This window comes from Anabrus simplex, chromosome 11 (genome assembly GCF_040414725.1).
Source record: "Anabrus simplex isolate iqAnaSimp1 chromosome 11, ASM4041472v1, whole genome shotgun sequence".
NCBI classification, from domain to species: Eukaryota; Metazoa; Arthropoda; class Insecta; order Orthoptera; family Tettigoniidae; genus Anabrus; species Anabrus simplex.
Window position 1 is genome coordinate 42,043,518 of NC_090275.1, and position 63,436 is coordinate 42,106,953.

Genomic DNA, 63,436 nt, shown 5'->3' on the forward strand with positions numbered 1-63,436 from the left:
CCTGAGACATAACAGCTTCGTCACCAACATTACCGAGGGAAAAATTCTGGGAAAGAAAGGGCGGACCGAGCTCGATATCTGCAGTCGCTTAAGTGCGGCCAGTATCCAGTAATCGGGAGATAGTGGGTTCGAGCCCCACTGTCGGCACCCCTGAATATGGTTTTCTGTGGTTTCCCATTTTCACACCAGGCAAATGCCGGGGCTGTCCCTTAATTAAGGCCACGGCCGCTTCCTTCAACGTCCTAGGCCTTTCCTATCCCATCGTCGCCATAAGACATATCCGCGTTCTTGCGACGTAAAGCAAATAGCAAAAAAAAAGGAAAGGGCGGAAAATCAAGAACCAAGTACCTCCACGATCTGATGCTGAATCTTATATATCTCTTTCGCTGCGCTATTTTGAAATAGGACACTTACAGAAAAATGTAATTTTTTTCGTATTTCCAAATGAACTGAAACTGTGTTCTTTAAAGGAGAGTGATATATAGAAAACCACTGCACCATTTTTTTAACTCAACTTTGGCAGTTTAGCAGTGACATTTGACCTTGAAACACACGTTACTGTGATGCATCTCCGAACTTGGAACTGGACACATTGCAGGCTGTCCTGGGCTATTCTTACAAAAAAAATCTGTCTGTTTTCTCTTGCACTGTCCCTTTCCTTTCTTTGAACATTTTGCTGGTAATATGGAACAAACAACACAATTAGGTTTGTGACTCTTGTCCTGGTGCTCCAAAAGTAAGTGCCTCTCCGTCACGCGCGTTTAAGGTATGTAATCAGAAAGTCTTCCTCGTTTCGCCAGCGAACTGCGGTGATACTCTCGTAGAAGTCCCATTATGACAGAATTTCTGAAGTCAGGAGTATTAATTGCCCTTTTTTGAAGCTTATTGTACAATATTCTTCCATTCATTAGTGCAGTTTCAATGCCATCACTAATATCCCGCCAGTCCGATACAAAACGAAGATCTTCCTCGTTGGCACTATCTTCTGAACAATCACTATGCACTTCATCACTTGTTTCGTTGTCCAAATTTTCTGGACAGTCTGAATCAGAATCGGCCACTAAAAGATTGAAGATTGCTTCACTGTCATTCCTAATGTTGCGCGCGCTCATAGCTGCTGAGTGAAGCCTGCTATCGGCCAGACAGCTGACTGGAAAGTTGGCGGGCGGGCGGGTGAAAGATAACAAACATAGGTCCAGTATAGGCGGCAGCGTTTTCAAACAATTCTTAGCACATCGTCAATACATGACTATAGATGTTTGTGTTATTAAATGCGCCTTTATTAAAGAAGCGCGCGGAAAATATAGCAGGAAATTACCGAGTCGACAAAAGTCGATTACCGCAGCGAATGCTATAGGGAAGCAAGTCGACAAAAGTCTACTTCCGCAGCGAAAGAGATATACCACCTACCATGAGATGAAACATGAAGCTGAAGACAGGGGATTATGGTTGCATCGACAAGGTATCGCGTTTAGTAAATAACTTTGACTTTATCTCGGAATAGGAACCCCCCCACCTCATGGCACTACAGCCCTGCTGGATCTTGGCCTTCCAAGCGGCTGCTGCTGAGCTCGAAAGCCTGCAGATTAAGAGTGACGTATGGTCAGGACGACGAATCCTCACAGCCTTTATTCTAGGGCAGACCAATGTTCATCATACGTTCATGCTTACTGTTCACTGATTAGTTAATGATGGTCAATACCAAGGGCGATTTATTGGTGATGGGAAGATAAGATTGAAAAGACAGGTGATCATGAAATCCTTATCTGAAGTGCTCTTCACGTAGTCTATATAACGAACCACAATGAGGTGCACAACACACTTGTATCAGGATGATGGTGTGGGGAATCAGGTTACTTTTTCTGGCCGCGGCTCTTTTCGGCGCTGTATCTGCAGTCCGCCGTCCACCTGGTTCTTTCTTCAGGCGCTGGGATCTGCGACCCCCAACACCACGGCGCGATGCCGGTGAAGTGATAAGGGGTTGGATGGACCAGAAGCTAGACCATTATGATCCTACTTCAAACGTAACATGGAAACAGGTATGTGATACCACAACTTACTTCGAACGCGGCATGGAGACATAAATCACTTGTAAGTTGAAGATCACTGCAGATAACATGAATACGATTTTTGGCTGAGGTCCATCTGGAATTAGCGTCATCAATTTCCTAACAGCATTGTAACCATGGCAACCAGTGCTCGTCTATGTATACTAGGTCAGTAGCGTCATCTCTACGTTACTATGAGAACCTCTGCAGAAAGGAATTCCGCCAGGCAGTTCTGTGTCCGCTAACATCAGTAATAATAGATCGAATAAAACCCGTACTCGATATCGATACTTAACATGTGTTTTCACCCTAATTTGTGCGAATGCGCAATTTTTATTTTTTTTGTTATTTTTTACAATCTGCTTTACATCGCACTGACATAGACAGGTCTTCTGGCGACGATGGGATAGGAGAGGGCTAGGAGTGAGAAGGAAGTGAACGTGACCTAAATTAAGGTATAGCCCCAGCATTTGCCTGATATGAAAATAGGAAACCTCGGAAAATCATCTTCAGGACTGCCGACAGTACATGTTGTTTATACGACAGTGGAGTTTGAATCCCAAACGCAAGCTGATAGTTACGTGACCCAAACCGCACAGCCACTTGCTCGATGGAATCTGCCACCTGACAGCCTATAACCAGACTATTGGTTAGATTCCAGACGATAAGGAATTTCTACACGAGTTGCTTCTAGCCAAGCAACAGTTTGTCAATACAAGTAACATTATCGGAGAAATTTGACGCTTACTATTTTGGTCCCCTTAATAATTCTACTTTACTGTACGCTAATCAAATAATATATAGCCTGGCGCTTTAATTAATTAACAGTGATCCAAAATTAATTAGTATGACAGATTGATATATACCAGGTGGCTCCCGAACGCCGTACTTTCTACCTACAAATGTCCCGCATGCAGAAATGATGAATGGAATGTGTACCAACTGATTTTGACAGGGGCACTACTGCCAGCGGGTAGGTTACGTCAGAATATGAAGAGATGAGGACCAGCCTGTCGCTCGCAGCATGTTTCTCAGCGTTACAGGTCTAATGCACCCCTTGCAATAGTAAACATCGTTTTCCAATGCATATTTCTGGGCTGTTGTATGGTACAGCCGCACTATATTTACCGTCAGCATATCGGCAATTGATAGTGTGTTCAGCAGCGACAAATACACAGACATTATTTTAATCTGGACAACCTGGTCGGAATGCAGCCGAAGCTCTAAACAGACGTAGGTCCACACACGTATTTCACCGAACAGTATTAGTTTTTGTTCCATACAAGCAACTCTATTATCGAGTGGAATGTCTACACGTGTATAAATTAATAAGTTATTAAATTTCCTTTGCTGCATCGTTGGCGTGTTTACAAACAGTAGCGTTGATTAGGGGGTGGGACGAGGAGGAACAGTGGCACCCTCCCCCAAGTTTTTGGAGTAAACATTACATTTTTTCCACTTTAGCCAGCTGCAACTAGGAATTATTAAATAAAAGCTTTTGTACAAGCCTTGTTGTCTTATCTGCTAATTATTGCCTTTATTTTTTAATTATTAACATAATTATTGGTGGAAATACGCACAAAATGCCGTTCGTTGCGGCTAACCGATTTGTATAGCGCTACGGCAAATAGTGGAGACTTAGCATGTGCTGTGAGGAAGGGTAGTAAGGGTACATATATTTTGACAAGGTCGTGGACACTGAGTTATAATTCACCCGCTTGCCGCGCGCATTCATCAGTCTGGCACTCTCTGTTAGTGCCTATTAGTTTCTTAGTGCGTATTCAAATACTAAATGGTTTTTAACTGCATAATCGTGCCGTACTTCTATTTAATTGTACCGGGCGAGCTGACCGTGTGGTTAGGGACGCGCATATGTGAGCTTGCACCCGAGAGATAGTGGTTTCGAATCCCACTGTCGGCAGCCCTGAAGATGGATTTCCGTGGTCTCCCACTTTCACACCAGGCAAGTGCTGAGGCTGTACCTTAATTAAGGCCACGGCCTCTCCCTTTCCACGTGTAGCCCTTTCCTGTTTCATCGTTGCCATAAGTCCTATCTGTGTCGCTGCGACGTAAAGTCAATTGTAAAAAATATTTAATTGCAATTTCAATGGAAGATAATACCAACTTTACTTTCACCGGACTAAATTCTTTCGTTTGTGTTATGTTATTTATTATGTAAATGTAATTAACCTGCCCCGTGGTTTATTTGTAATAATACCTTTTTGAGATTTTGATTAAATGCTTTATACTAAAATTTTCACCAGGTCTCACAAACAAACCACGGGGCAGGTTAAATAGGTTTACTTAATAAATAACATAACACAAAACAAATAATTTAGCCCAGTGAAAGGAACGTTGGTATTATCTCCCGTTGAAATTACAATTACAATCGAACTTATTTTACAATTGGCTTTACGTCCGCTTCTGTGGTGTAGTGGTTAGTGTGATAAGCTGCCACCCCCGGAGGCCCTGGTTCGATTCCCGGCTCTGCAATGATGTTTTGAAAAGTGGTACGAGGGCTGGAGCGGGGTCTACTAAACCTCGGGAGGTCGACTGGGTACAGGTGGGTTCGATTGCCACCTCAGCCCTCCTCGTAGTGGTTTTCCGTGGTTTCCCACTTCTCCTCCAGGCAAATGCCGGGATGGTCCCTAACTTAAGGCCACGGCCGCTTCCTTCCCTCTTAGTTGTCTAACCCTTCCAAATTTCCCATCCCCCCACCAAGGCCCCTGTTCAGCACAGCAGGTGAGGCCGCCTGGGTGAGGTACTGGTCATCCTCCCCAACTGTACACCGACCCAATATCTCACCCTCCGGGACACTGACCTTGAGGCAGTAGAGGTGGGATCCCACCCTGAGTCCAAGGGAAAAACTAACTCTGGAGGGTAAGCACATTAAGAAGAATAAGAACTGACTTTACATCGCACCGACACAGATATGACTTATCGCGACGATGAGACAGGAAAGGGCTACGCGTGGAAAGGAAGAGGCCGTGGCCTTAATCAAGGTACAGCCCTAGCACTTGCCTGGTGTGAACATGGGAAACCACGGAAAACCATCTTCAGGTCTGCCGACAGTAGGATTCTGAACCATTATCTCCCGGGTGCAAGCTCACAGCTGCGCGCCCCTAACCCCACGGCCTGCTCACCCGGTACAATTAAACAGAAGTACGGCATGATTACGCAATTCAAATCATTTAGTATTTGAATACACGCTAAGAAACTAACAGACACTAAACGAGACTACCAGACTGGCGGATGCGCGTGGCAAGCGGGTGAATTATAACTCAGTGTCCACGACCTTGTCAAAAAAATATGTACCCTTACTACCCTTCCTCACAGCACATGCAAAGTCTCCACTACTTGCCGCAGCGCTATACAAATCGGTTAGCCGTGGCGAACGGCATTTTGTGCGTATTTCCACCAATAATTATGTTAATAATTGAAAAATAAAGGAAATAATTAGCAGGTAAGACAACAAGGCTTGTACAAAAGCTTTTATTTAATAATTCCTAGTTCCAGCTGGCTAAAGTGGAAAAAATGTAATGTTTACTCCAAAAACTTGGGGGAGGGTGCCACTGTTCCTCCTCGCCCCACCCCCTAATCAACGCTACTGTTTGTAAACACGCCAACGATGCAGCAAAGGAAATTTAATAACTTATTAATTTATACACGTGTAGACATTCCACTCGATAATAGAGTTGCTTGTATGGAACAAAAACTAATACTGTTCGGTGAAATACGTGTGTGGACCTACGTCTGTTTGGAGCTTCGGCTGCATTCCGACCAGGTTGTCCAGATTAAAATAATGTCTGTGTATTTGTCGCTGCTGAACACACTATCAATTGCCGATATGCTGACAGTAAATATAGTGCGGCTGTACCATACAACAGCCCAGAAATATGCATTGGAAAACGATGTTTACTATTGCAAGGGGTGCATTAGACCTGTAACGCTGAGAAACATGCTGCGAGCGACAGGCTGGTCCTCATCTCTTCATATTCTGACGTAACCTACCCACTGGCAGCAGTGTCCCTGTCAAAATCAGTTGGTAGATATCCCATTCATCATTTCTGCATGCGGGGCATTTGTAAGTAGAAAGTACGGCGCTCTTGAGCCACCTGGTATAAACCACTGTAAAAGATTTGTTACCCATGTGCAAAGTTTATGATGATGATGATGATGATGATGATGCTTGTTGTGTAAAAGGGCTTAACATCTAGGTCATTCGCCCTAAAGTTTAAGGTCTATATGTATAGGTATCACAAATTTTGAGTGAAAAGAACCAAAATTAGCGCTCTACCATTTGAGTTTCTTTGTTTACTCGTCAACAACATCGACCATTTTCGTGTGTCGGTAGAATTTATGTGTTTGTTTGTGGTGGCATGCTGGGCAAAACGGCTGAACAGAATTTCTCGAAAATTTGGAATTTATGTTCAGGGTAGCTGAGATACGGCCACTGCATCGAAAAGGGATTCTTATCGCAGCATCAGGAATTTGTGGAACGTACTGGAAGCACCACCCAGCAAAGAAATGAAATGAAATGGCGTATGGCTTTTAGTGCCGCGAGTGTCCGAGGACATGTTCGGCTCGCCAGGTGCAGGTCTTTTCATCTGACTCCCCTAGGCGACCTGCGCTTCGTAATGAGGATTAAATGATGATGAAGACGACACATACACCCAGCCCGCCAGCGAAATTAATCAATGATGGTTACAAGGGGTGCATTAGACCTGTAACGCTGAGAAACATGCTGCGAGCGACAGGCTGGTCCTTATCTCTTCAGACACTAAACGAGACTGCCAGACTGACGGATGCGCGCGGCAAGCGGGTGAATTATAACTCACCTTAAGGTTGTTATCCGTGGTTTCCCATTTTCACAACAGGTGAATGCTGAAGCGGTACCTTAAAATCAAGGCCACGGTCGCTTCTTTCCCACTCCTCGATCTTTCCTATCCCATCGTCACCTATCCCATGTGTCGATGCGACGTAAAACAAATTGTAAAAAATGCCGGGAATCGAACTCTGGACCCCTGTGACCAAAGGCCAGCACGCTAACCATTTAGCCATGGAGCCGGACGTACCCAACAAGAAAAAAAGAGATTCAAAGGGCATGGCTCTGACAATTACGTAAAATGAGAACTCATTTAACCTACCTCTTATAAACATCAATTTAATAATAAGTTGTAATATGAATTACTCACATAAGAAAGAAACGTTTAAAAAATATATAAATACAAACCGAGCGAGTGGCTACGCGATTTAAGTCACATAGTGGTCAGCTTGCATTCGGGAGATAATGGGTTTGAATCCCATTGTTGGCAGCCCTTAAGGTGGTTATCCGTGGTTTCCCATTTTCACAACAGGTGAATGCTGAAGCGGTACCTTAAAATCAAGGCCACGGGCGCTTCTTTCCCACTCTTCGATCTTTCCTATCCCATCGTCACCTATCCCATTTGTCGATGCGACGTAAAACAAATTGTAAAAAAAAAAAGTACAAACTACAATATGACTTCACTAATTCTTAATTGAATTGAAATCATTTAACCAGTAATCGAAAGGTTTTCGTGAGTTAGGTTTGGCGGGGCAGTAAAATCTAGATCATCTTCAAATCAGATCATAAAGCATTTATTCACTCACTCCCTTCACCCTATTCACGATTCCGAAGGAATTCGACCGAAAACCTGGTGACGCTGCTGTCTTGTTCAGTTATTGGTTGCAGATTACCTCGAAGCTTAGCGCGCTTTCGCTACGATGCTAAGCTGCGCAGTGCACGCAAATATATCACTCCGCGCAGGAAGAATGTAGTTCACGAATCGGTTTTTAAGTCCTTATATTCATTGTTGGAGATGGAGTTATACTTTAGTTAAATAATACGTTCCTCTTGTATAAGGCAACAATTACCATAAACGCACATGGATTTCTAAGTCCATTCAACTAACAGTCGTAAAAGAAAATGGTGGCTACTTAGTAAAGTGTTCAGATGAAATTGCAATTTTATTTTTATAGATAAGATGAACTTCACACGGACTATTGTCGAAGGAGTGTTGACCACGATGTCTCAAGCTTATTTGAAACTTGAATTCTCATTTTCCTTCTGTTCACAGCTTTACTTCGCAAGTAATACTTACTACAAACCTGGAGGACCTGCTTTTCTCTTCATCAGCGGAGAAGGGCCAGCATCCGCTTCTTGGGTGCAGGGAGGACAGATGGTGGATCTAGCCGAGGCACATGGGGCTATTGCTTTTGAGCTGGAACATCGCTACTATGGTGACAGCCATCCCACTCCGTACGTAGAATACTACTTTCTGTAACATGTATTCACTCATCTAACATTTTAATAATCCTCTGTTTGTACCGCGTGCTTCAGATGCATACGACTAAGTTGGGTCGTCTAAAGTAACAGGTGCTTTGCAGAAGTAGATTTTCAGTCCAAACTCCTAACGTGTCGGCAAACTATCTGGTTTACCTGTGTAGCGGGACTGTCTATTCGTACCAAAGGCGATTGCTTTTGGTTCATTATCATTAGACAGGGTTTTAGTTCGGGAAGTTTCCATACGTGTTAGAAAGTTGTGGTTCTCTTCGGTGCTTATGAATATTCTACCGTATTGATAAATCATTATTTCTCATTTATTGTTTCAGGTGTTTTATTTATTTATTTATTTATTTATTTATTTATTTATTTATTTATATTTTATTTATTTATTTATTTATTTATTTATTTATTTATTTATTTATTGATCGTATGGCTTTTACACCTCCATGCTTCAGGCGGCAGTGCGCCGGCCTCTCACCGCTGGATACCGTGGTTCAAATCCCGGTCACTCCATGTGAGATTTGTGCTGGACAAAGAGGAGGCGGGACAGGTTTTTCTCCGGGTACTCCGGTTTTTCCTGTCATATTTCATTCCAGCAAGAGTGACACCAAGGGATCACTCGTTTCGAGTGACACCAAGGGGTCTGATCCGGCGGAAGAATTCACCATCAACAACATCATTCGCCTGCATTCTATATGAACACTGCCATGCTGTAAAATACGAGGTTTTAGTATATACTGTAAAAATACCTTATTCAGTATAAGCCCGTAGATACGTATGATTCAATTATGCGCTATATATTCTCAAAAACGGTATTGTTATTGTTATTATTATTATTATTATTAATATTATTATTATTATTATTATTATCATCATCATCACAATGTAACGACAAAAACTACTCAAATTTAATAAGTAATAAAATTATAAAACTATAACAATAGCATTATGATGATGATGATGCATTCTGGAATCCCACAACTTTTGTAGTTCTATAACAAGAAATTTACCACCTGCAAAATATTCATTTGTTTCATACAGTACGAATGAGTGTTGATCTGCCTTGTTTCCATCTACTTAGTGAGCTGAGCTAGATTGTGTGCAATGTAGAATAAGCGAACAAATTTCAGCCCTCTGGAAACAACTATTGCCGGCCCCATGGTGTAGGGGTAACATGCCTGCCTCTCGCCCGAAGGCCCCGGGTTTGATTCCCGGCAAGGTCAGGGATTTTTCTCTCGACCTGAGGGCTGGTTTGAGGTCCACTCAGCCTATGTGATTAGAACTGAGGAGCTATCTGACGGTGAGATGGCGGCCCCGGTCTCGAAAGCCCAGAATAACGGCCAAGAGGATGCGTCGTGCTGACGACCACACAACCCCTCGTAATCTGCAGGCCTTCGGGCTGAGCGGCGGTCGCTGGGCAGGCCAAGGCCCTTTCAAGGGCGTTAAGTGCCGTGGGGTTTGGCTTGGAAACAACTATTAGTTAAAGTTTTACCTGACCCTCAAAGTGTCCGTTAATTTACACTTCAGCTGAGTACGTACGCAGAAATTATCGAGTGCAAATATTTTTTACACAGCGGGTAAGTTCCCTTAACCTTTACCAGTAAGTAAACGGTAGATCTGGTCTTTAACCATCACTTGGCTTAAAGCTTGGTCCCCAAAACCTTCCTTTAGCATTCTATGGGTATATCAGCCGCAGTTTTATTGAGCTTGAGGTCGTCTGTGTGTGGAACTAACCACTCTACCCCACTAAGTGCAGAGGTTAGGGATAGCTAAAGCCTTTCCCTTTCACCATTCCAAGGGCCTTCATGGCCTGTATGGAAATGACTTTGCTTTTGCATTTTATTACCTCACTTATCACATCAAATACTTTCTAATCCTTTCCCAGGTTGGCTATTAATATATTCGTAGTTTTCAACTTAATGCTGAATATTCTTAAATTCCAGGGATCTCTCTACTAAGAATCTGCGTTTCCTAACATCTGAGCAAGCTTTGGCTGATCTGGCATATTTCATACAACTCATGAACAAACAGTTTGAATTAGAAGATACAAAGTGGATTGTATTTGGAGGATCTTATGCAGGTAACCTAGCAGCCTGGATGAGACTCAAGTACCCTCATCTCGTACATGCTGCTGTGGCTTCAAGTGCACCAGTGTTAGCACAGACTGACTTTACAGGTGGGTGATGCATCTGCACTTTCTGAGCAGGGGCGAAGCGTCAGGGGAGACAGGGTAGACAGCGTGTACCCTTAACATTTTTTGAAAGAAATATTGTCTAGTTATTCAATTACTTTTTAGAACATTAGATATTTCCAGATTCGTGACATTATTGTATTCCCCGCTTTACTTATTTTCGTCTCACTTCGGCAATGCTAAGGCTCGCGTTGCACGAAGCACGTAGGCGAAAGTAGACGCTGTCCATTCTGTGTATTTTCCCTTTGATTTTCAAAGCTTTCAGGTAGAGCAACACTAACGCTATCTGTAGGTGCTGACTGTGGAACTATGACTTTCCTATAGCGAGATGTCTCCGCCCAGTAGACAGATTTACCAGCGTCTCTTCTTGGTCTCATTGGCTAGTATTTGGATCTCTCTTATAAAAGGTGCTCTTATTGGCTACCATCTTAGACATGCTTTTAATGTTATTAATTTGAATTTACTTTATTATAAGACACGTCTAAAAATAAATTAATAAATTTTAAATACGAAGTATAGTAAACTTACACCTAATAAATGAATGGCAGCATCAAAACCCTTCAAGTACGTGCATTTTCTTGCCCGCCAATATTAGTTGCGGTATTATAACCCCAATAACTATTGGCTTCCAGTCTTAATAAGGTACTCCAGAGTACGCATACGGAAAAAATTGCTTAACTTGATGCTGAATATTCCGTTAAAGTCAGTTTCTAGTGAACGAGCTATGGGTGCATTCAAATGAATTAAAACGTATTTAAGGAATTGGATGACCAACCAGAGACCGTCTAACTTGGGAACTCTAGCTATAGAGAAGACATTTCTGTGGAATCTTAGCAAGACGCCTGACTTCAAGACGAGAGTAATAGATATATTTGCCGAAATGAAGGACAGGCGGATTAAACTCATTTACAAGAATATTGTTTAAGGTGACTTGTACGAACAACTATTTATTTCTTATTTCTCTTATTAAACCTACATAACAATGAAATATATTGCTATTTTTTTCTAAAAGTACGTTGTTATTTGACAACTCCCACGGCCTATTTCGTCTAAATTTAAAAATAAAGTAAGTGCACGTAGGGTTATAGGTTGTTATAGGGTTTTTCTTATTTTCAGAGTCATTAATATAATACTGAATACAGATGTATGCGTCGAAAACAAAATTCCATATAATAATATGATTAAAACAGTTTAAATAAAAGAAATCTCTGTCTACCCCTTTACTTGGTTCACGCTTCGCCACTGTTTCTGAGTACAGTAATACTAATCAGACAGTAACGGAACGTGAGTTGAAACAAATGCACTATAGACAATACTGGACACTTCCGTATTCTCCCGTACTAAACTGCGAGACATGTTGACTGCGGCGCACCTGACGGTCCAACCTTAAACATCAGGCGGCAAGATTGAAACTACAAAAATTGAATGTTAAAATTGATAGAAATAATGAAACTAATAACAATAATTTTTGCTTTGTTCTACTACGAAAGTTGAATGTTAATACTAATAGGAACAATGAAATTCAATAATGATTTCATTTTGTCCGAATCCTTGGCTTAATGGTCAGCGTTGAGGGCTTCGGTTCAGAAGGTCCCCAATTCGATTCCCGGCTGGATCGGGGATTTTAATCGCGTCTAGTTAATTCTTCTGGCTCGAAGACTGAATGTTTGTGCTTGTTCCAACACATTTCTGTTCATATTTAGACAACACACTACACTTCCAACCACCACAGAAACATGCAATCGTGATTACTAGACTTTGGATTTTTAGGGGCTTAAATGTTATTTTAGCTGCCTAAAATAGACTCACAAATATGTTCTAAAATATTTTTACATACATACATACATACATACATTATCATTATAGACTGTTATGCCTTTCAGCGTTCAGTCTGCAAGCCTCTGTGAATTTACTAAACGTCGCCACAATTCTCGATTTGCAACTAGTGTTGTGGCCTCATTTAGTTCTATACATCTTATATTTAAATCGTTAGAAACTGAGTCTAACCATCGTCGTCTTGGTCTATCTCTACTTCTCTTACCCTCTATAACAGAGTCCATTATTCTGCTAGGTAACCTATCCTCCTCCATTCGCCTCACATGACCTACCACTGAAGCCGGTTTATGAGTACAGCTTCATCCATCGAGTTCATTCCTAAATTAGCCTTTATCTCTTCATTCTGAGTACCCTCCTGCCATTGTTTCCACCTGTTTGTACCAACAACCATTCTTGCTACTTTCATGTCTGTTACTTCTAACTTATGAATAAGATATCCTGAGTCCACCCAGCTTTCGTTCCCGTAAAGCAAAGTTGGTCTGAAAACAGACCGATGTAAAGATAGTTTCATCTGGGAACTGACTTCCTTCTTACAGAACACTGTTGATCGCAACTGCAAGCTCACTGCATTAACCTTACGACACCTTGATTCAATCTCACTTACGATATTACCATCCTGGGAGAACACACAACCTAAATACTTAGAAATTATCGACGTGTTCTAGCTTTGTATTACCAGTCTGACATTCAGTTCTGTTGAATTTCTTACCTACTGACATCAATTTAGTCTTCGAGAGGCTAATTTTCATACCATACTCCTTGCACCTATTTTGAAGTTCCAAGATATTAGACTGCAGGCTTTCGGCACAATCTGCCATTAAGACCAAGTCGTCAGCATAGGCCAGACTGCTTACTACATTTCCACCTAACTGAACCCCTCCCTGCCATTTTATACCTTTCAGCAGATGATCCATGTAAACTACGAACAGCAAAGGCGAAAGATTACAGCCTTGTCTAACCCCTGTAAGTACCCTGAACCAAGAACTCATTCTACCATCAATTCTCACTGAAGCCCAATTGTCAACATAAATGCCTTTGATTGATTTTAATAATCTACCTTTAATTCCATAGTCCCCCAGTATAGCGAACATCCTTTCCCTCGGTACCCTGTCATATGCTTTCTCTAGATCTACGAAACATAAACACAACTGCCTATTCCTCTCGAAGCATTTTTCAATTACCTGGCGCATACTGTAAATCTGATCCTGACAGCCTCTCTGTGGTCTGAAACCACACAGGTTTTCATCCAACTTCCTCTCAACGACTGATTGCACTCTCCGTTCCAAAATGCCAGTGAATACTTTGCCTGCTATACTAATCAGTGAGATACCTCGATAGTTGTTGCAATCCTTCATGTTCCCTTGCTTATAGATAGGTGCAATTACTACTTTTGTCCAATCTGAAGGTACCTTACCAACACTCCATGCTAATCTTACTACTCTATGAAGCCATTTCATCCCTGCCTTTCCACTATACTTCACCATTTCAGGTCTAGTTTCATCTATTCCTGCTGCTTTATGACAATGGAGTTTATTTACCATCCTTTCCACTTCCTCAAGCATAATTTCACCAAAATCATTTTCCTCCTCCCCATGAGCTTGGCTGTTCGCAACACCACCAGGATGATTTCCTTTTACATTGAGGCCTCCACCTCTCCAGTGATTCCCTGGGATCTATTATGAGTTCACCTGAATTACTCAAAACACTGTTTATTTCCTTTTTCCCTCCCTTCCTAACATTCTTTATTACTGTCCAGAAAGGTTTCCCTGCTGCTTGACCTAGCCTTTCCAGGTTATTACCAAAATCTTTCCATGACTTCTTTTTGGATTCAACAACTATTTGTTTCGCTCTGTTTCTTTCATCCACATACAAATCCCTGTCTGGCTCGGCCCTTATTTGGAGCCATTTCTGATATGCCTTCTTTTTACATTTAAGAGCTGCTCTCACTTCATCATTCCACCAAGATGTTCGCCTTTTCCCATCTTTACACACAGTCGTTCCTAGGCATTCCCTTGCTGTTTCTACTACAGCATCCCTGCATGCCACCCATTCTCTTTCTATATCCTGAACCTGCTCGCTGTCCACTGTTCAAAACTTCTCACTAATCATATCCATGTACTTCTGTCTAATTTCCTCATCCTGGAGATTTTCTACCCTTATTCGTTTGCAGACAGATTTCACTTTCTCTACCCTAGGCCTAGAGATACTTAGTTCACTACAGATCAGATAGTAGTCCATATCATTGAAAAATCCCTGGAAAACTCGTACATTCCTAACAGATTTCCTGAATTCGAAGTCAGTTAAGATATAGTCTATTATGGATCTGGTACCCCTAGCCTCCCATGTGTAGCGATGAATAGCCTTATGCTTGAAGAATGTATTCGTAACTGCTAAACGCATACTAGCACAGAAGTCCAGCAAATGCTTCCCATTCCCATTAGCTTCCGTATCTTCCCCACATTTACCAATAACCCTTTCGTATCCTTCAATTCTATTCCCAACTCTCGCATTGAAATCGCTCATTAGCACTATTCTATCCTTGCTGTTGACCCTGACCACGATGTCACTCAATGCTTCATAAAACTTGTCAACTTCATCCTCATCTGCACCCTCACATTGTGAATACACGGACACAATTCTAGTCCTAATTCCTCCAATTGACAAATCTACCCACATCATTCGCTCATTTATGTGCCTAACAGAAACTATGTTGTGTGCAATGGTATTCCTGATGAAGAGCCCTACCCCAGACTCTGCCCTTCCCTTTCTAACACCCGTCAAGTACACTTTATAACCTCCTGTCTCTTCCTCATGATTTCCCCTTACCCGAATATCACTTACTCCTAGCACATCCAGGTGCATCCTCTTTGCTGACTCAGCCAGTTCTACTTTCTTTCATCCATAAGCCCCATTAATATTGATAGCTCCCCATCGAATTCCATTTCATTCGTCAAGTTGTTTCCAAGGAGTCCCTCGCCTGTCAAATGGGAGTGGGGCTCGATTACTCCCATAGGTCCGAGGCTTGTTTAAAATGTTCTGAGCTTGGTAAATTCATGAAGCAGGATGCTACCCTACTTGCACATAGTCCAAGTGAGGATCTCTCCTCTAACAGGTTATGGACCACCGGTGAATTGTATAGTCCTAGCCGCCTGAGCACAAGGAGGGCCATGACTCAGAATATGTCCGAGATGCCCACTCCCATTCCATAGCAACTGGTATCCCGACTCTCAGGACCACTTACTAGTCCACTCAACCGTTGCCCATGGTTCACGAACTAGGACGTGACTACAGTAACCCACACCATGAAAATATTTTTAGACAGCTTAAATTTTATGTATTTTAATAAGCATCAATTAAAAACCATGTTTATTTTACTAAATTGATAATAACTCTTTAGGGGAAATCTAAAACAAGTTTCACTTACCTCTTTGCTTCAAAGTCACAAAATATACAGGGTCTTTCATAAAGATTGAACCAATTTCACCAAGCTATATTTTCCCAACAGTCAGTAGTACAAGATTAAACCTAAGACACACATGTTTGACTGATGTTCAAGTTTAGTCCTACAAGTCTTCAATATGACCACCACCAGCAGCACGGACCACATCAAGGCGATAGGACAATTCCTCCCAAATGCGTTGCAGCATATCACGATCCACTGAGTTGATCACACGTGTTAACCTGTCTTGAAGGTCATCCAGTGTAGTGGGTTTATTTATTTAATCGTATGGTGATTTTATACAATATATATACACAAGGCAGAATCAAACTTTAAAGTCCATCCTTCTCAGCCATTCAGATAAACCAGGTGTGAGAGCAAACAAATCATCAAGAGTGCCAGGGTACGAATGAAGAGGACATCGTTGGACCAGGTGTTCAATCGTCTGTTCTTCCAGGTTATAATCGCACATTGGTGAACTGATCCAACCCCACTTGTACCTGAAATAATTGCAACGACCATGTCTAGTCCTTAACCTGTTGATACGGCACCAGAGGTTCCTTGGTAGGTCAAAACCGTTTGGCTTCTTTGTGGGATCAAGATGGTGGGCACTTGTTCCCAATGTTTTTGTTGACCACTCATGCTTCCAGCTTTCAGTTAGGTCAAATCCATCTGCAATGAGTTGCCCTGCAGTGACATAACATAAACTTTGTCCTTGATGTATCCCCACAGGAAGAAGTCGCAAGGAGTGAGGTCTGGGGATCAGTATGTCCAGTCATTTTTTTTTTTTTTTTTTTTTTTTTTTTTTGCCAATGGCTTTACGTCGCACCGACACAGATAGGTCTTATGGCGATGATGGGATAGGAAAGGCCTAAGAAGGGGAAGGAAGCAGCCGTGGCCTTAATTAAGGTACAGCCCCGGCATTTGCCTGGTGTAAAAATGGGAAACCACGGAAAACCATCTTCAGGGCTGCCGACAGTGGGCTTCGAACCTACTATCTCCCGAATACTGGATACTGGCCGCACTTAAGCGACTGCAGCTATCGAGCCCGGTTGTCCAGTAATTTACAACAGTATAACTTCATATTTATACTCTCAACAAAAAAACTATAAATTGTATGAGCTGTCTGTGGGAAACCTGTGTTTGATGAGGACAGAGTCTTTTTGAGATCCAACCTAGCAGTGGCAGGGATTTAAGTGAGGAGATTTCCACTTTCCACAGGTCCTGGTTGACTCAGACTTCTGTCCAAATGAGAATCACAGGGACTTCCTTTCTGCTGGCCACACCACCATGTCATCTGCAATCAACATCACCTTCATCTCTCTGTCCACATATTTTTCTTTTGTCTCCTTCACAATTTCATTTTCAATGTTTTAATTTCATTTTAAATAGGTTTCTTGAAACTACAATTCTAAATGAATATTGATGCCTTTTCTTTCAATGGCTAGAAGGTATAACAGTCTATATCTATAAGAGTAATAAATGTCAAACATAATTGATACGAGTGAGTAATACTATGCTGAAAATTTATATGCAACATGGCAAAGAAAACTTAAAAGTATGTGTTACTTTCAGGTTACTTTGAAGTTGTAGGATCTGTGATGAATGCCAGCAGCACCCAGTGTTATGATGATGTGAAGAACGCCACACAAGAATTGAATAAACTCTTACAAACAGAAGAAGGAGTTCAGAAAGTAACCAAATTATTTAAGTAAGTGAACTGTTGTTATTATTATGTCTGAATAGCAGTGACTTGATGATTAAGAGGTTAGTGTACCAACAGGAAAGACCGAAGGTCAAACCTAGCAGTGGCGGATTTAAGTGAGGAGATTTCTAATTTCCACATACCTCATGTTTGCTGTCCAAATGAGAATCATATGAACTTCCTCCATTTGTCAGTCAAGTTGCAGTGCTGATCATATTGTCCTCGTACTGTCTGACTGGAAGAGATTCGAGTTTAATCCCTTAGTGAAATTTATTCTTGGCCTCCCTTCCAAATGTCTCCAGGTTTTCTACTTTTGTGTTTGTCCTGTGTTACTAGTCTTTGACCAGCTGTATTATCTTTTTGTCTCTTCCCTTTTACTGTTTTCACCTGGCATTTTTCTTATCCTACACTTCCCATGTCAAGACTGAAAATCTGTCAAGATGGCCCCTCAGTGAGTGTTGATATCTACTCTCTTGATGAACCTGGAAAACAGAAAATAGTTCATCAGAGCCTGAGAAAAGATATACATTTGATGAGGAGCGAGTCTATCTATTTGAGGATGGCAGTGTCTGAAGATGTGGAATTGTTCTAGTCTTTTTGTTTTATTCATATTTCTCCCAGTCTCCTCTATCTGTTGCTCCTTCCCAGATCCTTCTTTAGCATATGTGGGGTCCTTGACACAATTATATAAATATACTAACTAAATTACACATTCTTCGTATGAGTTTATGAGCAAGGATTAAAGTGGTTAATTTAAGGTGGTCACCAAGTATTTGTGTGTCTTACAACATGGTCTCGTAGACAGTATTTATGGCCTTCTCATCAGGTCAAAATGAAAATCCACAGCCTGTTTCCAGTCATTCATCTGGGTCAGGAATGGAGTGAACGATGCCCCCATCTAGTGGCGAGAATAGGAATTGTGCCGGCCACCGAAGCCTGTCGCACTCCTCTGGGGCAATTATTAATGAATGACAGATGAAATAAAATGATATTGGAAAGTGTTAGCTGGAATGACAGGAAAAACTGGAGTACCCGGAGAAAAACCTCTCCTGTCCCTGCTTTGTCCAGCACAAATCTCACATGGTGTGACCGGGATTTGAATCATGGAACCCAGCGGTGAGAGACCAGCACGCTGCTGCCTGAGCCACGGAGGCTCTTCTTCTCATCAGATTTATAAATACAGTATATAGGTTATGCCTCCATGACACTCGAGAGCACGCCGCGTAAAGCTGGCATGACTGAAGCACTGGCGGTCTAGATAATGACACAAAATTACATGCAAATTATAAACCCACTAAATATGAATGCTAAACCTACACGATATTAAAAAGATAGAAACACAGAATATAAATATAAAACAATGACAATGATAAATGGCTGAATAAATAAACAATAGCTGACAGCTCTTCTCAAATATGGATAAGCATGCTTAGCACACTCAACAATACAACAGTAGATTCCAAACACTTTCTGTAGAATGACACGCCCATTCTTCTGCTGGTCACAAGTATAAAGATTGGACTTTCCAAATAATCAATACTATTATTTATTATAAGGTACTTGAAACATTTTACATTTGAGTACTGGTTTCGACCCTATGTATGGGACATTTTCAGCTGCTTTAGAACCTTGATCTTTTATTAAAAATAACATATAATGTAAAAACACTTCTTTTTCTAATTTTAGATGACTAATTCTAAGTTACAGTATATTGATACATTGTAGTGTTAAAAAGTGCTTGGATGAGAAGTGTAAAAGTCTAAAACTGTTCAACAGTTCATTATGATGTCACTGATTTTGATGTTCAATCACACACAAACACACACACGCATGCACGCACACACACACACACACACACACACATAATCATGGGCGCCCGCAGGATCTTTTCCAGGGGGGGGCACATTAACAATTTTCTTGAATATAAAAACCAATATAACGTCAGCAACATTAAATTGTTTACAGAAACTTCCAGTTATAACATATGCTAGATGACTGTCAGTAATTTCAGTTTATTAAATAATCTGGTATGATATTAAACAATTGAACATCAACATCTTTAGAATTCCAGGGGGGGGGCAAGCGCCCCCCTTGCCCCCCCCCCCCCCCTTGCGGGCGCCCATGCACACATTCATTTTATTTCTGTGTTATAATGTTAAATATGGTACTCTTATTTTAAGTTTTAAAACCGTCTTAATGGTAAGTTACTATGTTTTCATAAATCTTGCATCAGTAGGAGGACTATGTTTTCTAAAAGTTTAATAATAAAGTATCACATCTCTTGATGTTTTTAACATACTTTGACTTTTACAGTAAAACAGGTGTGAGTTACATGCTTTGAAGGGGTGAGTAAGTTTAAAATCTTCATGCAATTTGCTCGAGGCCAAGTTGTCTAACTTTAATGGCTCATTATCTGAAGTGGGTTGGTGAAAATGTTCCCTTCTTCATAATTGTGATCTGTTGGAGAACTGTGCTGTGTCAGATTATCTACATAGAAAAAAAGAAAAGAGTTTTCTGTTAGAGAACATCCTTCATAAATTCTTCCAATCCCCAATTCCCCTTTCCATAAACGAATATTTGCCCCAATTTGACCTCTTGAATTCCACCTTTATCTTCATATTATGATTTTTCCTACTTTTAAAGGCTCTTCTCATACACTAATGTCATCCAACGCCATCTCTCCACTGACAGCTTCGAACATCTCATCTATATACATAAAAGAACATGTCCTAACTGATGACTGACTGACTCATCATTGCCAAGCCAAAACTACTGCACATAAAAAAATGAAATTTTGAGGATACATTTATATTACAATGTAGGTGCTCACTAAGGGAGGATTTTTGGATATTCTGTTGCTAAGGGGGTGAAAAGGGGGATGTATTTTTAAAATGAGTGTATCTATATTATCTCAAAACTTTTAAAATTTACAGATGTAAAAATTGGTATTTAGAATCTCTTTTAAAAATAAAGAAACACATATTTTTTTGTTTTTGAAAAATCCCACGTAGGACGGGTGAAAAAGGGGTTGAATGCCTTTAATGAGAATACTTATATCTCAGAAATTGAAGATATTACAGATCTTGAAATTGGTATTTGGAATCTCCTTTAAAAATAAAGAAACAAGTCCTTTTTTTGTTTTTGGAAAATCCAATTAATGGAGGTTAAACAGGACAAATGGGGTGAATTTTTAGAAATTTTTAAAATGAGTATATCTATATTATCTCAAAACTTTAAAAGTTTACAGACGTAAAAATTGGTATCGGTATTTTGAATCTCCTTTAAAAATAAAGAAACACATATTGTTTTGTTTTTGGAAAACCCCACTAGGAGAGGTGAAAATGGGGTTAAATGCCTTTAATGAGGATACTTATATCTCAGAAACTGAAGATATTACAGACCTGAAAATTAGTATTTGGAAACTCCTTTAAAAATAAAGAAATACGTATTTTTTGTTTTTGGAAAATCCAAATAATGGGGGTTGAACAGGAATGACAAATGGGGTGAATTTTTAAAAAGACTATATCTACAGTATATTTCAGAAATGGAAAATGTTACAGATGTAAAAATTGGTATTTGGAATCTGCTGTAAAAGTAAAGAAACACAGGTGATTTGTTTTTGGAAACTCCACTTAAGGGGAACTAAAAATGGGGTGAAATTTTAAAATGAGCATGTCTACAGTATATCTCAAAAACTCAAGATGTTACAGAAGCGAAAAATGGTGTGTTTAATCTCTATTAAAAATAAAGAAACATGTATTTTTTGTTTTTGGAAAAACCACTTAGGTGGGGATAAAAGTGACTGAAAATGAGGTTGAATTCTTTTTATTAGGATACTGATATCTCAAAAACTGAAGATGTTACAGGCGTGAAAATTGGTATTTGGAATCTCCTTTAAAAATAAAGAAATACATATATTTTTGTTTCGGGAATTCACTTAAAGGGGGGGGGGGATAATTGGAAAATTAGTTGAATCATTTGTATTGAAGATACTATTATCTCAAAAACGAAAGATGTTGCAGACGTGAAAATTGGTATTTGGAATCTGCTTTAAAAGTAAAGAAGCATGTATTCCTTTGATTTTGGAAAATCCAATGAAGGGGGGTGGGGTGAAAGAATTGAAAAATTAATTGAATTCATTGTATGAGGAAATACAAAGAAAAATGCATTTTGGGGAGAAAATCATCTTGGGATCGTGGTGAAAAGGAGTTGAATTCCTTTTATAACACACACATCTCAAAAACTGAAGATGTTACAATCATGATAATTGGTATTTAGAAGATCCTTTACTAACAGGAAACAAGTATTTTTTTTTTTTTTTTTTTTTTTGGAAAATTCACTAAACAGGAAGGGTGTGTGAAATGAAGTGAATTATATGGAGATACTTATATCTCAAAACTGAAGGTAACAGACGTGAACACTGGTGAACACTCCTTTAAACATAAAGAAACACACCTTCTTTTTTTTGGTGGGGTGGGGGTAAATCAACTTAACAGTGGTGGGGCGAAAAAGGAGTTGTGGCCAATTGATTTTACTTGATTCTGATCATAAACTGATCATTTTTTATCTTTCCTGGGTTCGCTTTCAAGAGCTATCTTTTCCTTTGGAGAACTTAAAGTTAGGTTACAGTAGACTCTCTTGGCATATAAATAAAAATTAAACATATTTGAAGTAAATGATAAGAATGACATTGACCGTGCAATTGTTCACCTCTATAATAAGGTCAATAATGCACGGAAGTATATCATTCGTATATCCAGAAATCCCGACCACTTGCCTACGTGTGACAATGGTGCTGGTCACATTTTCAGCAGATGTAATTTACCGCCAAGTACCGGTCTTGCATCTTGCTTTGGGAGAATAATAATAATAATGTTCTGGACCGTCGTCCAAATGTGCGGACCGTGCTGGAAACGGGTCCTGCCGTGTAATGACTACGAATTAGTCCGGCCACGGGTTCAGTACCACCAAGGCACCCAAGATGCCACCACATCGGATCTCCTCAAGGATTTGATCCATATTAAAAATGCTTATGAGAAAAGATAGCAAAGATTAAGGGACCCAACTAACCGGGCGGAACACCTGGACCTAGCCCGGGAAGTACGAAATTTCCAATTACCAGATTGTGTGCCAAAAGCCTGGGCTAAATTCTAATCCTCTCCACAGTGCTCATATGGAGTGAGGGTGTATGATGCTGTTGATGGTGATTCATCCATCAGATGGGTACAAAATTACAAGTAACAACTCTCATTACATAAACCCTTGAGCAGATCCTTTGGTGTTATTCGACAGAAGTAGGCTATGTGCTGCAACCGGGTTTCACCCTCTCTCTTCCTACTATAATTTATCACGTCATTCATTTTATCTAATGAACTCTTCTGATAAGGTTGACGTCAAGAAGGGTATCTGGTCATAAAAACTCGCTATGAGGTTTCATCTCACTTCATACCCAACCCCGTCCAGAAACGGTGTGTACATACATACATACGTACACCAAATGTATTGAAACATAATATGCTCAGGCTGTATTCTCCCTGAGGGTGGGGGCGGTAGAATAACATCCACAGTATCCTCTATCTGCCGTAAGAGGCAATTCATTCTAGTAACTGGACATATCACAGCTCCATAAGTCAATGTAGATAAGTACTGTAGTTGTATTTTTTTAGCCTCCTTGTGGTACAGAATATCTTTGTTCCATAGGAGTTGCAAACCCTACGACCAAAGATACCCGTTGTCTCTTTCATTTTATACCATATTTAATCTTGAATTCTCTTTTTATTTCACTTTCTCATTACTAAAAGCTCTGCATATTATTAATATCTTTAATTTCTAATGATCATCTCTCATCCCCCTCTCCTCTGGCCATCACATTTATCTTGTTTTTCTCCACGCTGTTTCTAACTCTCTAATCTTCCACCTTCTCATTGACTGCATCAGGCTGTTCTTCGACTTCTCTCCCATCCTATTCTCAAAACACAAACATTTCATCAACAGTTTCATGTCCATTTTTGTACCACCACACGTTCCTTGTGTTGCCCCTCATGATGTCACTCTTCACTATTACAGTACAAACAGTAAAGGTGGCCATACATTTAATAGCTTCAGAACAATTCAATAATTTGTAGACTATACCTTGGCATAGAGTAAACAATTATTTATGAAATAATAAAACCTGTTACTAATCACAGTTTTTATTAACTTATTTACTCCATTATGTGTTTCAGAGACTTTGCTCCATCATAAGGTGGTGAAATGGTCACATATAATTGTTGCTCTGTTTGTTTGTTCAGTCCTTGTCCTGTTTCTCTAGGGGGTCAGGTATGAGGTGAGATGAATCTGTCGTGGCGGGTTTTAATGACCTGATGCCCTTCCTGACGTCAACTTCATCAGAGGGGTTAATGAGATGAAATGAGTGATGTGATATATGATAGTAGGAAGGGAGAGGGTGAAAACTGGTGCCGGCACATAGCCTACTCCTGTCGAATAGCACCAAGGGGTCTGCTCAAGGCTTAATGTCCCCATCTGATGGATGAATCACCACCAACAGTGTGTATGCCCTAACTCCATATGAACACTACAGAGAGGTTTGGAATTTAATCCAGGTTTCTGGCACGCAATCTAGTGATTTTGTGTACCACTACCACCTGCTAACCTGTCACCCAACAACCTGATGGTGAAAATTTTTTCAACCAACAGGATTCGAACCAGCTAACCGTGGTGTCAGACCATTTAGACTTAACCATCATGACCACCAGGTGGGCTGTTACTCAATTTGCTACAATTGTTTTCAAAGAATGTTATTCATTTTATGTTCCACAATATTGCATATAAGAGTAGGAGCTATGTATTTTATGAATTTATCTAGGTTGATGAATAAAAACCTTAAATTTTAAATTTGAGTATAAAAATGGGATTAATTTTGGTATTATTTCATATTGAAAAACATGGCATTATTTTGCATAAAAATATAAGCTTTACATCTCTCATGGTGTAATATATTGTGTATTTCTACAAACACAACAGATCTAAATTATCAAGTAAACTTTAAGGCTATCATACTGTACTTTTCAACAATAGTCTATAGTTACAGTTACTTACAGTTATTACTTACCTGTTGTATAAAGAAACAAGTGTATTAGGCTAAAATCTATAAAATTAAAGCTGCATTTAGAACATAAAATACAAGGTATTACATGCATTTCTTCATTAAATTAAATTTTATAAAAAATCTGTGAACATACAATATTATAATTTCATTATACATATTTTTTATAATTACCATCCACGTTCGAAAAGATTAAGCACGCTTTCTACATCACGCGGTACACTGGGAGTGGTACAATTACATGCTTTGTCATTCTGGCTAAACTGAACCAGCTTGGCCTTCAGTTCACAACAAAAGCTTTTTATGATTTGAGTGTTTTTCACCAAATGTTATGCAAAATTAAGAACTTCTGCAGAAAAAGCAAAAATATAGTTGAAAAGATTAGAATTTCATATTAAGATGCAAATTTCATGTAAAACACGAAATTTTACAGTACTTTGCAAGCGAAAAAAGGGCATGAAACAGGATGTACTGTAATTGCTTTATTAGCATGTTTTGTGAATCCACCACTCACAAAATCTGGTTGTTAGTGCTACTTCTTGTACAATGGAAGGTTTTATCTCACTCATAATTTCCAATTACTAGATTGTGTGCCAAAAGCCTGGGCTTTAGTTATTCAGTTATTTTGCTATGTAATCGACTTGACAGTTACAGCTGTATGTTATTTCATCATCATCATCATCAGTTCTTCACTCCAGCAAGCTAAGGACTGTGTTTAATGAGCCTCCTCCAGTTTTTGTCCATCCACTGCAGTTGTTCTACTTTTTGCTGTCGATTTACATCACATTTTGTAACGTCTTCAAAAATTTGTGTTTCCCAACCATCATGATGCCTCCCTCTGGTCCTCTTATTAACAATAATAATAACAATAACAATAATATGCTCTTGGCATCCTATTTGGAGCTATCCTTCTCATATGTCCATATCACTGTTACCTGCTTAATTCTAAGGTTTCCAACAGACTCCTGTCCAGTTCAAGTTGTTGTTGGATATTCTAATTCCTTATTTTAACTCTCCTTGTCTTTTGGAGACAAGAATGGAGGAACTTTGTTTCAGTGGTCTGTATGTGACTTTGCACAGGTCTAGTTAAACTTCCTGTTTCCAATCCGTAAGTTAGAATTGGTACGTGATATGTTTTGAACAGTGTGATCACGGAAGTTTGGGGAAATGTGACATCCTAAAGTAGTTGACAAACAGAGTGGTAGAATTTTGATGTAGCATGTATCCTATTGCCTATTTCTTAACTTATGGTTTATGTTAAGGACAATAAAATTATTCTATTATTATTTACTCTGATTTCAGCCTCTGCAAACCCATAGATACAAACATTAAGAATGACGTCTACTACCTACAGAGTTCATATGCAGGAATGTTTGCCAGCACTGTACAATATAATTCATATGAAAGAGATGACATAGGTGCTCTCTGTAAGGAAGTGACAGATCCTGAGAGAGGGGCCACACCACTGGAGCGTTATGTGAGAGTGAACGTTATAAATACCAATGAGTGTCTCAATATAAGCTTCAACGATATAAAAGAATTCTATGGTAATGTTAGCTGGGATGGATATTCACTTCGTAAGTAATTTGTTGCCAGTTTTTTCTTAAGTCTTGAAATACAGTAAAATATGAGTTATTGTGATTACAAAGGGCATATTCAACAAATTCATGTTCTGTGGAAAAATGAATTTAAAATTATTTTATGTGGGTGAACTCAACAATAAATGGACTTACAAATGTTATGTATGGTACTAATCTATACTGTGATGGGTTATCAAAGACTTAAAATTTAAACTACTAGTCAGAGAAGTAGTATGTTTTACCATATACTAAATTTATTAAACTACTATTAACAAGGACCCTGCCCTGTAGTGTAGGAGTAGCATATTTGCCTTTTACCCAGAAACACTGGGTTCGGTGCTAGGTCAGAGAACTTTACCTGGTTCCAAGGGCTAGTTCAAGGTCCACTCAGCCTACTTGATTACAAATGAGGAGCTATCTGACAGTGAGATAATGGCCCCAGTCTAGAAAGCCAGAAAGAATGGCCGAGAGGATTTGTTGGGCCGACCCACAATGCCTTGTAATCTGTAGGCCTTGGGACTGAGCAGCGGTACCTTGGTAGACCATGGCCCTTTGTGGCTGTTTTGCCGTGGGGTTTGATTTTACTATTTGTACGCTGCAGAGACTCTATACATGAATCGAAATGGACAAGTCAACCAGTTTCTTAAAAGAGAATGCAGGCTACTATGAAAGATCTTGGGCAATAGATGGGTTGATGGGCAGGTTCAGTTATGGTCCAACAAAGTAGTATACAGCAAGATAAAACAAATAACAACAGCAATTAAAATTAAAAAGAGAAGGCTGCTGTTGAGTTTGCCATTTGTACTCACGACCACATCCTTGCTTGATGTTCTTCAGTGCTTATTATCAAAAGGGAAGAAGTGTGAATTGAATAAAATTGACTTGCATTACTGTTCTCAGTGCCTTAAATGTATTTTTTTTAATTAAATAAGCACTATTTTCTTCCCATGTTGAGTTTGCCCTTTATCTTTGCAGTGTGTCGCGGGACGTAAAGCAAATAACATTATCTTTGCAGTGTATCATATACAAGGTGATTTGAAAGGTGTACAGAAACAAAAGTAGCCCATAGAGGGGTCAAAATACAACAACTTACAAACAGAAACATATACTCTAGGATGAACCCACTTGTCAGGGCAAGTCTGGGAATGTCAGGAATGACTTAATGGACATTTTATTTTATTTATTACTGGGCGAGTTGGCCGTGCGCGTAGAGGCGCGCGGCTGTGAGCTTGCATCTGGGAGATAGTAGGTTCGAATCCCACTATCGGCAGCCCTGAAGATGGTTTTCCGTGGTTTCCCATTTTCACACCAGGCAAATGCTGGGGCTGTACCTTAATTAAGGCCACGGCCGCTTCCTTCCAACTCCTAGGCCTTTCCTATCCCATCGTCGCCATAAGACCTATCTGTGTCGGTGCGACGTAAAGCCCCTAGCAAAAAAAAAAAAAAAAAATTATTTATTTTTCCAAAATACTGTACAGTCATAAACAATGCAGAACTGAAAATCAATTAAGTTGTTTTGTATACACAGGAGTGAAGTTAAGCACTGGACATTGAATGAAAATGAAAATCCACGGCCTGTTTCCAGTCATTCAACTGAGTCAGGAATGGAATGAATGAAGCCCCTATCTAGCGGCAAGGATAGGAATTGTGCTGGCTGGACATTGAGTGATGTTTATAAAAGCTGTTCAGATAATCTTGGGTCATATTGCTCATTGACTAAATGGCCAGCAATCCATCCTTCAGTTCACAGGGTCCAGGATTCAATTCCCTGTTTCATTGTAGATTTTATCCACATCTGGTTAATACTTCTGGCTCAGCAACTGGGCATTTGAGATTGTCTCAATACACACAACACTCAAAATTACCAACAACTACAGAAACACACAATAGGAAATCCAGCCATGAAACAGGGTCAGTCCCTATGTGCAACATCATTCACACCTGCGACACAGACAGAGCATGCAAAAAGAGGTAGAAGAAGAAAACAGTTAATTACAAAGCTAACTTAATTTCTAACACATTGAATGTTAAAACACATTTAGTCAGCAGTGAACGTTCCTATTATTTCCTTGTTACAATTTTCCTCTTCTAGATGTACGATAAATTATGGTCAAACTCATAGCTTTGCTTTTCTCATTTCCAATAGTTCGAGCCTGGATGTACCAGACTTGCACAGAATATGGCTATTACCAAACAACTGACTCACCGAACCAGCCATTCAGTGATGGGTTTCCATTACAATTTTACATTGACCAATGCACTGTGCTGTACGGCGAAGAGTAAGTAATTTTGATTTTTTTTTTTTTTTTTAAATAATTTAGCTAACTGTTGTGTACCCATATTTGGTGGGTTTTTAAATTGTACCAGTGATGCCATCTAAGGGTGATGAGTGGAGGCAGAAGAGGCAAAGCACCCATCTCCTAACAACAATATTAAGTTATTAAGTAAATAATTCATCTTTATTTGTGGTGAATTTAAGCTCAAGCCCTTCTCTTACACTTAACAATAACAGAATAACAGCTTAACTAGAATATACACATCAACTGATTTGGGTAGGGTAGTGCATTTCAATATCTAACAACCTAAGAATAAATAGTTCATACATCTTTCTTATCTTTAAATTCCAAGCGTCATGCCGGCCAATTCGGACAACGAACCAATCTTAACAAACAAAAACGAATCAAATTGTGGTGCATGCAATAAAATATTTGAATCTCAATGTAATGCTATTCAGTGTGAAGGCCCTTGTAACAAATGGTATCACAAAGATTGTGCGAAACTCACAAACGGAGAATTTGAAATTATGAAAAGAGCAAAGTGTAAACTCACTTTTTTTAAAAAATAATTTAGCTAACTGTTGTGTACCCATATTTGGTGGGTTTTTAAATTGTACCAGTGATGCCATCTAAGGGTGATGAGTGGAGGCAGAAGAGGCAAAGCACCCATCTCCTAACAACAATATTAAGTTATTAAGTAAATAATTCATCTTTATTTGTGGTGAATTTAAGCTCAAGCCCTTCTCTTACACTTAACAATAACAATAAAATTATACAATTATGTAACAGAAATAGTAGAAATTACAGTAAACCATGAAAATTTAAGTAATACAGTTGAACACCTGCCAGCAAAAACGTTGTAACACACCCTGTAGAGTGATTGGAACACATAATGGGACGAACATAATGACAGGTCAGTGTAGGAAGAGGGAGGAAGAGGAAGAGACAAGGATGTCAGTCTTGGTGTGAAAAGTGTAGGATAAGAACAAAGCCACATAAATTCATGAAAATTAAATACACAAAAAGAGGATAAAGATGAATACAGTTGTAATAGCCTGTCATTGTGTTTTAACGTATTATGTGTTCCTTGTGATGTTCCTTATTTATATGGCTTGATTTTCACTTGTTGGTTCCTCTCCATTAAATCAATTCTAGGTGGTACATTCGCAATGATTAAATAGTGTCTGAGGTTTCACATAATCCATACAGTGAATGATATATATCCAAAAAGTGTCCCTTCTCAACAGATTGTGTTGTCCATAGTGCATAGCAAGAAAGGAGTGAATTGTGAAGGTGAATTTTGCTCAGGGAAATTTTTTACTAGCGAATAACAGCTCAATTTTCTTCCAATGAATACTTATCTCATTGGCTCCTGCTGACATATAGAAATTAAACAATGCAGAATAACAGCTTAACTAGAATATACACATCGACTGATTTGGGTAGGGTAGTGCATTTCAATATCTAACAACCTAAGAATAAATAGTTCATACATCTTTCTTATCTTTAAATTCCAAGCATCATGCCGGCCAATTCGGACAACGAACCAATCTTAACAAACAAAAACGAATCAAATTGTGGTGCATGCAATAAAATATTTGAATCTCAATGTAATGCTATTCAGTGTGAAAGCCCTTGTAACAAATGGTATCACAAAGATTGTGCGAAACTCACAAACGGAGAATTTGAAATTATGAAAAGAGCAAAGTGTAAACTCACTTGGCTTTGTGACATCTGCAAACCAGAACTTTTAGATTTTAAAGAGAAAAATCATTTGCTCAATCAAAAGAATGAAAAAATAGAAAATATATTGTCCTTTCTTTCTGCAGACATGACTACAATAATTGAAAAGACTGTTGAAAAACTTCTAAATCAAAAACAAAAATCAATGGTTATAAATGAAGGTCTAAAAGGCCAGCACCTACAATTCCTATCCAACAAATAACTAACGCCACACAAAATCATGTCCTTCAGAACTCTAAACAAGATACTGCTACATCTGCTCATCAAGATTTAAACATAAAAACGGGAGAAGGAAGAAACTATACAGAAGCATTGAGAAGAAATGAGATCCCGCGATACCCCAAGGCAACAATAGGCACAATGCAATCAACCGTAGGGGAACTTCAGGCTGGAGCTAAACATGCTTGGCTCTATGTCGGCAAGGTACATCATGATACCACTAAAGAGAAAATAGAATGACATTTGCACAAACAAGGAATTACCACTGTAATTGAATGTGAAGAATTGCAAACGAAAGGTTACCATAAGACCTTGGAATATTATTTACAGATCTTGAAAAAGTGGAAAAGGCGGAATTCTGGCCCAGAGGTGTCCTTGTAAGGCGGAATCGATTTTGATGCTCAACAGGGGCACGCTTTGAGTTTTAATCTACTTTTGTGGAATGTCGAAGGTATAAAAAATCTCCTCAAATTGATACCTGACGACTCATTAATAAGACAAGATATACTAATTTTTACGGAAACCTTCTTAACAGATGACATGGGACTTCAAGGATTCTATGCATCTCATGCACTTGCAAAGCAAAGAGAATTATGCAGACCGTCAGGTGGTGTCTCCTCCTATTACAAACCACGTTTCGGAAAAATTCAAAAAGTATTCAATGATGAAAATATTATAATAATATGTTCGGATCTGATTACAATAGCAAGCCTATATTTGCCACCCGATACTCCCATAGAAGACGTTGTCTGTCTGTTAGGTCAACAACCCAGAGGCTGGTTGGATCCTCAAATAGCACCACCAAAGGTTGTGGGGTTATAAGGAAACCCCAAAAACCAATGGCAGCACCAAAATGAGGCGTACTAAGCAAGATGAGGAGTGAGGTAGTTTGCCATCGCTTTCCTCACTGGGTCAGAAAGTACTATTGCAGCATGACTGACCCTGTGAGCAGCACCTTTCATAACACTCAGAAGCAGAATGTCATTACTCAGCACTACCCATATCCCAGCAGTTTCCATATTGTCACAGCCATGATGTTGACTGGGACTTCGGTGGAAGCTACACTTTACTCTGGCCAGTGTCAAGAGATGGATGCAAAAGTACTGTATCCATCAAAAAATGACAGCAGGCAGAGAAGACGTTAAAGAAACTATAATGGAAATAACAACAAAAATTGAAAAATCAGGAAATATAATAATAGCTGGTGATTTCACCTGCAGAATAGATATTCAGAATCAGAGAAAAGAGATTCCTTTGCAGACAATGGATGAAGAAGGTTTCAAGCTAATCAATAAGCCAGAAGATAAAACCTATTTCGCATCAAACGGATGCAGTACAATAGACCTTACATTTTACAGAGGGCAATGGATGAAAATCTTAGATTACAACTTAAGCACTTTCAAATCAATTATCCCGTTCAGAAAACACTGCCATCAATAAAAGTGGAAATCTTATCTTCTGCAAAAGAAACTACCCAGCCACATCACTCTGGCACAAGAAAACTAGATGAAACGAAGCTCATTGCAGCCTTGGATCAAGTGAGTACTATCGAACATCACTTGAGAAATAATGAACTAGACGCAGCGGCTAAGACACCGGAAAACATCATTCTAGATGCAGTTATTCCATATAAAGAGAGGAAATCCAAAATATGGTTTGATTCAAAATGCTTTCAAGAAAGACAACGAACTTCACATTTCTTAAGGATCGCAAGAGAAACTAATCGACAAGAAGATCTCTTAAAATACTCTTTGGCTAGGAGGAAATATAAAGACCTCATACAAAAGAAAAAGTTAAACCATATAGAAACTAAAGCTAGAGAACTTGCAGAGGAAGCAAAAAGAGATCCATTTATAGCACTGAGAAAAAAAAAATCACATGTTAATAACATAGACATGCAGACTTGGGAATTCTACTTCTCCAAAATTCTAAACATTTCTGGTGTCCATTTGGCCTTCAATTTTGATTCTAATGATAGTGAAAACATTAATTCACAAGTTTTTACCAGTGCTGAAGTGGAAAAGTTATTAAATCAGTCAAAAGCAAAAACTCTGCAGGTCCTGACCACATATTTAACGAACATATAAAACTAACGGCAGATCTATTCTTGGACATTCGGACAAAATTATTAAATAAATGCATTGAACTTGGAAACATCCCCAATAGTTGGAGGAAATCGACAATCAAAGTATTATACAAAGGCAAAGGTGATTCAGAAATCCAAATTCATACAGAGGTGTTGCACTGGAAAATAATATATTAAAAATACTTACCAAGTTACTGACAAATAAACTAATTGAAGAACTAAACAACAATTTGCCAGAGGAGCAATTTGGTTTTCCGTAAAGGCAGAAGCACACTACATGCAATAAAAAACCTGATAGATTATATAGAAGAATCCTTGAGACATCCAAAAGGGAAGCTCTACTGTGTATTTATTGATTATACAAAAGCTTTTGATCTACTAGATAGACAACTACTATTTCAGAAACTTGAAAAAATTCTTGGGAATTATTAAGAAATATTCTAGCATTCAACTATGTAATTATTAATGACTCCAAATCAAGTTCGTCTGAGATTATTCAAACAAATAGAGTCTTATAAGGAGATCCCATCAGCCCACTGATGTTTAACATCGCAACCTCTGACATTGTCAAATCAATTAAGGACATATCAAACTTATCACTGTATAGGTATGCAGACGACATGGTGCTGGCCTCAAACAACAAAGAAGATCTTCAAAAATGATTGGACAGCATAGCTGCCTGGGCAGATGATAATAAATTCAAAATCAACTACCCAGTACAAATGATCTTCAGAAATGGGGGAAATTTAGCAGCAAACGATAAAATATTTCATAAGAACAATCTACTAGAAATAGTCAACACATTTAAATACTTAGGCATTACTCTTCAAACAACAATCAAATCCTTCAGAATCCATATAAAAGACAGATCAACAACAGCAATAAAAGATATTCATGATATACAAAACTTACAACAGCTCTTACTAGAAACTGTCATGAAGCTTTTTTATGCCAAAATTGTACCCAGCCTAACATATGGCATCGAAATCATATGGCCTAAATTATCCCTCCATGATCTTGCTACAGTGGAAAAAGTGAAAGCTCAGTTTTTGAAAGCTGTTTTAGGCCTATCAAAATATACCCTTTCAAGACTCTCATACAAACTTACTAGAGAAACATTCTTCATAGAAGATTTAAGGATAAGTCACGGTTTGCCTTCTACCGTGAACTATGAGAAATTAATTAAAGACAGACAACGAAAAAGATCTGAAATATGGAGCGAGTTTTATTCCACTGATGCTATGACAACCAATGATTGGAAGCAAGCTAACTTTAACCTCAAACATATTATAACAAGGTTTGCTACTCATGGGTTCCACTACAAGATATGTATGAACAAACGATTTCACAAACCCGGACAAACGTGTGTGTGAAAGATGTAACCTCCAATGCGACAGGTATCATGCTATGTACTATGTACTTAGAACAGAATCTTCAACGAAATTCTGTTCTTCCATGTAAATTTTTGCACATTGTGCGCATTTTCTATGAATAAATTCTACCGCTTTGTACGTCACCTTCTCTGGTATGGAACTTTTCACCAATCCTCGGAAGTCACACAGTATAAAGCGTATGGACTTGAAGCAGCTACCTTGACAGGAACAGAAAATGGTACACTTCATTCCTTAGAAATGAAGTTCCTCCTCTCTTGTCTTTAGGGGACAAGGAAAGTCAAAATAAGAAACGAGGAAATTTGCAAGCGATGTGGGTTGGAAAGGCGCTCGGAGAGAGAACCAGGGAAGTTCTGTCAGACAGGGATCACACAGAAAGAGTAAATATTCATATTGCTGACTGGATTTACTCCCTGAGCTTTGAATTATCATAGTAATCAGACTTAGAATGACAGAACAAAAAAAAACCTCATATTCCATTTTCTTCGAGGTGGTGCAGCTCTTTTCAGATGACCTGCATTTACTTTTGTAATGACAGACCAGCTCTCCTATCATTCTTAAATCTCTGACAGTACCAGAAATCGAACCAGAACTCTAAAGACAGCAGCTAATAATGCTCACCATTACACTACAGAGACGGTCATAATAAGACTGTAACCTCAGGTTGGTAGGAAGAAATGTGAGTTTTCGGGTTTTCATTTTGTCAAAATGTATTATGCACCACCTGAATCCATATCCTGATTTTGAGTTTGGAGACAGGTGTTAAAAACAAATAGAAACAAAACTTCAAAGCCTGAAGATATTAAATCAATATCCAGATATTTGAAAATCCCAGTTCTTTGTAGAATGCTCAATAAATGGTTGATAAAAGTGTACCATATTCATCCACGTGCTAGAGACTGCCCTGTCAACGATAGATACAACAGCTAGTAAGTATGGCATGTGTATTTGATTACATTACAAGATGTGGAATAGACCTCAATGTTTACAAGTAGAGAACAAAGTTTACGTCAAGGAAGTGAAACGACTAAATATCATTACACATTGAAATTCGAGTTCCAACATGAATACATTTGATTTATACCACAATCCATTACAACATCTTGAAATATAAATATTTTGCTTCATTTTTCATTTCCTAAAACTATTGTTTATTTTTTAGGTTCAACAAAAATCTAGTGGACATGTCAGTGGAGAGAACCAACATATTGTATGGAGGACAACATCCTGAAGTTACCAATGTTGTCTTTGTGAATGGAGGAGCAGATCCATGGCATGTGCTAGGAGTTCTTCAAGATCTCTCCCCTAGTGCTCAGGCTGTCATTATTGATGGTAATTAGATCCTACTTCTATAAACTGTCTTGAAAAATGGACTAATGACTAAGCTCAACAGAGAAAATAGTTTAGGTAAAATATACATACTTCTACGTACATACCGCATGCTTCATATATATATAGCTAAGTAAGTGGGTGGCCCAAAGTAACTGGTGCTTCAGAAATATAGTTTCAGTCTAAACTCCCGATGTGTTGGCCTCCTCTGCTTTACCTCTACAGCAGAAGGTATGCTCATACTAAACACAAATGTGCAGATTCATATTAGAAATGAACAAGTCTTTCTACAACTCACTAAATGCGGGTAAAAGTATTGTTCATGACAGGAGGGGTATTTATTGACATTACGACTTTGTTCACAGTTGACATTAGTAAACGTTACTGTTGCATGTTGCTTGTTACTGAATGGAGCAGGGGTGTTATAGTAATGCCAAATTGGTGGATATGCTGTTAGTGAATGGGGAAAGTTGAAGAATACATGCAGTTATAATTGATAAGAAGGATGATCTTGTGGGAAGAATTCTTTTAATACCGAGCTCGTTAGCTGCAGTCGCTTAAGTGCGGCCAGTATCCAGTATTCGGGAGATAGTAGGTTCAAACCCCACTGTCGGCAGCCCTAAAAATGGTTTTCCGTGGTTTCCCATTTTCACACCAGGCAAATGCTGGGGCTGTACCTTAATTAAGGCCACGGCCGCTTCCTTCCCACTCGTAGCCCTTTCCTGTCCTGTCGTCGCCATAAGACCTATCTGTGTCGGTGCGACGTAAAGCAAATAGAAAAAAAAAAAATCTTTTAATTACCAAGATGCCATCTGCATATCAAAGATGACTTGTCTGTCTCCAGGTACAGTGCCAGCATTCTGAGCTTCAAATACTTCTCTCATGATCTACTCACTGTAGGCACTGAATGGGAGAGGGAAAAGAATGCATCCTTGTCTCACACCATTTCAGATTTCAGAGAGTGCCACTGACTCATACCATTGCACTCTAGTGACCTTCAAATACATATGGTAGATTTCCTTTTTCACAACTTATGAAGCAACCCTCATTTAATATGTATTAGTGATGTGTAATAGTTCTGTAACATGTTATTGTTGTCTTTTTTTTTTTCAGGTTTCTCCCATTGTGGAGACATGTATGGAATAGAGAGCGATGAACCACCACAGCTGAAGAAAGCTCATGAAAAGATAGCAGCACTTGTCAAAGATTGGCTGGCTCAATAAGCTATTGCTCTGCAGCCATTTGTATTACAACAGAAATATCATAAGTATTCACTCACTGGCCAGTATAACATCTGTCTTCTGAGAAAATCAATATTGCCGATTATGGATTCTAATACAATGGTATTCAACCAAAAATATATATGTAAAGGATGTTTTATCTGGCACTTTCAGAGATTACCTATTATCGCAATTTATACACAGTTTCTTCATCACTTTAATAATATACAGTATGTGATCAGTGGGGTATTGACAAACAACTTTGTAAACATTATTAGAAGCCAAAAAAATCATGTGAGGGCTGATGACCTAGATGTTAGGCCCCTTTAAACCACAACCACAAGCACAAGCGAATCATGCATAATTTCACTCTTTCAATCAACATAATCACAATATATACACATTTATCTTTTCTAAAAATAAACCCCAAAACACAACTGTATTAATTTTAAAATGTACTGGTATAACAAATTCAAACAACTTTCACACATCTCCATGGGATGATGCAATGTTCTCTGTCAAAGTGGGGTCTTCAGCTCCCATTCTTCCTGGCTTTGTCACTCCCTCTTAACATCCTTTCAGTGTCAGCTTATTACAGTTTTCGTCACACTTATGTCTGTGACATACATAAAAATTTTCTTTTATTTTTTTACCCCACACTTCTAATTTTCTTTCTTTCCCCTTCCATGATAATGTAGTAGTGTTAGGAAAATGAAATAACGCAGAACACACTGAGCACAAACTTAGTTGTGCTGCACCATCTGACAGGTGCATGCACAAGATTTTTCAAACTCTTGTTGCCGGTTGATGGGACAGTGAACCAGAATGAAACATTTGAATGATTTTCTGGATAATAACAATTTCTGGATGATCAACTGGCTAGATGAAACAGCTTCTACTGTATATCTATTACTAGTACCATCAATTATTAACTTAAATGTGCTAAAATTCCTTTCTTAGTTCATTCCATTACCTACTGAGATAGGACTTGGGTATACTTGCTTCTTTATCATACTCTGTACGCTAAAGAATCCAATATAAAGGGGAATACAGGCTGTCCTAATAGCAAGTGGTGATTACTGTAATTGTTTTAATTTACATACATATGCTGCTTGTTTTGAATATGTGTTTTTTGTGATGTACTGATTTATAAATTACTGAAGAACAGTTAAAGCTTCAGTTTTATTTTTAAAAGCTTTAATGAAGAGAATGCTTTGATGTCAGAATATGTAAATGTTGTGCTGGATAGACTCCAAAGTGCAATGACAACCATCATTAAAGTAATATTTTAAAATTTTACTTTTCCATGGCCATCAAGAAATCAAGTGAGGATTTTTTTCTGTTTATTTTATATCACACCAACAGAGGTCTTATGGTGATGATGAGATATGAAATGTCTAGGAATGGGAAGGAAGTGACCATGTCCATGACAGCCCCAGCATTTGCCTGGTGAAGATGGGAAACAAATTCTGCCTTCAAAAATTAGCTTTAGAAGGTTGTATTGTCATTTCCCAAGATGTGTGATCTGATGTTTCTTGACTATGTTGAGAACTTCTCCATTGGTGTTATGATCAACTCATGAAATGCAAAGCATTCTTATAAAAGTCGACATTTCAAATGCTTTGCACAACACATTGCTCTTCAGTGTCTGATTGTCGTCATCATGTAGAAGTAGTGAGTATACATAGCACTTCACAAATTTATGTCTTATCACCAAAGAAAGCCTTTTGTCACAGAGTAGACTTCTCATCATCAGGAAGCTTGCATGAGGCAGTTAATTTCTCATTCTGATCTCTGTCTGGATTTAGTTCATCGGTGATCCAACATCTGAACCTGCTCAATTTTTTTGCCATAGATATTCAGACAGATGTGAGTGTCACTGTTTCAACTGATGACCATAATTTTTTGTTTTTTAGCACTGTATTTAAGACCAACATCTCCTTCAGCTCTAATTCTATCCATTAGCCACACCATGTTAGATGTAATCATTACTTTTTCACAAAATGTAATTTTCACTCATAACTAGCTCCTTGAGATAAACATTCTAGTAATCAAAATATGTCACAGTGAGAGTCTGGTAACTCTAGAGCCCCAGCACACAGAAGGCATCACTCCAAGGGTGTAAAGCCTAAAGATACAAGCACTTGTCCATTTACTTGCAAGTTGTGGCTACTGGTCGAGATTTAGATAATCATATGCCACCACTGGTACTGGAAATATTTGACAAGCACACACCAAAGAAACAGGTAAGGATCACCCGCCATTCTTCTGCGTGGCTAAAGGCCGAGATAAGATCTGCTATGGCCAGCCATGACAAACTGTACAGACAATACAGACAGATGCATGACACAGATGATTTCGAGTGATACAAGATTCTTAGAAACAGAACCAAACAGTTAATTAGCAATTCTAAATATAAATACTTTCAGGAACTGATGAACAATAACAGCCCAAGACAAAAATGGAGTAAATTACGCACATTAGGTATAGGTAAAGCTATAGAGCAACATTACCAAGCATATCGCTAGAGGTTTTAAATTATCATTTTGCACGGCCAAGAATAGCCTCTACCTCCTTCCCTAAAAATTCACTACCCTTGTTACAACAGCAGTCTGTGTATGAACAATTCTCTTTTAGAAATGTCAGCTCGAATGAAGTTAAAGGTGTTATACGGGTAATGATGACATTCCTATATCTATATATATAAAATAAGAGTTTTGTCTGTACATTGCTCAGAATTTGAAAAGAATGCTATTTTTGTATCGGTCATGTTCACAATAACAAGAAAATGCATTTTTTACATTTCCGTAATTTCTGTCTGTCTGTCTGTCTGTCTGTCTGTCTGTCTGTCTGTCTGTCTGTCTGTCTGTCTGTCTGTCTGTCTGTCTGTCTGTCTGTCTGTCTGTCTGTCTGTCTGTCTGTATGTACACGCATCACGAGAAAACGGTTGAAGAGAATTTAATGAAAATCGGAATGTAAAGTCGGGTGATGAACCGCTACAATCTAGGTTATAAATTATTTTAATCACGCTGAGTGAAATGGTAGTTTAGGGGAAGCCTGAAATTTAATTCTCAAATATTTATGTTATTAGTGGTCGTGTCTTAATGAAAATCGGTAGACAAACATGTGAAATAAGTCGCTACAATATAGGCTATACACACTGAGAAACATGGTAGTTTAGGGGTAGGCCTAAAATTTAATTGTCAAATATTTATTGTATTAGTGGTCGTATCTTCACGAAAATTGGTGTGCGAAGTCGGGGAATAGGTCGCTATAATCTAGGCTATCAATAATGTTATTCACATTGAGTGAAATGGTAGTTTAGGGGAAGGCCTGAAATGTAATCTATATACAGAGTGAAGCGAAATTCGCGCACTCGGGCGTCGCAGTGCGACTCCCTACATGCCAGCAATAAAAAATGTCTTTCACAAAAGTTCGTCCTGCGAGTATATCAGGCAGAGAAAGGACGTTGAATAGTGGCAATCTGGCAACACTGTAACCACATGTACGGTAAGTACCTCTGTCAGCATCATATATCCGTGCTAAGCAGTTGGTGCATTGGATAGGGTTTTGGGTTGGCATGCAGGTGGTAGAGGGTTCGATCCTGGGTTAAGGCGCAATTTTTTGTTTACTAATTTCCATCGGACATTACATACTGTAATACAGTAAGACACCGTACCTTAGGTCTCATGTATCCTACATTTACAACATTTTGTAGCGCTGAACACAACAAATACCTTGCTAGGCCTACTGGTAACGTAAGCCCTTACGAAATACAATGGACTTGAACGAGGCAAGAATAACAGTTGCTACTAATCTATGAGATCGTTGGAGGACGGTAGAAAGAAAACAGGTTTCGCATTTAGTATATGCATTTGTGCGAATAAATTCACGCCCACGACGTGGAAAGGACGTCTTTCAAAGCTGACCAAGGGAAACGATTGTTCGTCCATTTGTAGGATCGTAGTATGTAAGTGCAAAGGGTTTCTAGAGGACCCGCTGCAATGGCTGTTGACGATTAAGTTGCCAGATACCATACCACCTGGACTACATTTATGAAATAAAAAAAATACGCTTCAACCCAGGATCGACCCCTCGACCTCCTGAATGCTAACCCAAAACTGTAACCAATGCACCAACTGTACAGCACAAAGAATACGTGCTGACAGAGGTAGTTACCCTACATGTGGTTACAGTGTTGCCAGATTGCCACTCTTCAACGCCCTTTTTCTGCCGGATATACTCGAAGGACGAACTTTTGTGAGATACATTTTTTTATTGCTGGCATGTGAGCAGTCGCGCTGCGACGCCTGAGTGCGCGAATTTCGCTTCACCCTGTATATAAAATAAGAGTTTTGTCTGTACATTGCTTATAATTTGAAAATAATGGTATTTCTGTATCGGTCATGTTCACAGTAGCAAGAAAATGCATTTTTTACTTTTCCGTAATTTCTGTCTGTCTGTCTGTCTGTACACGCATCACGAGAAAACGGCTGAAGAGAATTTAATGAAAATCGGAATGTAAAGTCGGGTGATTAACCGCTACAATCTAGGCTATAAATTATTTTGATCACGCTGAGTGAAATGATAGTTCAGGGGAAGGCCTGAAATTTAATTCTCAAATATTTATGTTATTAGTGGTCGTGCCTTAATGTAAATCAGTAGACAAACATTGGAAATAAGTCGCTACAATATAGGCTATACACGCTGAGAAAAATGGTAGTTTAGGGGAAGGCCTAAAATTTAATTGTCAAACATTTATTGTATTAGTGGTCGTATCTTCTCGAAAATTGGTATGCAAAGTCTGGGAATAGGTCACTATAATCTAGGCTATCAATAATGTAATTCACACTGAGTGAAATGGTAGTTTAGGGGAAGGCCTGAAATGTAATCTATATATAAAATAAGTGTTTTGCCTGTACATTGCTCAGAATTTGAAATGAATGGTATTTCTGTATCTGTCATGTCTACAGTAACAAGGAAATGCATTTTTTTACTTTCCCGTAATTTCTGTCTGTCCGTCTATATGTATGTATGTACACGCATCAAGAGGAAACGGCTGAAGAGAATTTAATGAAAATCGTCATGTAACGTCGGGTGATGATCCACTACAATCTAGGCTAAAATTATTTTATTCACGCTGAGTGAAATGGTAGTTTAGGGGAAGGCCTGAAATGTAATTCTCAAATAAGTTACTTATGTCATTAGTGGTCGTATAGATAAATCTATATATATCAATCTCACAGCTGCGCGCCCCTAACCACACGGCCAACTCGCCTGGTCGTACCGACTGAAACAGCCTGCCTGTATATTGGCGGGAAGTAGCATGCCATTCCTCTGGTTCATACATTTTCTGATATATCTGGTTCGTAACACATTGGTTCATCATAGTATTCGAGCTATTCAATCCCTACTCGGAGGCACTGATTGGAATGAGTAGTGTGCATGTTTAACGGAATAATGACAGAGGAGTGTTCACGGCAGTCTGCGACCTGGTTATTCCAGCTCTGGAACTTCGGACTCTTAGATCGGCACCGTAGTACTGTTCGTTGAAAGTGAGAAAGTTTGCGGTGTTTCATTTGATCGAGTATTTTATATGATAACATTGCTTTCAATCGCTACATTCCTACTGACGTTTTTGTAATGACCTATGTTGTATTAAGTTAGGAAAACCACCAAGTCAGTCTTTCTGAGAATCCCGTAGCGAAGCACGGGTACATCAGCTAGTCGCTTATTAAGGATATCTTAGGAGCTGTTCTGCCAATACTAACTCATATATTTAACTACTGCCTGACAAACGGAGTTTTCCCAGATGTTTGGAAAGATGCAGTAATTAGACCCATCCTGAAGAGCTCCAAGTTAGATTCTCCTTCAGATTATTGTCCAGTATCCATCCTACCACCCTTATCCAAGGTGCTTGAATGTCTATTTCATACACAAGTTACTGAATACCTTACCAAGCATTCCCTCATTAATCCCTTTCAATCCGGCTTCAGGAAAAGACATTGCACTGCGACAGCTTTACTACGAGTGACAGATGATATCAGATGTGCAATGGACCAATGGGACATGACTGTACTGACATTATTAGATCTCAGTAGTGCCTTTGACACTGTCAGTCCTCAGTTACTAATGCAGAAACTTTGAGAGCTAAATTTGAATAGTGTATCACTTCATTTCTTTTCATCTTACCTTGAAAATCACCAGCAACGTGTGACAGTTGGAAATTTGAGTTCAGGATGGCAAAGTAAGACCCTCAGTGTCCCTCAGAGGTCAGTTCTTGTACCACTGCTATTTATCATCCTAATTAATGATATATCAAAAGCTCATAAATTCTGCAATTTGCAAGTGTACGCGGATGATGTACAGATTTACTATCATTCAAAACCGAGTGATATTAATACTGCAATTACTAAAATAAATTCCGACCTTCAACATCTTAGTGACTATGCAAATAAAAGCAGTTTATTAATGAACCCAAATAAGACTCAAGTTATTATTATCGGTACCAGTAAAAACCTTTATTCCGTCAAGCAACAGGACATCTCCCCAATAATTTTAAAAAATAAAATCATACCCTACTCTACTTCAGTGACTAACTTGAGAATTATCATGACTGAGACCCTAAATTCAACTCAACAGGTGATAAGCACATGTAATAAAGTACATAAATGCTTATATCTCCTTAAACGGTTTGCTAATGTATTCTCTAATACCAATATAAATGGTCCTTTATTGGATATTATAAATTTTCCAGCTAACTCATTCCTGGTTGCCAGCGTTTTGCCCTCGTGTGCTAGGTCAGGCTCATCAGGTGGTACCTAGCACATCTACCAAGACGCATGGCTAGTGCATACTGTGGAGGCCACTGCGTAGGCTACTTATAGCCACCAGCAGTGCCAATGCACTATGAGAGACTTTGTCTCATTTCCAAAAATTGATGCCTGCTTGGCCATCAGATGATAGAGATGTTGATTCCCATAGGGAATCTGAAATACAGTAGCCTGCGCAGTGGCCTCCACAGCATGCACTAGCCATGCATCTTGGTAAGTGTGCTAGGTACTAAGTTATGAGCCCAACCAAGCACACGAGGACGAAACGCTGGCAACCAGGAATGAGTTAGCTGGAAAATTTATAATGTCCAATAATGGACCATTTATACTGGTATTATAAATTTACTCATTCGGGACAAATATTTCAGAAAAATGAAAATAATTTTGCTACGACTTTGCCTGAAAGATTGTTTGCAAAACATTGAAATCAACATAAGACTGGAGTCAAGGAAGATAAATCTGGGTTCAGAAGTGAGGTTATGCATGTCATACAGCAAGAATGGATCAAATGGATCCCATAAAGTGGACAAGGGTGATAATTGATGGTACCCCAGAAATCCAGTCAGGGGTCACCCTTCAAAAGATAGTCTGATATCCTGAAATGGGTTTCCAGACAAATTTAGATGAGGACTGCATGTGACCAGGCCCAGATTTAGGGTACTTGCATTATAAGTTCCCTACGGGGTAGCAATACCTGTGACACTCTCCAAGAAACTATACCTTAAGTCGCATGAAAAACTTTATACTACAAAGGAAAAGGATGGGAAGGGCAAGAAATATCCATTTTTAGATCTGAATGCCATCTGTTAGCCTGATCCTTGAACTACGTGATGAAAGGAGTGATGTGACCATACAGAAAAGTCTTCAAAATAACCTTGGAAATAAGCTGGACAGTCTAACAAAACCCCATCTTAAGTTGCAATGGGAATTTAACATTGGCGAGTTAAGATATGATTTCTTAAATGAAGTTCCTGCATTGTCTTCTTGTACCGAAATATGAAATAACCAGCTTGTGCATCAAGATAATGTATGGTTACAATTATAGACACTTACTGAGCTGCATATTATAAAACTGGTAATTTTAACTAAGATGGACTACCTGCACAGGAGCCTGGTCATAGTGCTGTGATTTGTTTGTTCATGCTGACAAGTGTATCGCATAAAATAAAAATAACAATCATCATGTGGAGAGTTATGTTAGGTTTACATGAAGAAACAATGATCTTTTTCCTGCCAGTGGGTTATACGAATGTTTTTTGTGCAGTGGCGGCCCGTGGCCAAATTATCCGGCGGGGCACAACTTATAAAATAATATGGACAGTCAAGTAGATATTTAAGGTATCGGTTGCAAAATATAACAATAATGCGCATGTGAATAAATACACTAACAACTGACTTGTAAATCAGCTTATTCCGTTTACAGTTGGTGCCAGTTAGATATTAACACCAAGGAAAAAGACAGTGAAAGGTGGGGTCAAAGGAAACAAACCCGTGACCTCTCCATTTCCGGTCAAGTGTTATTTCACTGAGCTAAATGGCAGAGGATAAGCTGATCCACATTTCGTTTATAACCTGTTCCCCTACAAGTCAAGTAATAATGAATATACTAACCTTCTCATTTTTAAATGAAGTCTATTCTTCGATCCTTTGCTTGAGCAAATATTTCGATAACTCGCTGGTTGAAGTCGGGAATCGAACGTAGGCTACCATTTTACTTTCAATTGAAAGCATCGCCAGGGCCGTTAGTCTGTCTTGGCTCATCGTATTCCTCAAGAAGGTCTTTATTCGATTTAGAGTAGAGAAAAACTTTTTACTTTCCACTGTCGACATCGGGTTTGTAACAATGATGCTCAGTAACCTAACGCATTCATTGAAAGTGTCTTGCATATTGTTGCGCAGAAAAAGTTGCAAAAGCGCCGCAGCACCATCTGCCACACGCACGTCTACCCTGGAATATAACACTTCAAGTTCGGTCCTGAGCCTGGCTTTGTTCACTTTCGGGTACTTGTTTACGGTTAACGCGGAATTTTTTCCGAAAAGAGAGTACAAAATTCTCCAAAACTTGATACCCGAATAAGGTTGGCAGCTGCTAAATGGCCTATTAGAAACACGGTAACCTCATTTAAGATAACTTATTTTAATAATGAAAACATCTGAAAGCAACTAAATCCCTGCATGAGCGATATGAACGCATTTTTAAATAAACGAGACTAAAATATTATTGGATTTACTGTAGTTACAGAATTGGTGAATTGGCTACACTGATGTTTGTAAAGCGCGGATATTTCTCGTGATCTGTTATTTGCTCTATGCGCATGCGCTGCAGAAGGCCTCAAGGATTTGAGTGCCCAACCAGAAGTACTCCCCGTCGCCCGCTCACCCACACAAGCCCACAGCTGTCATGGACTTTCACCATCTTCAAATACTGTGTTCTAATGCGCAGGCGCGTCGTTTGGGCACAAGACGGTCTAGTGCCCAGAGCTGCACATTTCGCCTGCCACTCGCTTCGCGACTCCTGCAGTCATTATTGTCGCACTGACAGCAACAGCTTGTCTCTTTAAATACGAGTACAAAAGGTATCCTCTCTTCGTGCTTAAAGACATGGTTGTTTTAAATACCTACCAAAATCCGTAATCCAGTTAAGAATATAACATTTTGTCGTGATAATATTTGTAGAAATAATTCTGTTGTTCAGCTGTAGCCCAACTAAATTATAAATTATTTCCTGAAATTCTGAGTGCAAAAACTTGACAGGGCACATGCCCCTGTGCCCCTAAGGGCCCACCGCCACTGTTTTTGTGACTGGACTTTTGGTCTTATGAAAAGAAAGTACCGTGTGCCATGTACTTCTTTAGTGACAGATAATATCTCAGCCATTTAAGACAGCACCCCTTAATCAAAACTTACCAAAGCTATCATCATTGGAAAAGAAACTGGTGAGCTGTTAAAATATGTATTGACTGGCAACATGGTTATAAAACAATTCCTGAGATCTTTCAACACACTTTACGTGTCAACAAAAATTAGACTGTCCAACTGTAATTGTGAAGATTTGTGAGGCAGATAATCATTCTCAGAACCTTCCTAAGAAGTTGGAAGTAAAAGCCATGACTGCAGAAATGACAAAATATCTGTTCGACAACATTCGAGAGTAATGCACAGCAGAAACAAGGGATTAGTGCCAGTAGCCAGGCGACATTAAGGCCGCTGAATCTGGACCGAGTAGCATGACAGATTATATTATAGGGTCCGCCAGAAAAATGTATACACTCTTTATGGAACAAAAACTATTTATTGTGTGGTTTTTTTTTTATATTTAAATTTTGGTTACACATGTAGTACTGTCTTCAGTTAAACACATGGTTACATGAGATGTTCAAAATATTCACCGTTGGCTGCCAGACGCATAGCAGAACAATGAGTGGTCGCTGCAACTACGTCCGTCAATGTTTGAATGGGGATCTCTGCACATGCCACTGTAATCTCCTGGCAAAGGGCCTCCAGCGTGCGTGGTTTACGTTGATAGGCTTGATTTTTCACAGTTCCCCACAAATAAAAGTCCATAGCGGTAAGATCTGGCGACCGTGGGGGGAACTCAATGGGCCCTCATCGTCCAATCCAATGTCCCGGCAGATTGTCATCCAGAAAAGCTTGTACTGCTACATGGTAGTGTGGTGGCGTCCCGTCGTGTTGGTAGAAGACTTCATCATCGGCTCCATAAAGCGCACGTAAAGCTGGTAAAATTAATGTGTGTAACATTTCCAAGTACACTGCTTCAGTGACAGTACCATCACAGAAGAAGGGTCCTAGTAAGCCCCTCGACGACAGTCCACACCAGACATTAACCCCTGGTAGATTGACTGCCTTGTCCACATGAACGTGCGGATTTTCTGGAGCCCAGTAAACACAGTTATGTCGATTAAGTTTAAACTGAGCTTCATCAGACCACACTAACTTTGTCAGAAATCGTTCATCTTGGGTTACCATTTGCTGATACCATTCGCAAAATTGCATTCGACCACTTCAGAGTGTACTTTCATTGCTCGAACGTCAAGCGTGTTCCAGCCATTTTGTTTTCCCACTGTCGTGATGCAAGTACCGACACTGTTGAGCGAAAGACCATATTACAACATTTAAAAACAATGATAGCCAGGCTGAGTGGCTCAGACGGTTAAGGCGCTGGCCTTCTAACCCCAACTTGGCAGGTTCGATCCTGGCTCAGTCCGGTGGTATTTGAAGGTGCTCAAATATGACAGCCTCGTGTCGGTAGATTTACTGGCACGTAAAAGAACTCCTGCGGGACTAAATTCTAGCACCTCGGCGTCTCCGAAGACCGTAAAAGTAGTTAGTGGGACGTAAAGCAAATAACATTAAGTTATTATTATTATTATTAAAAACAATGATAACAGTTGACAATGTCCATATCCCGATATCATCTAACAAAGAGTGTATACATTTTTCTGGCGGACTCTGTATGTGTTTATTATTAGGATTTTCTCGAGATTCAATAAATTCTGTCTTATAACTTCAAAGGTACATAAAGTGACCTGTTTTTAAGCTAGAGACTTCTGCTTTTCACGAAAATGATAGCAAATTTATTTACTATCAAAATATAAAATAAATCAGGATTGTGGTTTTCTGACTTAAGGTGTTTCCTGGAGAGTGTCACATTTAAAGATTAAGTTTATTACTGATCTACAAAATCAATATTTGTAAGGTTAGATCATGAAGTGAATTGTTGATGCTTTTTGTAAATGATGTAATAATAATACTCCTCTAGTTAACTGATTGCAAATTACATACCCTGTGAAAATACAAAAACATATGTCAAATAGACACAGTCCATTCCAGGGTTTGTCTTGCTATGTTGTCTTTATCTCGCCATAATGTATGCCCGATCCACTTCCATTTCCTACGACGCATCTCAATATCAATGGGTGCTTGATGGGTTTTATTCCACAGTTCTTCATTGGAGATTACTTGTGGCCACCATTTCCTCAGGAAATTCCTCAAACTGCTGTTCACAAATGTTTGAAGTCTGCTAATCAGTTGTTTGTTAGTCTTTCATGTTTCACACCCATAGAGCAGTACTGACTTGACATTTGTATTGAAGATGCATAGTTTGGTTTAGGTGTTAAGTTCCCCTGATTTCCAGATTGGTCTCAGCATTGCAAATGCTCCTTTAGCCTTATTTATTCTATTTCCTATATCGTCTATAGTTCCTCCTTCAGGGGTGACTATACTTCCCAGGTAGCAAAACTGGTTGACTTGTTCGATCTCTTGGTTTCCTAAAAAATAATAGTGCCTTGTTTCGGTTATTATAGCACATCTCCTTGGTTTTCTTTCTATTTATCTTCAATCACACCTCTGATGCTTCAGTTTTTAAATCATTCAGCTTTGCTTCCATATCCTTAAAACTGTTGGCTAGCAAACACAAGTCATCCGCAAAGTCCAAGTCCTCCAACCTGCCTGTCAGTCCCCATTGAATTCCTCTTCGGCAATTCATTGCCTTCTTCATCATAAGATACAGCACCATCAGAAATAGTATAGGTGGCAGCAAACATCCTTGCTTAACTCCTGTGTTTACTGGGATGGGCTCAGACAACATCCCCTGATGTAAAATTTGGCATGTGTAGTTCTTATACATTTCTTGGATTATCTTTATAATTTTCTTTGGAATCCCAAACTCTTTCATGGCTTTCCACATCTTCTTCCTCATTACACTATCAAATGCCTTTTTAAAGTCTACAAATAGTAGATACAGTGACGACTGCAGCTCCATGGATTGTTCTATAATTATGAGCAGTGTGTTGATCTGGTCTGTACAGGAGTAACCTTCTCTAAATCCTGCTTGTACTTTCCTCAGCCTTGAGTTAACTCGATTTTTGATCCTTTCTAAAATTATTCGTGAGAGTACCTTACTTGGTATCGAAAAGAGGGTAATCCCTCTCCAGTTATCGCATTCTAATAAATCTCCTTTCTTCAGAAGCTTAATCAACAATCCTTTCTTCCAATCTGTGGGGATCTTCTCTTCTTCCCAAATTTTTTTGAAAAGTGGGAACAGAATCTCGACTGAAGTACCACTTTCAAGGCCTCCGGTGTGATATTGTCCATACCTGTCACTTTGCCATTCTTTAGTTGTTTAATGGCCCTTTGGATCTCTGTTCTTAAAGGCGGTTCTGGTACTGATAGCAACATCTTCCTGCTCTTCTACGGTCATCACCTCTGTCTCCCCTTCCTCAATTGTTTCACGATTGAAGAGCTCCAGAAAGTGTTCTCTCCATCTTTCTAGCTGTTCTTTTTGCGTGGTCAAAAAATCTCCCATCTTTGGCTTTCACTGGCTTGTCAGATCTATAAAACTTTCCTGTTAGTCTCTTGGTAATGTGGTAAATGGTCTTACTATCATTGTTTTGTGCTGCCGTCTCAGCTTGTGTTGCAAGATTATTGATAAATGCTCATATTTCACGTCGAAATCTCCTCTTCACTATTTTGTTAAGTTCATTAAAGTCAGTTCTAGCTTGTGCCTTCTCTTCTTGTATTCTTGAGTCTTTTCTTACATTCCTTCCTTTGATTCACGGCTTCCCATGTCTCAGAAGTAATCCATTCCTCTCTTCCTCTCTCCCTTTTGCCTAAGACCTTTTCACATGTATTAATGTAGGTACTCTCTATGCTCTTCCAATTATGTTCACTATCCTATCCTTCTTCCTCTCTTAGCTGTTGGAATCAGTTACTCAATTCTAGTGAAAAATATTGTTGTACCTCCTTATCCTTCAGTTTATCCCAGTTATACTTTATCCTCCTCTTCTGATGAATGTGCGTAGTACTTGCAATCTTCAGTCAGAGCGTAGCTACTACTAAGTGATGGTCACTTCCCACATCTGCCCCTCCTCTTGTTCCTCACATCCAAAAGGGAGGTTTGCCATGTCTTGCTGATAGTGAAATGGTCGATCTGATTCTCCGTTCTATGGTCAGGGGAAACCCACGTCACTTTATGGCAATTCTTATGAGGGAAGATAGTGCCTCCTATCACCAACCTGTGGTTACTAGAAAATTCAATAAATCTTTCACCATTCTGATTTCTATTACCTGTACCATGTTTTCCCACTGTGGGATTAGGAGTAGATTATTAAAATCAATCAAAGGCATTTATGTTGACAATTGGGCTGCAGTGGGAATTGATGGTAGAATGAGTTCTTGGTTCAGGGTACTTACAGGGGTTAGACAAGGCTGTAATCTTTCACCTTTGCTGTTCGTAGTTTACATGGATCATCTGCTGAAAGGTATAAAGTGCCAGGGAGGGATTCAGTTAGGTGGAAATGTAGTAATCAGTCCGGTCTATGCTGACAATTTGGTCTTAGTGGCAGATTGTGCCGAAAGCCTGCAGTCTAATATCCTAGAACTTGAAAATGAGTATGGTATGAAAATTAGCCTTTCCAAGACTAAATTGATGTCAGTAGGTAAGAAATCCAAGAGGGAATGTCAGATTGGTGATACAAAGCTGGAACAGTAGATTCTTTCAAGTATTTAGGATGTGTGTTCTCCCAGGATGGCAGTGTAGTACCTAAGTAAGATTGAATCAAGGTGCAGTAAAGCTAATGCTGTGAACTCGCAGTTGTGATCAACAGTATTCTGTAAGAAGGAAGTCAGCTACCACACTAAACTATCTTTACATCGGTCTGTTTTCAGACCAACTTTGCTTTATGGGAGTGAAAGCCGGGTGGACTCAGGATATCTTATTCATAAGTTAGAAGTAACAGACATGAAAGTAGCGAGAATTATTGCTGGTACAAACAGGTGGGAACAATGGCAGGGGGTACTCAGAATGAAGAGATAAAGGCTAAGTTAGGAATGAACTCAATGGATGAAGCTGAATGCATAAACCGAGTTTGGTGGTGGGGTCATGTGAGGAGAATAATGGACTCTGTTATGGTGGGTAAGAGAAGTAGAGGGAGACCAAGATGACGATGGTTAGACTCAGTTTCTAACAATTTAAAGATAAGAGATATAGAACTAAATGAGGGCACAGCACTAGCTGCAAACAGAGGATTGTGGCAACGTTTAGTAAATTCACAGAGGCTTACAGACTGAAGGCTGAAAAGCATAACAGTCTATAATGGTGATGTATGCCTTATTTCAGGTTCTTTTAAAATTATTAGTACCCAATAACCTTGTTTATCTGGTCCTCATCAATCTGCATTTTCAGTTTATTTGGACTAGTTTTTCTTTCGTATTTCCTGCATAGCATACATACGTCTTTTGAATAATATGTACAATACAATATAATAAAACTGTTGCATTGTTATGTTGTCACTGCACGTAATGTTGAGACTGCCACAAACCACCCCCCCTTCAAGATACTGTTACCTTGAAAGGCAAGGATATTGTTCAACAATAAATCATTGTTATAGTGATATGAAAAATATTAGTTTAGCTGTCAATACAGAAACATGAAATTTATATTTTGTTGAAAGGCAGTCTCTGTCTATCCTTTACAGAGTTTGCTTCTTCATTTCTTGAAACATCTGAAAACATTCCTGGTTGCAAAATGACTATATCTGGATTTTCATTAATCCAGATCACTTCTGGGCCCATCTAGTCCGGATAAATAAGGTGCTTGTCCTCATGTTCCTAGGTAGCATTTTTAATTCGAAATCACATTATATTGTGATTTATGCAGGTGTTTGAAAAAATGACTGATTAATAATACATATACCCTTTCCAGTCAGCTCCCATCTACAAAATTCCTACAAAATGCCTCGTTAAAGCAGACAACATCATCAAGAGAGCTGCAAAAGAAAATCTTTAAATTCCGAAGTGATACACCAAATAGCATGTTGTACACAAGTCACAAACATAAGGGTCTCTCAGTACTCGCGCCACGTGGGAAGCCTACTTGCAACAGTTAAATATCAATAATAAACTTCAACTTATAAATAATAAACACATGAATGCTGTTTCAGACTACGACGCTGTAAGAACCCATTGCTTTAACAAACTCCAAATTAGTAGTGAAGATAGATCTGTCACAGTAAGGAAAATCAGAGATATTCTTAAAGACAGAGAATTCGAGGCCTGGTGAAACTATCCTCATAAAGGAAGAGGGGTTCCATTGTTTGCACAAGTCTCATCAGCTAACTCTTGGGTAATAAACCATAAAGGACTCTCGAGGTCAGAATGGCATGACATGTTAAAAATGACGGCGACAGTCACTCCAGTGCACTTCCTCACTGGATGTTTCACAAGCACAGCCCACTGCAGACACTGTAGTGAGTATGAAACCCTCCCACAGGTGCTCAGGTAATGCCCTCAGGGGGAATTACTATGCATCAAATGTCACAACTCTGTCAGAGCCACGATAGCCAGCAGTCTGAAATTCTAGAAACTTGGGATCTACAAGGAAGTCCCTTGCATAGTAGATGGTGATAGCAATTATCACATAGATATAATCACTATATAAACACTGAAAAGAGTTAAAGCAACATACATCAAACGAGCAATCGGAGTGGCAAAAACAACAAGATCCAGATTAGTCTACCTTCTCACGCTGGAAACTTTCCTCATAGAGGATTTAAGGACAATGTACCCCCTATCTAACACAAAGGCATCGGAGAACCTACTAACAACACTAACTAGGAAAAGAGAAGGAGTACCCACGGAATTCTATGGAACTGGGGCCATGGTCGATTGTACATGGACAGCAGCAAATTTTGAGACGAGGCACGTGTTTACAAGACTTGCAGTACATGGATTCCACTATGTTATTTGCGAAAACCCAACATACCATGAACCGTCAAACTCATGCAAGTGTACATTATGTGGACAGTTATGCGAATGATATCACTTAGAATTCTGCAACAAGAGGGGAATTATGTGACCAATGGTGCAAGTGTTAAATTGTTATAACACCTTTCACTAATGTATGGCTATTTTGCTGCAATAAATGTTTTGTTATTATAATCACCATTAACTGCAACAAAAGTTCAGCTGAAATAATAGATCCCACTATTAGATTTGAAGACTCTATTTTACAACCTGAGGAGGTTGACAGAGAAAAGGAGAATATATATGAGCCAGTAATTCCCTTCTTTCGAAGATTGTATAATGTTGATCAAATCACCATAAAAGGCCTAATCTTTGGAGCCAGAGGAATGATTCCCAAAGAATTTGTAAAGTGGAGGGAAACATACAAATTGGAAAATCAACTTCAAGATCAGATTGTAACAACAATAACATTTTCAGTAGCATTGTCAGAAACCATCTGTATGGACGTCACAGCATTTAAAATTTCACTAAAAACCTATAGCTCAAAATTTATTAAAAATACATGTAAATCACTTGTGAATTATACTGTGTCTAATGGCAAGCACACTTGAAGGTCAGATTAAATTATATGTTGTACAGTATAATAAATACTAGTAACTGTACCTGTTTATTGTTGCCAACAATATATAATCTGAGAAATGTGATCCCTTCTTTGCCGATCCCTCTCCTGATAGTGCAATGTGTCTTCTTCTATTATGAGACCATCCTGTATCTCTGGAATCTCATAATCCTCATCCTGGAGTTCTTTGGCCACATTATGGAGAACCATACAGCACACAACAAGTGAAGACACTCTGTCTGTAGATAATCGTATTTCACCTTGCAGTACAGGAAAACATTTCACCTGACCAAAACACCTTTCAATTATATCACGTTCTTTTGTAATAAGCCTGTTGTAAATTTTCTGCTCTGGAGTAGTTGGATTATGATACGGTGTCATGAGCCATGGAGCAATCCCATATCCCTCATCTCCAAAAGGTAGTGGATTTGCATTATTGCCAGTCATAACTGTACAAACACTTGAATTTTTCCAAATTTGAGCATCGCGTACAAAACCTGGCCACTGTACATTAACACTGGTGAACTTTTCATTTCCATCACAGGTAGCCTGGATATTAATACTGGCAACCCCATTTCTATTTATGTACTCGTCACCTTGTGCATGTGGTTTACTTATCAATACACGTGTACAATCTACTGCACCAATAACATGTGGAAATGTGTATCACCCTTGCCATTTGGCTTTCGCAGCTTCAAGAGCAACAGTACTGCTAGGAAAATGCATCCAATTTCTTGCCTTTTCTATAATTGCAGCTACAACTTCCCAAATGACAGTACTCTGTGAAACACCCACTTCTTGCACAACACCATACTGGAAACCAGGGTCTCCTAAATAATGCAAAAAATTCTCATTTTTTTCTTCACTACTTTAGGCACCATGTCTAGTCTCAGATGGTTCAGCAAGGAAGTGCTGGGCAAGCCACTCTACATTTTCTTCTTCAAATCTGTACAGTTCTTTGTAACTATGGACATCAGAACCCCGATCTATTTTATACACTTTTCTTCTCCTTTGTGGGGCCATCACAATCAACTCTGCCATCATGAACTCCAAACTTACTCAAACATACTGGACAGCAATGGAGTTGATCTAAAAAACATACGACATGGCTCCAAACACAAAGTCATAGATGTGTTTTATAAGTAAGAAAGTACAGTTACACCTCAGTAGCCAATCAGATGAGTCAGGGCTAAGCTCGAGACATTTGGGATACCAATGTGAAGCATGGCAAATTTTTGTTTTGTTTTTTTGTTTGCTATTTGTTTAACTAACACTGAAGATTTTTGGCAGTGGAAGGATGGGAAAGGGCTAGGATTGGGAAGGTAGCAGGCATGACCTTAAGGTACACCCCCATCATTTGCCTGGAATAAAAATGGGAAATCACGGAAAGACATTTTCAGGGCTGCCAACGGTGGAATTCGTACCCACTATCTTGTGTATACAAGCTCACAGTTGCGTGACCCTAACCACATGGCCAACTCGCTCAATAAAGCAAATTTTAGGAGGCAGCTCATGTCTGTTAATACTACCCCATATCCTTTTCTGACCCTGCTCATAGTACGTGTAGGTCAGGAATATATGTATTTCTGGCTTCGTATTGCCTGCCAGACAGTTCAAACCCATACCATATGTGTGTGTTTCTCTATTATGACTAGTTAATGTTCTAGTAATCACCAGGACAGGAAGATGCAGCACTTGCTTTTGAAATGTTGATGTGTAACTGTTCCTGTCAAGGGATGCAAACATTTTCAGTGTGTTATTTATGTCATTTAACAATTTAAAAGCTGCATCGTTAGAATGTATTAGAGTCTTTAAGTGAATACAAACTGATTTAGAAAAACTCATGAAATGAAGTAAAGCAGCAGAATAATAATAATCCTGTGGGAACAAGAAGACTACAACGGCATGGATTAAGGAAATTCGTAAAGATCTAGAGAAGTCCAACATTCAGAAAGTTTAGATGTTAGGGAAACATTTCGGACCATGATTCAAAATTTGGAATGGTTTCAAGTCGAAAGAACTGCAAAGACAGGAAGAGCCTGGATGGATAAACAGAAGAAACAGCATAGTGCCCATATGGTTTTTTTTTCTAGTTGCTTTACGTCGCACTGACACAGATAGGTATTATGGCAACGATGGGACAGGGAAGGAAGCGGCCATGGTCTTAATTAAGGTACAGCCCCAACATTTGTCTGGTGTGAAAATGGGAAACCACGGGAAACCATCTCCAGGGCTGCCGACAGTGGGGTTCGAACCTACTATCTCCCGAATACTGGATACTGGCCGCACTTAAGCGACTGCAGCTATCGAGCTCGGTAGCGCCCATATGAAGGAGTACCGGTACTGGAGGAAGAGGAAACTTCAAAGAAAAACTGAAATTCTAGCGTGATCCTACATGGTCAATTCACAAATAAAAAAATAATCATTATAACAACAACATGTCTGAGAAAGATAAATAAAATGGAAATGGCATACCATCTAACCAAGGATGTCTTTGAACGCCAAACTCAGACCCTACCGCACCGTCATTTGCCCAGAGGTCCTCCATGCAGTGGAGTGCCTTGGAATTAAATAAAAAAGGCCTTATTGAGAAACTTGAGGTCAAAGAAATATTTTGAGGAAATTCTTGGGCACCATCAAAGAAGACGGTACAACCACGAGTTCTATTTCCACGTGGAAAAGATAACCAATACACTGCAGAGAAGAAGTACTGCTTTCTATGGTCACGTGACAAGAATGAGCTCTGTAAGGTCAACATAGCAAAAGGGGCCTGGTTCAGTGAGATAGAGAAAGATCTATGGGCATCACACACGATGATATCCTGGAGTGCAACCCACATAAGAAGAAACTCCAAACCGGGCGAGTTGGCTGTTCAGTTAGGGGCGTGCAGCTGTGTGCTTGCACCCAGGAGATTGAGTTTGTATCCTACTACCCCGAAGATGGTTTTCTGTGGTTTCACATTTTCACACCAGGCAAATGCTGGGGCTGTACCTTATTTAAGGCCACAGCCGCTTCGTACGCATGCCTAGCCCTTTTCTATCCCATCATCGCCATAAGACCTATCTGTGTTGGTATGGCATAAAGCAAATTGAAAACAAAAGGAAACTTCAAGACCACAAGAATTTTTTTTTAAAAGCCGAAGTTGAAAACAGGGAAGGCGTGGGCAGAAGCAATATCAGCAATGGGAGTACTGGGTAAATGAAAGGACGAGTAAGGAGACAGTTGAAACGACGTGGTCCTTAGTTTGTTAAAACAGCATGAATGAATGAAATAATAATTTGGCATAAAGTTGTGATGACCTCATTGCCCAGTGAGTAACCACTACAGTCAGATACCCGAGTACTCGCGGAAAAACCATAACTGTTGAGTTGGGAGGAAATGTCAAAACTCTGCCACAAGAAACGAGGAATGCCGGTCCGGATGCTTGGATGCAACACTATGATTAGAATACCAATATAATGAGTCTGTTATTGGACATTATAAATGAGGCTAACTCATTCCTGTTGCCAGTGTTTCACCCCAGTGTGCTGATTTCAGCCCGTCAGTTAGTAAATAACACACCTACCAAGATGCATGGCTAGTGCATACTCTGGAGGCCACTGCGTAGGCTATTTGAAGCTACCGGCAGTGCCAACCATTCTCAGGACAGCAGACGGCAGGGACCAGCCCCTCTCCATCTCCTGAATACAGAGGCATAGAGGCACGGTAGAGTCGTGGCCACCCCTCCTCTGCTCGGCTGGTCGGACGAAATGCAGAGCTGTCAGGCCATGGACCAGCTTGTGCCACTTGTAGGCTGAAGTCTACTCTGCAACTGCTGACCCAGAACAGAAAAATGCAATGTGCCCTGAAATGTTGAAGATTGATGCAGCTGAACTGCAGAAAATGAACCATAATACCATCATATCCTGCTTGTTTTCAGATAATAGGGTAATAATGTAATAGAGTAAGTTTTGTTGTTTTTCTATAGATTATCCATTCATCAAAGTTGCTGGATTTTCTAAGGGTAGACGGGAACAGCATGACAGCGGCCACGGTCTTGTTTACCGATATCCTGCATGCAGAAAGAATGGCAATCCTTTCAGCACTTTCCCTATACTACAATTAATAATACTGTTACTATTTTACGGCCCACTAACTACTTTTTCAGTTTTCGGATAGACCAAGGTGCTGGAATTTTGTCCCACAGGAGTTCTTCTAGATTGCAGCAAACCTATCGACATCAGGCTGGCATTTTTTAGCACTTGAGCAACTGCCCTAAATGCAGGTCAGTGGAGATTGCATGCATGCTTCTGAGGCTTAGTGTTCCTCAAATATTGAGCCCACTTTCGAATAACACTGGACTGAGCTGAGATTGAACCCACCAACTTTGGCTCATAAGGCCAGTTTTTCTACCACCCAGTGAAGTAAAGTTGGTAAATCACCCTTAAAATTGAAAAACTTATGCAGTGTGTGTCATTTAATTGCTCAAATGTTAGTTACAGCATTTTTTTTATATTTTTTAAATAACAAGTTGCCTTACGTCGCACCGACACAGACAGGTCTTATGGCGATGGTGAGTTAGGAAAAGGAAGTGGCTTTAGCCTTAATTAAGGTACAGCCCCAGCATTTGCCTGGTGTGAAAATGGGAAACCATGGAAAACCATCTTCATGGCTGCCGACAGTGAGGTTTGAACACACTATCTCCTAAACGCAACCTCACAGCTGCACGGCCCTAACCACATGGCCAACTCGCTCGGTAAGTTACAGTAAAAATTAACCTATAATAAAAGCAAGAAATGAAAAATTAATGGTTATGACCCAAATCACACAAATGTGGAGGTCGATCATTTTTGTTTAAACTTTTAAAAATAAATTTCCCAGCTAGGAAAAAAAATACAGAACTAATTTATTGTGGAATAATTGTACCCTATGGTCTGAAATGGATAAGGCAAGTGGGTAAAATTTCTTCATTATCAATATCAGTTCATGTATTCCACACTGCTATAAAAGATAATTATCATTCAGAAGCCTATACAATAAAATTGTAATCTAATTTTAAATCCAACAGGAAACACCCTTATTTCACATGTAACAAAGATCTTTGAGAGGATGTTAGAAGGAAGACTGAGGATGCAAGTTGAAAAGGAAATGGCAGAAGAACAATATGGATTTAGAAGAGAGAGATCAACTTTTGATCTAATTTTTGCATTAAGAACATGATGGAGAAAAGATGGGAGTTCTGGAAGAATCTAATGATGACATTTATAGATAGTGAAAAGGCATATGACACTGTACCATGGTAACTGGTCTGGAATGGAGTGATAAAACATGAAGGTAGGCAGAGCATATGTACAAATGATCAAAGCCATGTATGAAAAGTGTGTCAGTAGTGTGAAGACTAAGATAGGGCAAACGAACTGGTTCAATGTAGAAACAGGACTTCAACAAGGAAATGTATTATACCCTCTACTCTTCATCAGAGTCATGGATGAAATTCACAGGAGTGTACAACAAGAAATGGGAAGCAAAGAGACAAAAGTCATACTCTTTGCAGACAACATAGTAATATGGGAGAAGATGAAATGGAAGTACAAGAACAAGTTACTGCATGGAATCGGGAGATAAAGGAATATGGAATGAAAATAAGTGTGAATAAGAGTAAGACAGTAGTGATGACGAGAAGTAATATTGAAGTAAATGGAAGACCATTAGAAGTTGTGAAAAGCTTCAAATATTTGGGGAGTATGCTTGCTGAAGATCAGAAAATAAACAAAGAAACTGGAAATAGAACCCAACACGCCAATGGATTTTAGAGGTATAGTGTGGAACCGGGACATCCCAGAGAAATGCAAGAAAATTCTGTACTCAATGTACACACCAATTTTGACATACGCAGTGGGCACATGGACAACAACAAAATGTGATGTAAGCAGAATCCAAGCAGCCAAGATGAAATTCCTTGGAGAAATAATTGGGAAGATATGAAGGGATAAAATCAGAAACATAGAAATCAGAGAGAGAATTGGATTCCCTAAACTGCAAGACAAGATAAACACCAGTAAACTGAAACGGTATAGACACATGATGAGAATGGAAGAGGGCAGAGTTCCAAAATGAGTATTTATGCAGAAAATAATAGAAAAGCCTAGAATGAGGTGGACAGATAAAGTGAAGGAGAATATAGAGAAGACAGGAGTAAACGTAAAAGAAATATTGGAGGAAGGAAGGAAGTGGTGGTGAGATAGAAAACTGTGGTCCTTAATTCACAACCGGATCCAGAAGACTGGAAATGGGAAATGAAAAGGAAAGAAACTAAGATCCCATGCTAATGAAATCAAATCTTGCCAAGGGCTAATAAATCAAATACCTCTCTTTCCTACCAATCACTCTCAGTCAAGCAAGACCAGGACTCTGACATTACTGCCTCTGAAGACTATGATCTCATTCAACAGGTGCTTCATGACTGATGGTAACAAATTCAGTTTTAAGTGGAAGTATAACTAGATAATCATCTCCTCTTAACACTAATCAGAGGAGAAAATAGATGTGTTCCAGCTCATGGGGAGAGGCATGTAAGTCTCTCCTGAAACCCCATTTAGAGAATGGTTCCAGTATATGGGACTCACACGGGGATTACTAGAATAAGAACTGGAAAAGATCCAAAGGAAACCAGCATGATTTGATCTTGGTGATTTCCGACAAAAGAGTAGTGTTAAGATAATGTTGCATACTTTGGGCTGAGAAGACTAGGGAGTAAGGAGACGAGCTGCTCGACTAAGTGGTATGTTGTTCTACATCAGACATTAGATATATTGTATATTTCACTATACAGATTACCAAACTCGATAGCTGCAGTCACTTAAGTCGGCCAGTATCCAGTATTCGGGAGATAGTAGGTTCGAACCCCACTGTCGGCAGCCCTGAAGATGGTTTTCCGTGGTTTCCCATTTTCACACCAGGCAAATGCTGGGGCTGTACCTTAATTAAGGCCATGGCCGCTTCCTTCCCACTCCTAGCCCTTTCCTGTCCCATCGTCGCCATAAGACATGTCTGTGTCGGTGCGACTTGAAAAAAAAAAACTATACAGATTTACTTCATTGCCTGAGGTCCTAATTCAACTTAAAGACATCATATTATGACAAGAAGATCACAACCATAATTTTTGTTATTATATGTATTTTAATGTTATAATTATTCCTGCAATATTGTCTTTGCCTTGTACCCATGTTTCAGTTTCCACATAATCTGTTTAATTTCTGTTTTGGCTAAAGATGGTCACTAAGTGGCTGAAACCACTCCCAAGACTGATGCAATATTATTTACTTGATATATTGTACCGAAAAGGTCAATTTATTTCTTATAGGCAGTATGTTCCAAACTGTCAGTGGAGAGATGGCATGGAATGATATTAGTAGATGAATAAGCTTGAGTGGACGTTTTAAAAGTAGGAAGATAAAGTTAGAATTCAAGAGGGCAAATTGGGGCAAACATTCATTTATATGTTGAGCAAGGGATTGGAATAATTTATCGAGGGAAATATTTGATACATTTACAAGTTCTTTGAAAACATTTAAGAAAAGGCTAAGTTAACAACTGATAGGGAATGTGCCCTCTGTGTAACAGCACTAAATCCAGATCTTTGATGACTGAAACGGAATGAAGATATCGGTAAAAGGAAAATTACCACAAAATGTGAGAAAATGAAAGATATTCTTCAGGCCTCATAAACCTGACCAGGAGAGAAGAAATGAGCATGGAGGATCATGGTATAGTTGATAATAACTGTTTAAAGGGGGGTACAACTAGATAACTATCCCTTCTTATCTCTAACCAGGACAGGAAAATGTATCAGCAAAAGAAAGTGAAGGTCCACAAAATACATAGAAATGAAAGACACTCTAGGTCTTGAAAACCTAATACCATCGGGATCAGAAGAAAGTAAGAGCTGATCAAGGGTGGTGAGACAAGGATAGATGAAGTAAGGAGCCTGGTACAAATAGAAATGAAATGAAATGGCGCATAGCTTTTAGTGCCGGGAGTGTCCGAGGACAAGTTCGGCTTGCCAGATGCAGGCCTTTCTTGCTTTGACTCCCGTAGGCGACCTGCGTATCGTGATGAGGATGGAATGATGATGAAGACAACACATACACCCAGCCCCCGTGTCAGCAAAATTAACCAATTAAGATTAAAGTTCCCAACCCTGTGGGAAATCGAACCCAGGACCCCTGTAACCAAAGGACAGCATGCTAACCATTTATCTATGGAGCCGGGTGGTACAATTAGAAGTAATGGAAGACTCCGTTAAGAGCCTTGAGGTCACTATCATCTTTTGAAACTGACCCTCTTTAATAGGCAAGCCTATTAGCTTCTCGTTCAGGTCTTGGAAAACAGGTCACATTTCTCTCATCGTGCGTGTGACTGGTCTTGTCCAATGTTTCTTCTTCACATGTAACAACTATTTGTCACTGAATACCTATTAGTCTCAACATTAACTTTTCACATGACAGGTACATACTAATTCAGTCATAATATTGCGTAATTTTGTCTTAGGTGTATACTAAATTTAAGTGATTGATTTTACATGTCTCATGATTTGAAATACTGACAAGAAGTGCTGTGGACTATGGCCCGAAGATATTGAATGCACTGTTTTTATATTTGTAATTTTCATAATGATTCACAGTTCTTTCTATCCTTGCTATCTATTTGAATGTATTTCCTTTCATTTCTGTCCATGTCCATATCAATCTCTGCAAAGTCTGTTATATTTGCTTTACGTCGCACCGACACAGATAGGTCTTATGGCGACGATGGGATAGGAAAGGCCTAGGAATTGGGAAGGAAGCGGCCGTGGCCTTAATTAAGGTACAGCCCCGGCATTTGCCTGATGTGAAAATGGGAAACCACGGAAAACCATCTTCAGGGCTGCCGACAGTGGGGTTCGAACCCACTATCTCCCGATTACTGGATACTGGCCGCACTTAAGCGACTACAGCTATTGAGCTCAGTCTGCAAAGTCTATCAAGCAGATCATGTGGGGAAGGATGTGGCTAACCAACAAAAGTATCAAGCCTCCTGTACCATGCTTCACATGTATGTTTCTGGGCGTACTTGGGAGGTTGGGAGGTTTTCTAGCAATCGGACGTAGTAGTTCCATATTTCTGGAGTGACGAGTGGCTGTTGTCAGCCTCTTTCACGTCTTTGTGTAATTATCGCCGACATAATGGAAAACATTAACCAAGTATCCTTGAACCGGTTCTCCAAACTGTTCAAAAGTAGGTATCAGTAACATTCTCTTGCAGGGGAAAGGTAGATCTGTTAGAAAGGAAGTAAGCCCTCATTTCTATATTTTCCTCCCTTCTTTATTCATTACTCAGGCTCACAACAAACGTCAATCTTCTCCAGAAAGACTGGGCAAGATGAAATAAACATCCTTTGATTAAAACCCTGTTGGCTTTAGGCTCTACAAACGCAATTCATGAAATATATAACCTCTAAAACCCTCAGGCACTTACGGTATGTAAAGGGAATTTGTGTCCTCGTACCTAGGAGGTGCAGAGTGCAGCTCCTCTGAGGCACACCCCCAAAGTCAGCTGCATACACCATTTTAACCAAATATCAACCCTCTTTCCAGTCAATTTCTGAGAGTACTGGGAATCAAACTCGGGTCCCTGAGGACAGCAGCTAGTGCCTATGTGACGTAATATATGGGGAAAAAGGTACAGTACACGAGCATGACGAATTGTTTGCGTCCAATTTAACGAATCC

The 63,436-nt window shown here is 39.3% G+C and overlaps 1 protein-coding gene across 1 annotated transcript; it reads left to right on the plus strand.

The window, feature by feature from the left end:
* The first annotated feature begins 1,834 nt into the window (after positions 1 to 1,834).
* LOC136883580 (putative serine protease K12H4.7) lies at positions 1,835 to 37,772 on the plus strand. Its single transcript, XM_068229650.1, has 8 exons — positions 1,835 to 2,039; positions 8,147 to 8,328; positions 10,299 to 10,531; positions 17,397 to 17,532; positions 25,934 to 26,208; positions 28,358 to 28,490; positions 35,089 to 35,258; positions 36,369 to 37,772. The coding sequence occupies exons 1-8, from the start codon at positions 1,836 to 1,838 to the stop codon at positions 36,476 to 36,478; spliced, it is 1,443 nt and encodes a 480-aa protein (XP_068085751.1). The 5' UTR covers position 1,835; the 3' UTR covers positions 36,479 to 37,772.
* Positions 37,773 to 63,436: the final 25,664 nt, after the last annotated feature.

Bases quoted from the DNA above. Each gene is read 5' to 3' on its own strand.
- LOC136883580 (XM_068229650.1), top strand. From the start codon at position 1,836: ATGGTGTGGGGAATCAGGTTACTTTTTCTGGCCGCGGCTCTTTTCGGC. The intron at 2,040-8,146 runs GTATGTGATACC...TTCTGTTCACAG, and splicing joins CAAACGTAACATGGAAACAG to CTTTACTTCGCAAGTAATAC. The intron at 35,259-36,368 runs GTAATTAGATCC...TTTTTTTTTCAG, and splicing joins TCAGGCTGTCATTATTGATG to GTTTCTCCCATTGTGGAGAC.